Below are 72,089 nucleotides of genomic sequence, written 5' to 3'. Positions count from 1 at the left end.
ATCAAACCCCTTGAGATGTAGCAAAAAACAATATTGAAAATGTACAGATCTTACATTTTGCATGAAGGATGTCTTATATCAAACAGAACACATATGATATTTGTCCTTTTTGGATTGACTTGTTTCATGGAGCATAACGCTCTGGTTGGGACTAAAACTGAAATCCATATGGGATCCCATTGAGTTCAAGGCGAGGGCCTTAACCCCTACGCTATCACACTGGGCCCCACTGCTTCTTTAAAAAATTTTTTTTTTTAATTTTATGATACAGTTCCATATGCATCTCTATTTCCAAACCAAAGATAGACTCCAAATGAAACTGCAAATGTATCTTGATAACAGGATACTAGACTCTCTGCCATTGTCCATACCTGCAAAGTCAGGATACACATAAATAGCAGAATGATGGACTCATCTTCTTAAAGAACTGTATTTTGAGATTCTTCACCCATTTCATCTTATTTTTACTGTTGAATTTTTGAGGTGCTGATACATTGTGCATATGATTCCTTTGTTGAATAAGTAGCTTACAAGGATTTTTCCCATTCTGTCACCTTCTGTTCACTCTATCGTTTAATTCTTTTGATGTGAAGACGTTTCTGAGTTTGATATGATCCCATTTGTCTAGTTAACGCTTTTGCTTCCTATGCAGTGAGGGTCTTATCCAAGAAACTGTCACCTAAAGCAATGTCTGGAAGTAATTCCCCTACATTTCCTTCCAGCAAGATGGCAGTCTTAGGTCTTACATCTATATTTCTTTACCCATCTTCAGTTGATTTTATGTATGGTGTGAGGTAGCACTTCTGGCAATATGTAAGTGGTTCAATGCCTGGGCTCTATTCTGTTCCACTGCTCTATGTGACTCTCTTAATCCACTTTTGTTCTCCTTCAACCTGTGAGATTGGCTAACTCAATAAAGGTTCACTTCTCTGAAGAACAATGCAGAAATTATTTCAATGAATGATGTCTTTATATGGTAATCTCACTCGTTTCTCTTATCTGCTTTGCCAGGGATCACAAGTCTGTGCAGACTGTAACCCACATCCACAGAGGGTAACTCCAGTTTTCAGCAGGATATGTATTTTTTAATCAAGTCGCTCTTTTATCATAGGAACAGAAAGTTATTTTACTCACTTTGTTTACATGAATCTATCACCTGTTTCAATATTTGCTTATCTAATTCACCAACACATTGAAATCCACAGTATTTCTATTACTTCAAGATACTTCAGAGCAATTAAAGACAGTGAAATCACAGACATGGCAGATCAAACAAAAGGTACTTTCCCTAAAGGAATATCATTAACTTAAAAAGCATAGCCTAAAATTTGCATTGCCTTCAAGCTTAATTTATCTAAGATTATTATATTTTTAGACACTGCAGGTGATTTACTTCTCTTCCCTCAGCAACTTGCTAGATTTAATGCCTACCCTCTATAAAAAGTTTTACATTTTGTACTTACTCTGTCATCATTTCTCGCCTACACTGTACCCCCATTACAGCCTTACAACCTAGTGATGGATTTTAAATATCCTAAGAACCATTAACATCCTCCACCTACTAGTTTATTATGGAAAAAAAAAATGAAGAATTCCTATCTCATAAGTCATCTGGCTTTCCTTTTGCATGTTTATTTGCATTTTTATTTTAAAGGCAGCCAGGGTAACATAAAGGGAGAGGGAAGGGGAGAGAGAAAGACATCATCCATCTCGTAGTTTATGCCCCATACTACTGGAACACCTGGGGCTGGAATCAGGCCTCAACCTAGAACTCCACCCTGTATCCCAAATGGGTGGCACTCATTGCCTGCTCCACTGCAGAGCATTCAGGAGCAAGAAGCTGCATCACAGCTGAGACTTCAACCATGCACTCCAGCATTGGTGCAGTGCACCCAAGTGGCATCCTACCCACGGCACCAAATGCCCACCATGCTTTTCCTCTTTGATATCAGGAGTCGTTGGATCTGTGCTCCTCCAATAAACCAGGTACCAGAGACTGAAATACACACCAAAACAGAGCCCCTGCTTTTGTGGAAATTGAAGTGTAATCCAAAATGGCCACCAAGTAATGAATATTCCAATGTAGTTGCAGCTGTTATAAAGAAAATGAAAACTGCGTATGAAAAGAAGAACTCCACTGTACCTCAGAAACTTACGGGAATTTTGCAGGCTTTATTATTCATGTAAAATCTAAAATTTCAGTGGGATTTTCCAGATAAATGTGGTAAAAGAAAGGGAGGGCTGAGAGAGTTTTTTGCATAAGGAGTCTTCTTGCAGCACCTGCATATCACTAGCATATCACATTTAAATAATGTAAACAAGACCAATATAGCTAAAATGGCGAGTACAATATTGTGCTAATCAGATAGATGCCAAGAAAAACTTGAATGACTACACTGTGAACAGAAAAGTAATGCTTGCATCCTAGGTATCACTGAAGGTTTCTTCAAACTACAGTGGGCTGAGCAAATAACAGAGTGTTGAGAAAAAGGAGACAATGGTGGAAACAGTTCCCCTTGAGAAGCCTATCCGAAAGGGGAGAGAAGAATGGTGATGGCCGGCATTGCTCAGGGAAACCATTTCAACTCTTAAGAGGTTAGAGATCCATTTTTAGATATTCAAAGAACAGATTGCATTTGAAATGGAGTCAAATTTTTATACGAGTTCTAGACAGAAACATGATAAGTTGTTACATTTGGGAATCTTTAAAAGAAAGAAAAATGAAACAAATAAGTGAATGTGATGAAAGGCTTGCTGCAGTCAGAACTCCATGGAATAAGGAAGAAGGGAAAAACAAATCACTCTGTCCTCTGAAAAGTCAGATGGCTTGGTAGAATCAGACCTCAGTGCATGTAATAACCATCCACGGCCATGAGAAAATTCAGAGTTTAGGATAATTCCTGATTTTTAGATTCAGGAGGAATTCAGTGAATCCCAATAAACTGTATTGAGTAGTGAGTCTGAAACATATGGCCATGGTCATCCGAGGAACACAAAGGCATCCCGGGTGCAGCTGATGAGCTCCCCGGTGGCTCTCTGGGAAGAGGAAAAAGACAACGCACAGAGGAGAACAGAATCAGCATGTCAGCAGCACCAGAGGCTCTCCACATAGGAAATTGCCTTTGCTTAGAAAATGATCTGGGGAAATAATATCTAGGCCTAGAGACATTAAAGACTAGAAATTGAATAAAATGAGAAGATAAATACATTAAATAAACAAGAAAGGGAGGGAGTGTACGGCCAAGCAGGATAACGTTATGAAAGATAAGTAGTTAAGGGAAAGAGTGGTCTGTGAAATGTTAAAAACAAAACCAAAAAAAGATGATGAAATGAGTTTTAAGATCTACGTTGTCTTAGAAATGGAATAGTGGTTAGCAGAGGCTGAGAAAGGAGTGGGAAAGAAGGGATGGAGAAACAATGACTAGCAGGTACAGGGCTGTGGTTCGGTTGGAGGAATAACATCTATTGTTCTGTTGCACAATAGGGGAACTGTCGTGCACAACAATTAGTTGTACCTTGCCAGATATCTAGTGGATATTCCCCAAAAGAAATAACAGATGTTTGAATTGATGGGTATGCCAGAACCATCAATCTTATTATGCCACCATATATATGTATGTGTGTGAGTGTGTGACTGTATCACTGTATCCTACAAATATAGAAAATCTATTATGCATCAACTAGAAATAACAATAAATGTTAAAATTGCAAAAAAAAAGTCTCTGTTAATTCCAATTTTTATTGCTGTTAAAGCTGCCATGTGATTCCCTGCACATTTCTAAAACATGATTTGTCTACAGGAGACACAAGAGTGACTGAAGGAATGAGGGGGTAACGGAAGCAAGAGGTGCCTCTGTATAGGTTTCTCCACTGAGCCTCTTGATGGCCAGGTGGTCCAGGCGGGGACCTGTGTGGGGACACAATCTCTTCAGCAGAGGACACGCTGCCAATATGCAGGTGTCAGGCAAATAGCTCAGGATGTAGGGACTTTCTCTTCCCCAAACTTTGAGGAAACTGATAGTTCACTGAAACAAAATGTAGTCATCTATCCCACAAACATGGATTACAAATCCGGTCTCTGCCCTCACGGAGCTCACATTACAGTGAGGAAGACAAAAGCACAATGAAAAATTCCACAAGTATAACTACATTGAGATCCTGGGAGGGCTGAGACACATGCCACCGTGAGTCATTAAGAGAGGATGAGCTAATGTGGGAAATCAGATCAATTTTCTAGATAATTGAACTGAGAGCTAAAGGATGAGCCAAAGTTAAATGGGGTTAATAATATCTTGTCATGGTGTCATTGAGAAGATTAAGTCAAACACTGTGTGAAAAGCCTCAGGCCATGGCATATTTGCTCAATTCTAAGATGCTGAGAATGAAACAATACATTAACTTAGCAATAGCTTTGTAGGAGGTAAAGAATTTCACCATTTTCTATGCACATATTTAATGTAAGATGACAGCTCACTTCTGAAAAAGTCACATCACAAGGAAATAAGGCACATACTCATTCTATCCCAAGACTTGCACAGTGTACACCACAAAGCAGATATTCAACAAGTATTTATAAAACAGCTTCATCTTTGTTCCTCTTCTTTTATTCTTATTTTCACTTAGGGGTTGCTATCTCTCTTCTCAAGCACAAATTTGTTAAATGTATTCACCAGGATATTTTAAGGCATTATATATTCCTCCTTCACAGAGTATGCTGTAAGAAAGGTAAGGATCACTTTTAGAAAAATGAATGCATAACTGTGAATCCCCAGGCATTTCTACTAAGCTTGAGTTGAAAACCTGCCCTCGAATGTACATATGCACATATACATTCACATTTATATTAAGTGGAGAGACAAATAGAGCTCTCATCTGCTGTTTTCCCTCTGTCTTCCTTCCAGATGTCCACCTGAGGATTAAAGCTGAAAGCTGGGATTCACTCCAGGTTTTCCACCTGACTGGCAGGAGTCCAATTACTGGGTCATCACCTGTTGCCTCCCAGGGTGTGCATTAGCAGGAAGCCAGAACCAGGAGCACAGAGCCAAGACTTAAACCCCTGTACCTCCACGTTAAATGCAGCATCTTAATTACCATCTAAACTACCACACCAAACACCCATGCATAACCAAGTTGGAACCCTCATTCTCCAACGCTCCAGAAGAAAAGGGCTTCCTAGATCTACTATGCTGTCTTTCCACACAGATGCAGTTTTCTTTCCACCAGGCGTATTAGAAAACTACTGACCTTTCTTGTCAGTTACTGGAATACAAGCCTCTATTAACTCCATGACTTATTGGTTTTTAAATATACAAACATCATTCCAAAAACACACAGTAAATTGAACAGAAATAGGCACAGAAATTCTCATTCAATTCCTCAGAAATAGCACAATACAACGCCTTGTGACTGCCAAGCAATAAATGTTGGACTGCTGAGGAACACTGGGCTCCAATTGTGCTCTTTCTGTCAAGAAACAGCAGTCCCTTGTAGGGTAAAGTAATGTTCAGGAGAAACCAAGGGTAGAACTTGGAACTGCTGAGATCTCCAGACACTCACAACAACTGACAGATGGAGCAGGTGACACAGCCAAGTGGAGAGGCTGAGATGTTATCTAGCCTCCTGCTCACCAGTCCATCCTTCTGTTGCTCTGGGCTATCCCATGGGAACCCAGCTGGCAGGAAGGATTTGAAAGACTGGTACACACCTGAGCAGCATCTTTAAGTCAGCCACAAAGTGCCATGAGCTTTTCAGAACAGGAACCAAATACCTCCTTTTTTCAAGTGGTTTCCCACAATAGAAAAAGGGAGTTGCCTTGGAATAAATAGGAGGAGTTGCCCATATGTTGGTTTTATCCTATAGGCAGAATTGAATAAACTCCCACAGAAACTCATAAAATCTCCACCACAACCAAACAAAATGAACTTTTCTTTATTGTGCTAAGAATGCTTAAAATGAGGTCTACCACCTTAACAAATATAGAATATAACAAATACAGACTTGGAGTTGATGCTGTGACAGAGTGAGTCGAGCCACAGCTTGTGACACCAACATCCTGTATCAGAACATCTGTTCCCGTTCCAGGATTCCAGTTCTGACTCAGCTTCCTTGTAATGCACCTACCAAGGCAGCAAGAGACAATGCAAGTGCTTGAGTGCCTGCTATGCATTTGGGAGGTTGGGATGGAGTTCTTGGCTTCTGGCTTTATCTTGGCCCAACCTTGGGAGTGAACAAGCAGATTAGTCTTTCTCTCTCTGCATTTCAAATAAGTAAAAAACTTTAAAATACACAGCACTCTATTGTTGGCTATGGGGTCCAATGTTTACAGGAAACCCCTACAGCTGACTCCTCTTAATTACCTGATATTTTCCCAATAATTAGTAATTCTCGATTATTCCATTCCTCCAGCCTCTGGCAACCACTGCTCAGAACATGAAAAACCTATGAACTAATCAACACCATCTCATCCACCTTATCACTCCAATTGCTCTTTGGCCAGTCACTTCTCCTCCACTAAAATATGAATCCAACATTGTACTTTTATGCACTTTGCATCCCCATTCTTTCCTGTTGCTCTACAGCCATTTATTCATCATTCAAACATATGAAATTTCACACACAAACACACACACACACACACACACGCACCTGCAATTTGAAAGCAAATATTCTTACAATAAAAGGGAAAACAGGAAAACTAAAGAGATTCATCAGAGTTCAAATTGAGAATAAAATACCTGCTAAGGCAGATAAAGCATGCATGAAAAACTAAAAATAGTTCCCTGTGGAAAAATATCTTCATCTGCAAATCAAATCAGCATATTGCTTTAACCTACTGTCTTCAAGATATTAGGCTAGATGATAAAAAAATCCAAATGAGTTTAAATCGCACTTTCTGTCCCTAAAAATTTAATATTGAGACTGAGATTATGGCAACATGTAATGTATGTAGGCAGCAGTTGCATTTGTATGCCAAGTCTGAACACCTTAATTTGGTGTATTTATTGTTATTAACTTCTTTGTAGCCTTGGGAAGAATTTTATGGTTTACTTATCAAGTGAGGATTTTAAAGTACCTAATTCAATTGACTTTTGTGAATACTAAATAGACTATTTACTACTTAAGTATGTGCTGAAGAAATGCTAAATCCACACTGAGTTTGAATCCACTTGAGCACCCTACATGTTCCTGCCATGACAGTGACCACACACTTTAAAGTAGAACCACGGAAGTGAGACAGATGGAGGAGTATCTTACCATCTAGATCAGGGAAGCTGGGTGAAAAGGTCTAACGACAGCACAGACTGCTGCAAACTCCCACCTTCTAAGGCTCAGATGATTCAAAGCCAAAATGAATTCTGAGTAAATTGAGTTTTACAAGTCTAATTAGAAGATATAGTTTTATGGCCCCAAAGAGTATAGAAAACTCATATATGTGGGTTTTTGATAGTAGTCATAAAAATTTATTGGAAGTCTTTCTTCAGCACCCAAGGCAGTGTTTGCTCTTTATTCCAGCTTATAAAAATTCATTTCAGAACACTTTATGTTTTCAATGCATATATGCTTTAATTTGTTTATTTAAATGTATTTACTCATTTAAAATTTATTTTTAACATGTATTAGAGATAGGCACAGAGAGAGCTCCTATGGATCGGTTAGTCCCTGACTGCTTGCTTTGGCCGAGTCTGGGCAAGAACCAAGACCAGGAACTGGAAACAATCTAGGTCTCCTAACTGGTTGGCATGGACTGGTCTCCAGGTCCTCATGCCCTTTGTGAAAATTAGTGGTTGGCTATCTACCTAGATTATTTCTGTTTATCATATATATGTTTTATATTTTAGCAAAGCAGTTGACTTACAACCCAAGTATTCATTAAACAAAATTATCATGAATCACATTTATTTTTCAAAATGCAGCCAAAATTTTGTTAATATATTTTAAAGGAAGAAATAATTTAGATCAGATTCTCTAATTAGTATAACATGAATATTACAAGTTTTTTTTTTAAAGATTTATTCATTTTTATTGGAAAGGCAGATATACAGAGAGGAGAGAAAGAGAGGTAGATCTTCCATCCAATTATTCACTCCCCAAGTGACCACAATGGCCAGTGCTATGCCGATCTGAAGCCGGGAACCAGGAACCTCTTCGGGGTCTCCATGCGGGTGCTGGGTCCCAAGGCTTTGGGCCGTCCTCGACTGCTTTCCCAGACCACAAGCAGGGAGCTGGATGGGAAGTGGAGCTGCCGGGATTAGAACCAGCGCCCATATAGGATCCCAGGGCATTCAAGGTGAGGACTTTAGCCGCTAGGCCATGGCGCCGGGCCTGAATATTACAAGTTTTTTAAAACTTAAATCCACTAGAAAACTCAAATTCACCATGATAAGTAATTCTTAGATAAAACTGAAAATGAAATTAGCCTATATGGAATGTATAAAATACAGACAAATAAATTTTGAATTCAAGGTATGTTTTAGAAAATACTACCAATTCTTTAACATTCTATACCTCCTTAATTTTAATAACATGGTGACTTTGCACATACTTTAAGCACAGGGTAATAGCCTTAAAATCTCATTCCAGCCACACTAAAAAAATAGTAAGCCAACTGCATGCAGATTGAATTGCTTTACCATGTACCACATGGTAATATTACTAACTAAACTGCAACATATGCCAGGCATCCCTGCTAAGTGTTTCATATAGATTTACAATTAACTTTGACAATCATGATCCCATAAAGTAATTATCATTGTTATCTTTAGTTTTATGGCTCAGGGAATTGAAGCAGAAATAGGTAAAATTCCCTTTCCAAATCACACAACTGGCAGGAATGCTGCTGCAATTTGAAGCTGGAGAAGCACTGCCTTGTAGGTGTGGGTGTTTGAGATACAAAGTCAAAACCTCGGCGAAGATGAACTGAAACTCAGCGCTGCCTCATTATTCTTCCCTGGCTTTATGTTGGACAGGAATTCATGTCCTTTTCTCACTGTTTATCCATGTGACTAACAACGTTTGAAAGCTCACTAAACTTACATGCTGCATTACACTTAGGTGGAAATAATCGTTCTTCTGTGCTCCCGGAGAACTTGCACATTCCTGTAAGTGCAGCGTTTTCCACAGTGGATTGTAATTCTAGTTGGCCTCTTAATCTGTCACTATGGAACACCAGCTGCTTTGCTGCAGAAAATGGGACTTTGTGCTTCCAATGACAAGCACGGGGGTAAGGGGGAAGGAAACAGGGAAGGGAGGAGGGGCATCAAAGTGGGAAACAGGGAAGGAAGAGAGAAGGGAGGGATCAGACACTCATCCTCTCCACATTAAACCCACAGCACTCAGGACCCTGCTCTATGTAGATGATTTGCACTTGAAGAGGCTATATGAAGTTATAAATTTGAACCAATGCACAAAAACAAAACTTAAAGTCAAAAATGAAAGAAGAAAGAGAGTCTACCACTGGAGTGCAGCACGTTAAGCTACAGCTTCCACGGGCATCACTTATCAAAGTGCTCACTTTGAGTACCAGCTGCTCTGCTTCAAATCCAGTCTTCTGTTAATGCACCTAGGAATCCAATGGATGGTGGCCCAAGCACTTGAACCCCGACACCCAGGTCAGAGCCCATGATGGAGTTCTTTGCTCTTGGCTTTGGTCTAGTCCAACCCTGGCTGTTGCAGGTATCTGAGGAGTAAACTAGTGGATGGAAGATTTCTCTCTCCCTCTCGTTCTTTCTGTCACTTTACCTTTCTTATAAACAGCTTGCTTAATAAATAAGACACAGATTTGAAAGGATGATAAAATAATAAAATAGGGAAAGAAGTGAAGGTGTTTTGAAGACAACTTAAAATGGCTTAGATACAAGAAAGAAAGCCAGTTCTGTCTCTCCCTCACTCTTGTCCAGAAGGTGATATTTAGCTGATTAAAGTAAGAGCTGGTAAACTTCCAAAGAACTGCATCACTCAGTATTTATTAACTTTCATTTCATCTACAGATTGAAATATGCAAACATTTCACTTATTCAGACGCCTCATGTCTTGGAGCTGAGCTTCAGTTGCAATTAATTTCACCCTTTTGCTGACAGGAGCTAGAATCCCTCTGCCCTTCACCCTCCTTGCTCTTTTCTTCTCATCTGCAACTGTCACTGACGTAATCGACAAAGCCATGCAATGCAGTCTTTTCTATTTTCTCTGGACCGATAGACATCATCTGCTCATGCAAAAAGTCTGGTGACCTCTACTTGTGAGCCTTTTAACTCTTGATGCTGAGAAATTAATAGAGTTCTTCACCTGAAATGTGGCCAACTATATCAGCCTGCAGCTGTCCTGCCCAGGACACTGCTTTTACATCTTCTTGATTCCTGTTTGCTTTGCAGCCGTTAGATCTAAGTAATGGTTTCTACCTTCGCAGGGGCAAAGGTTTACTTAATTTTCCTATAAATATCATCCTAGTACCCAAGATAGATGGATTTGGAGGCATGAAGAACCATTGCCACGCTGACCCAAGAGATTCAAATCTTGGCAACAGAGGTGTGCTGTGGAGATGGCAATACCTAGCCTTTATGCATTTTATATAATGAAATGGTAAAAGCTATTCAGTACTTCAGTATATCTCATCCATTAATTTAACAGTCCTCCTTGCTCTGGTCTCCCTAGGATTGAAAGCCATCTGTACCAACTCGGAATAATTTATTAAAGGCATGAAAAACCAGAAGTGGATAGGCTTGGCCTATGATTTCCCTTGCTTCTGTTTCCCAGGTCCATTTTATAACACATTTTCCCTCATATTATTTTATAGTTTTAACGGTTTCATATGCCTCATAAATATGACTTTCATATAAGATCCAGTTTTGCCTTTTACTATAGTTCATATTATAATGATAGATTTTAAAACGTGATTTTGGATTTGGCAGCCTGACTTTAGAGACCTGATATGTCACTAAATTTGGTATTAAACCTGATCAAGTAACTTACACTTGCTGAACCTTTGTCTTCTCACCTGTAAAATATGCACAGGAGATACATTTCCAGACTGGGAAAGATGCAATTATGAATACTTACAAAGTCTCTGACATCAGACACATTTGCAATTTCTCTATAAATGAAAGCTGTTAGTAAAATATATATGGTTATCAGGACATTTCTTAATCTGTCTTTTTTCTCTGAATACTACTTAAATCCAAGTCATTAGGCATGAAAGTAAAAAGGTGGTGAGATGCTGAATTTCAGAGTAAAACTTGCTCCTCTGGCAGGTTCCTGATCTGTAATAATTCATCTCCTCTTGGCTGGTTCACTCAAGCAACAGGTCTGCAGAGCTGCAATGGCAAAGTCTTGGCAAGATGAGATGGGAGTGAAAGCAGGTGAACCAAGGAGCAAGTTGGGCCCTTTCAATAAGGCTCTGTCCATTTTGGGTTGGTGCAGAACACCATGAGACTCACATAGAGCAGCATGCTGAACTCCCAAGAGCATAAAAGTCTGATAGATTTAGAAATTATACACACATATATATTTAACAATTTGCTAGGTTATATATATTATTTGCTTCCTTAACAAGAAACTATCGTTAAATGAATGGTACTCTTAAGCTTCTATATTTTTAAAATATTCAGGGCTCTAAAATTTTTATTAAAATAATCATCACTTGTAATCAAGAACAAAGGGGTTTAGGCAAAGGTGGGGTGAGAGAGTGATGGGCTCAGTAAAGGAATACAATGTACTGAGAAGGGACTAGACCACTACAAGCAACGAATGGTTCAACTTCGAAGAAACTAATTGGAGTCAGGCTTTTGAACACACACTGTAAAGATGTGTATTGCAGAATGGAAAGGCCTTTTCCTTTCTCTTTTTCTACACCCTGCCGACTCTCCAAACCCTTGCTATAAAGCCCTAATGAGTCACTTCCTGTGGAAGCACATTCTTCCAGAGAACTATACTTCCCACTGTCTCCACTGTTACTTAGAAATCAGGCTTTGGGGCAACTTGTTTGAGGTTGACTGTCTGGGTGAAATATCCTCTCTGTCTCTGTACACACTCACTCGAATATCTGTGGCATGAGTTCTGAACAGTCAGTTCCTGTCAGAACATACTAAAAACAACAAAGACTGCAGCTGAGTGTCACTTACTCTACACTCAATGCTAGAGTCAGGTGTCTGACTTGGATACTCCTAAAATGACATAGTCAGTGCCTGCCTTCTACTTGTAATTGTGATTATTTGTGTTTTAATCCTCTTCAAGAGAAAAGTGCTTGAATTGCAGAGTTCATTTCTAAGTTTTCTTAGCAGCCTTCAAAGTCCTCCAGAATACAGTAGCTAGAATAGGTACAATGAACATTTGCGAGTGGATTTCATTGACTTAAGGACTTGGAATAAAGATGTCAGCCTGACCAGACACACATATTCTTATCACGATGGACATAATCTGTGTTTTACTTAGAGAAAACCATATGAGGGTGTTCTTGCTTCTCCTTCCTAATTCCTGCATTTCTGCTATGAGAAAAGTTATATATTTCTGAAGCTTTTCTAAGAGAAAAGTAATTTCAGTTTAACGTCTTCATCAATTGTGCTAGCATCTTAAATACTTAGGGTATGAGTCACAAGATTTGGGATCAGAAAGACCAGGTAAGAGACTGTGAAGAATCATCCTCACGTCTGCTCTCTCATCTGCAAAGTGAGACAGCAATGATGTCTTTGGCTCAAGTTCATAGAAAGTAAAAAATAAGTAAAAGTCACAGATGCAAGACATTTGAAATATGTGACTTATCTTTCTCTTAACTTTTTTTCTGAGTTGGGCAAGTAAACATGGAAAAAAATATTCAAATGTTCTAGTAATATGAGACATGCAAAATGAAACCCCACCTTGCAGGGGGAGGGTGTGTCATGCATAACATCAAGCATGGGCAAGGAGGATCTACTTGGGAATCTTGTGCATGGCCAGGGAGATGGTCAATCAGAACAGGCAATCAGAGGAAATATCCTATGAATTACGGCAAAATTGAATTCATATGTATGTGAACCATGCTGAGTATACACCCCAGAGAAGTCCTCATGCAGGTCCACAAACATATCAAAATGAGGACATTCAATGCAGAGTTGTTAATTAGAGTAAGAAGCTGAAGATAAATTCTCAATACTAAATAAAGCCTTAAAAGATGCCTTCTCTAGGATCCCTACATACCTATTAAAAGAAACAAGCTACATTTGCATACAGCATGTAGTTTATTGTAGGAAAAAGGGCCTGAATACCATACTTTAAGCAAAAAAGCACACAAAAGAACATTGACTATTTTTACAAAGGGCTGAGCAAATTCAGAAGCATTAAAGTCTTTGGCCATGGAAGGAAAAATAAGCAGAAATTTTACGGTGAATAGGAAACTAACTTAAAGACCACTAATGATGACAGAATTTCACAAATTGAGAGAGGTGGGAAACTCAAACCTCTGCAGCTGGAATCCAAATAAATGACAAGAGAAAAACTCACACAAAACAGTCTACACGGGGGTTGTAGGTGGAAGCTGTGTTGGTGTTTGTACACTGCAATACTTACTAAAACTTCCCTGGGCATACACAATGCAACTCAACCAAGGTGATATTTGCAAACTGCCATGAAACAATTGAGGTATTGGAAGAGGAGGTTCCTGAATATCCTATTTGAGTTTTCACATCTACATAAATACTACTTGGATGATAATGTGTTTTTTTAAAGATCTGTTGATTTTTATTTATTGGAAAGGCAGATTTACAGAGAGAAGAAGAGGAGATACAGAGAGAAATCTTCCATCCACTGGTTCACTTTCCAAGTGGCTGCAATGGTTGGAGCTGAACATATCTGAAGCTAGGAGCCAGAGCTTCTTCTGGGTCTCCCACACAGGTGCAGAGTTCCAAGGCTTTGAGCCATACTCAACCACTTCCCCAGGCCACAAGCAGGGAGCTGGATGGGAATTGGAACAGCTGGAACATGAACAAGTGCCCATATGGGATCCAGCATTTTCAAGAGAAGATTTAGCCAATAGCTCCCACACCAGGCTCAATAATGTGCTTTTTTAAAAGAAAAAGAATTTCAACTCCTTGGATTGATATGGTCCTATTATATTCTGGTTTTCACTGCTGTGTTTTAGTGACCTTTTGAAGAAGTTCTGGCCTACTCCTATGTCTCATAAAGCAGTCCTTATAGGGAACCCTCTAGAATTCCTTCTAGGAAGCTTCTGTACAGCAAAAGAAATAGTAAACAAAGTGAACACAAAACCAACAAAGTGGGAGAAAATGTTTGCACACTTCAGAACAAATAAGGGAGTAACATCCAAGATCCACAAAGAGCTTCAGAAACTCAACAATAGCAAAATGGACAACACTGTGAAGAAATGAGCAATGGACATGAGCAGGCAATTCTTGAAAGAAGAAAGTCAATTGGCTAACAGACGTTAAAAAAAATGTTCAGGCTCCTTAGCTATCGGGGAAATGTAAACAAATACCACACTGCGGTTCCACCTAACTTCAGTGAGAACAACCAAAATACGGAAATCAACAAACAACTACTTTCAAGGATGTAGGGCAAAAGCACTCTACTCCATTGTTGTTGAGAGTGTTGTGTGGACTAGTGAAGCCACTATAGAAGTCAGTAGGGAGAATACGCAAACAACTGAAAATTGAGCCCCATATGACCCAGCTATCCCGCTTCTGGAAATATATTCAAAGGAAGTGAACTCAGCTTATGAGAGTTAGCAGCCCTATATTTATAGCAGAAAATTCACAATAGTGAGGACATGGAAACACAGATATCCATCAACAGATGAATAGATCAGAAATTCTGGCACATCTACTTACAGAATACTACCCAGCCATTAAAAGGGACGAAATCCTACCATTTGCAACAAAATGATCCCAATGGGAGACTACCATATTTAGTGAAATAAGCCAGTACCAAAAGGACAAATATCATATGTTCTCTCTGATACAAGACAGTTCTTAGGCAAACTATAAAATAAACAGATTTAGGTAACCAAGTTCATACATGCACTGTCACAGATGAACAGTATAATGGAGATGAGCGTACTGGGTAGTAAAGTTACATTACTTACACATCTCTACTCCTGAAGAAAGAAGGACTCCCATTGTAAGACCTGTAAATATACCCATACAGCATGATACTAGCTATTCTACCTCCACCCATACCTAGCATGTCATGATACAATTAAATATCAGAAAGTTAATCTTGTCACTGTTATTAAGGGATCATACTACTGTAATCATTTGGGAATAGGAATAGGAAGGGGGAACCCCTATGTCCACAAAACTGTATAGTGCTAAATAATAAAAATGTGTGAAAATACACACACACACACACACACACACACACATCTAATTGCCACTATTCCAATTCATTAACCATTCATTTTCCACAGTGGTATTGGAATACTCCTCAAACATTCACTTCAGCCTGTAACATTTGGACTAAAGAACCTGCCAGACACTTACACAACTTACTCGTACCTAGGATGTGTTGCAAGACCCTTTACAATCTGCTCAGTACTCTAAATTTGAGCCTGTCTAAGTTGTTAAACTTCTGGAAAATCAGACTGCTCAGTTCTTTCCACACCGCTGAGAGCCATTACAGTTTAAAGATTTGTTCATGCTTGCTTTCAGCTCAGAAAGCTATCCTTTGATTTTACTGTCAGATGAATTACTACCCATCCATTATGGTCTTCCTCTCCTTTCCTGTGTCCTCTCTTCTGTCATACTTTCTCCCTCTCCTCTTCTCTGTACTCTTATCTAGTTTTCCGCTTTCTTGATCAGGCACTACTATCAACTCTCATACCTATTTCTGTCACATTCTAACAGCTTCAACTAAAGTTTTGCCTTGATGGACTATTTTTTTCCATGTTTGTCTCTCTGTTTAGAAGGTCAGGTTGTTTTCCCTCTAAATGTTGAAAGCAGTGGACAGTGCAAGTGCCTGTTGCATACGCACACGTGCGCACGCACACACACACAACATATAATTACTATTTGTTAAATTAAGTTGAAAATCCTCAGGCTACATCTTTAAACCAACTGCTAAACAACTCATCTGAGACAAGAATAAAGAAAAACCAAAAGTCATATATTAAATGCAAATGTTAAAATAATTTGATGAAACTCAAGAAGGCAGAATAGGGTAAGGACACATTTAAACAGATGGAGAAACATTTAATCAGGATGAAGCAGAGAGGACATATTCCAGAAACAGGAGAGGACAGAACAACAGAGGGGTACTTAGAGACTGACAGACACAGGAAAGCAGCAAAAACAATGGTGTGGTGTTGCAGTGACTGATTCTCCAGCAGCATTCAGCTAACAGTGATCCGAACTCCACCAGAAGCTGGAACTCCACCAGCAACCAGGTGGGAAGGGACTTTCACTGGGAGCTTGGAAGGTGAACCCAAACAAAGAACTGTCTGTCCTGTTGGTCTGTTTGATTTGACCAGGAGCAGAGACAGAGCAGCAGATCCCAGATAGGCAGTGTGAGAACAGGGTGGATTTCACAGACCAGCCAGCCCCTCAGTGCTGAATTGGACGCCATTTTGCGTAAGGAGGCAAAGGCAAGGCAAAGGACTGAGCAGGTGCAATTTGCCAAGCTGGGAGTAAACTCATTTCTGACTCAGTGAACTGCATCAATGTGGCATTCTATAGGTTCCACCCAAGACAGGTCTGAGTAGCTTTCAGACCTGATGGCTAGCAGATCAAGAACTGTAGTAGTGGCATGTCAGGTGTCATTTTGTACACTGTGGCAATAGCTTTAGAACTGCAGGAGACAACAGTGAACTGTGCATGTGCTGAGCTTGCGAGAACTCACTGAGTTCCATGGATTGCACAGGAAAATAATACCACCGTGGCATCGTATGGGTCAAAATAGGTCTGTGTGGCACCAGATCTAACGTCCAACAGATTCCGGCAAGATCAGCACCACCAACAGCCTTGCCATACAGGACAAGCTAACCCTGAAAGCTGTTCCAACCGAAAGTGGGAGAAAGGTTGCAGAGACAATAGTGCCACATCAGCACAGTATCAGAAGAGGTGGAGACTGGTGAGCCAGGAGCTGGGGCTCTGGAGACCATGGTGGAAATCTAACATAAGAACCCAGACCTGGAACTTGCTGGAGGTTGTAGCACAAGTGGCTGCAAGCAAAAAGCTGTGTACCAATGGCAATAAGTAAAACTGAACTGTAGACCTGTGGGTGACACAGCTTAGAAACCTGCATCAAGGGGAAGAATCTGATAACCAGAAGTACAATGACCAAGAGCAAAAGAATAGACAAAGGCACAATGAATATTACCAAAAAATCCCCTGTAAAGGAGCAAACCCTATGCCTACCTCAGAGTTAACTGAGGAAGAGATTGAGAAAATAGGGGACACACAATTCAGAAAACTCATTATAAAGTTTCTGATCAACTATGAGAAGCACATACAAGAGTTCAAAGAATTTAAGGAATATTTTTCACAAGCAATAGCAGTATGAAAGCAAATCAAGACTGATATATCAGAAATTAAGAACACAGTAGAGCAGATTAAAAGCACAGTGGAGTATCTCCAAAACAGAATGAAGCAAGCAGAAGAAAGAATCTCAGAATTGGAAGATATTTCCTGTCATTGGGGAAGCAAACAAAAAGCTGGAATCAGAGCTGGATCAGGCCAAAAGAAGTATTCAAGAATTGAAAGACACTATTAAGAGGTCTAATATAAGAGTTATGAGAGTCCCAGAAGGTACAGAAAGATAACTGGTTTTACAAATATATTTAATAAAATAATAAAGGAAAATTTCCCTAATCTAGAGAAAGAATTGGGAAACAACATCCAGGAGTGGCACAGAACTCCCAATAGGCTTGATCAAAAGTGATCTTCACCACGACAAATGATAGTCAAGCTCTCTTCAATCAAACATAAGAAAAAGATCCTTAAACGTGCACGTGGAAAAAGTAAAAAAAAAAAAAAAATTGTTGGCCCAGGATAACATATCCAGCAAAGCTTTCTTTTATCTTTGAAAAGGAAATAAAATTCTTCCACAGTAAAGAAAAGTTAAAATAATATGCCTCTACCAAACCTGCCCTACAAATTATACTTCAAGACATTCTCTTAGAGAAGAGGAATAGCCCCCGACAAAACCAAAGGCAAATGTGAAGATCATCCCAGTGAAATGACAGCAGAAGACTAAATCAATGAACAACCCATTCCTAAAAGCACAGGACCAAAGTACCATCCATACATATTAACCCTGAATGTAAATGGCTTAAGCTCATCAAACATCACAGATTAGTAGACTGGATTAAAAAACAAAACTCATCTATTTGTTGCCTACAGGAGACACATTTCACCAACAAAAATCAGTAGTAGCTATACCTCATGCACTTTGATGTTTTTGTTTTTGTTTGTTTCATCTCTTCAAAGCAGTTTCTTCTGATAAATTCTTCAATGACTCATAGATCATAAGTAGCATCATTTTCTGCAAGAAGGTTCTTGATCTTTTTCGTTTCTTCAGTGACACATTAGTCATTCAGTAGCACGTTATTTAACTTCATGGTGTGGTTCATTTCTTTTTCCTTCCTCTTGTCGATTTTGTTTTGTGGCTTTTCATTTAAGGGGATGTATAGTACTTGTGTAATGGAGACTGTCATATCCAGTAACATGTTATTTAACTTCATGGCATTGTAAATTCCTATTTTTCTTCCTATTGTTGATTTTGTACTGTGACATTTAAGGGGATGTACAGTAACTGAAATGGAGACTAACATTCAGATGTGAGGATGCAGTGTAGTATGCATTTCTACTGCCAGACAAAGATGGACTTACAATGAAACTGTTTACTATATCTTGACAATACAATGCTGGACTCTCTGCCATTGTCCATGCTAGCAATGATGGACATATGAGTGTGTATGAAGAACTATACTTTAGTAATGATACAGAGGAACTACGTGGGGGCGGTGGAATTGGGGAGGGGATAAGGGAAATCCCAGGGCCTATGGAACTGTATCATAAAATGATGATAATAATAATAATAAAGACTTAAAAATTTAAAAAAGAATTTGATGACCCTCTTGCTTCTGGAAAACAAGGTACAGACTAATGCCTTCCTGTTCCTCTCCTCTAAAAACAAATGCACATTGTAGAAATAAATTAAACAAGGAAAGGTAAAAGGATGCCAAAATTTAGAAAGAGGAAGGCAGATTAGATAGTAAAATTAAAATTTTAGCTATCCTGTGGCAGTGAGATTCCTTGCCTTTTTAAAAATTTTCCACATATTCCACACTAGATGCTGAACAGGTTTTCAGTTTAGATATCTGGAAAGCATATAAAAGGAGAATACATCCACAGTAAGTACATTCCTATTTTTTCTAGCCAGAGGATGGAAGAAGGAACAACCCAGCAGGACAGGTACCTGTATGCCAGTCAAACACCATAGACAAATCCCTGTATCCATGGCTGCTATACCAGCCCAAGACTGAGGGTCCCATCTCTTGATTGCCACCTGGTGACAGCATGCAGGTCAGGGTAAGAACTTTCTACCAGCCTCCACATTGCTGGTGCCAGTACTGAGCAGGCATTGAACTTGATGTCCACTTATCCAGTAACAGCAGTTGAACAAAGCAGCAATTGCTCTCGACTCACTTACTATGGAAATTAATGCCCAAGGCTAGCAGGCAGCACCGATTACCTTCCAATTTCAATATACGTGCTGCCAAAGCGAGCACCAATTACCTTCAAAAGCAAAGAGTAGAGGGAGAATACAGGTAACAGGAAAGTTGTATAAAGGGATTCTGCAAAGAAGTCCTGATCAAGTCAAGTATCCACCGCCAGATTCAACATGCCACCATGAGAATCTAACTATGGTATGAGACTACACCCAAGACTTCCAGGAGCAGAAAACTAAACAGAAGCTGCATAAGCTCTTAACACTGAAGATGCTATTAGCATTATATACTACAACAGCTGATCAACACACATGTTCTAATCCTAAACAGGATACATTCCTGCTAAAACATAGAACATAAATACTAAGAACCAGGAAAATTACAACCTGAATGAGAAAAAGACAACTAACACCAGTGTAACGAAGCACCTGGAATTCCATCTGATTAGAATTTTGATGTGTCCAAGGTAAAATTGCTTCAATAAGCTTTAAAATTCTAAAAGGGGAATACTTCAGCAACAACATTAAATTATAAGAATTAAAACGGAAGTATAGACATGAAAACCACAGTGACTGAAAGATATCTACTTTGGAAGGACTCAATAGTAGGCTGCAACCCTCACCAAACTACGATAGCACAATAAAAGAAAAAAAAAAGAATAGACAGACAAAATAAAAATAGTCTCAGAGCTTTTGGAGAAAATGAAATAATTAACACTTAAAACATAATGAAATAAAAAGGGAGGAAAGTGCCGACCCCTCAAAATAAGTTAGGATTTGAAAATAGTGGCTGGCATGGGAGGTGCGGGCAGAGAGGGCATTGGTTGTGAGCCTGTGTCTGTCTATCACAGTACCTGGATTCCATATCTAGCCCTGGCTCTTGATGCTTGTTTCATACCAATATAAACCTTATGAGATAGCTCAAGAACTGGTTTACTTAACCCACATGCAAGACCTGGATTGCGTTCCCACCTCTCAGCTTCAACCTAAGCTCAGCCCTGGCTACTGCAGGCATGTGCAAGTGAACAGAAGAATCAGCAAATACTCACTCACTCTCTCCCTCTCTCTCTCTCTACCCCCCCCACCACTCTACCTCTGAAATAAACATTAAAAAAAGAATAATAAGTAGTGGCTGAAGATTTCCCAAAAGTATGAAAAATCCAAAGCAGTAGGAAAATTATGCAAATCTGCTTTTTAAAGATTTATTTTTTATTTAAAAGGTAGATTAGAGAGAGAGAAGGAAAGACACAAAAAGAGAGAGCTAATTTCCATCTGCTGCTTCGCTCCCAAAATGAACACAGTGGTTGGAGCTGAGTTGATCTGAAGGTAAGAGAAAGGAAATGTACCCCGTGGGGCCCAAGAACTTGAGCTATTCTCCATTGCTTTCCCAGCCATAAGCAGGAAGCTGGATTGGAAGTGCTAACAGTTGGGACTCAAGCCACTGCCCTTCAAAGGATGCTGCTCCACTGGCAGAAGCTTAGCCTACATTGCCACAGTGCCAGCTCCTCTGACAAATTTTTTTGAAAACACTACAAATAAGAGAAGTTCAAGGGCCCGACGCAGTGGCGCAAGTGGTTAAGGTCCTCACCTTGCACATGCTGGGATCCCATATGGTCACTGGTTCTATCCCGACAGCCCTGCTTCCCATCCAGCTCCCTGCCTGTGGCCAGGGAAAGCAGTCGAGGACGGCCCAAAGCTTTGGGACCCTGCACCCACATGGGAGACCCAAAAGAGGCTCCTGGCTTCTGATCGGCATAGCATGGGCCGTTGTGCTCACTTGGGGAGTGAATCATCAGATGGAAGATCTTCCTCTCTGTCTCTCCTCTCTGTATATCCGCCTTTCCAATAAAAAAATAATAAAAATAAATCTTTAAAAAAATTTAAAAAAAAGAGAAGTTCAAGAAACCAAAAGAAATTCAAGAAAGGTGGAATCAGAAAAATGTGAAGTGGAGGAAATATACAGCAAACAAACAGTAAAAGTAAATAGCTTAAATGACCCTATTTGAAGACAGATATTGTCAGAGTGCCTAAGAAAGCATGTAGTGATAATTGCCAATGAGAAACTCACTTCAAATTTAACAACCCAAGTTGGTTGAAAATGAACTGATGGAAAAATATATTCTATACAAGCATTAATAGAAGAAAAACAGGAGAGTCCATGATAATAGCAGGTAAGATACATTTCAATACCAAAAATAAAGTCACCAGAAATGCCATAGAATAAAAGGGAAAATCAGCACAGGAAGCTTAATGTGTATTCATCAGAAAACATGAAGTAAAAACCTATGAAAGTGAAAAGACTTTGATGAAGGCTCTCAACTTATGAGGGGGGAGCAAGTCTTAGGATGAGTAAGGAAATCTAGGAGACTCTCTGAAACTTCTTGTGTGAATTATGCCATGCAAGGATATGCTAATTTCTCAGATCACATAAGGCAGAAGAATTTCCCCTCAACTGGGAGAACTCTTACGATGATGATGGATAAAACCACCACCTGTACCACTTATAATGATATCTGGCAAAGAATTTTACTGAATGAATATTTAACTAGATGCATGACAAATACTGGTTAATAACTCAACAGCACTGTCATTTGGGGACGGGGGAAACAGGAATAGCCACAGAAACACTATGCATACTTCATATTTTAGCTAGCACTCAAATATCTGGACACTTAGATCTTAGTCTCAGCCCATCTTTAGATATGATCAGGCTGCACCCAGAATTAGCAATAGCAAAGCGATACTCTTACCATAAGTGTTTCTTTATTTAGCTTTGCACAACAGCTTTTATTTGACTTACGAGTTCCAATCTCCACTGTTCAGATAACCAACAGTAGTTGGTTTGAAAAAGATGTAAAAGGACCAAATTCATTTTGCCGACAGATAGAACAATAACAAAATAAAATAAATGTCATTATTATTTCAAGATCCAGCATAACAGATAAGCACGAGCACTGATATCTGAGAAATGAGAAACAGAAATAATATTAACCCAATGACTGACTGTTCCCACCTGTAACTTTAGAAGTCTCGGGTCACAGAGCAGAGAGGATAAATCCAGATGGAAACCACAGACACCATGGCTTTAGAACTAATTTAGAAGACTGTAAGGTGACCAGATATCTCAGGATGCAGAACAAAAATAGAGATACTGCAAAGACAAAGATGGGAAACCTGTTGGAATTAATCACTCAAGGGCATGCCCAAGGCCAGAAAAAAAGAACAAGTAACGTGTTAAGAGAAAGTAGTGCCCAGTGGTCACACAGATCTGGGGCAGTTTTTGATCTTACCAGATAGTCTATAAATTGCTGCACTTCTTGGAATGTTGAGTGCAATACTGAGAACCAGTTGCTGTCTACAGAGTGAAATGGTGCTACTCAGAGCTCATCCAATAAATCTTAAAAGCAAGACTCCATCATGCAAGAAAGCATAAAAGTACAACTCACAATAAGATGGGTAATAACTTCTCCCCTCCCATCTTACCACACATGCTTCTCCCACATAACCCCAGCAACTGGCTCATCATTATCCAGAATCAATAAATTCCCATCTATTTCGTATGACTATACTATTTGGTTTGTTTTATAATTTAAGACTTCCTCTTTTAGGAAATAGTACTGAAGCCACTTATTTCATAAGTGACTGTAATAACTTAAATTTTCCCTGATAACAAGATCCTAACGTTTCTTCAAGGTCATGGTTGCTATTAATTCAACTTCTAGTTCAGCATTCTAAAAATAAATACAAACACCTATTTCTCCCAGTAGACTGAAGGTCAAAGTCTTGTTCTTGTCAAATCCTAAACAAAGATCTAATTTCTGAAAAGTGAACAGCACGATTCACTTGAGTGGCTCTGAGACAGCAGCTTGTTGTATTTGAAGAAGCCTTATGGATAAGCACAAATTAGACAAGGAGCACAGTTGAAATTTGCTCGTGATTATGCTTACTTTGCCCAGCTGTTGAGAAGGGCCACATGGAAAGTCAATGCTGACCCTGCATTCTGAAGATTGATAGTGTCAATAATCAGATTGCCTCCTGCACAAATTGGTTTTTGCTGAAACAAGCTCTCAAGAATATGCAGAAAGGAAGTCCTGAACACTGCTTTTGATGGTGACTTGGAAGTCCTCAGTGACCATTTAATTTTACCTCTTCAATTATGATATAAGATGTCAGCTTTTCACTCTCCCTTGTGGCATGACCTTGAACAACAACTCATGAACTACCCTTGGAGTTGTGTGAATACATGTAAATATAGAATGAAATCTATCTTCTATTCACAACTCCTGAAGAAAATGATACCAGAACATGAGCTCAGAGCATTCCTTCAGCCAGAAAGGCCTCTGACATACAATGTATTATTGTTCTTGGCAACAACCCTAGCTTATCATCAGGGAAGGTGTCCATGTGAGAAATCTCTACTTGGAAATAGCCCCATTAAAAGAGTCCCAGTAGGTGGCGTCTCATACCTGGATCCCACACGCTTCCACCGTGTGCATGTGGTGAGCTGTCCCCGGGTGCCAGTGCGCCATTTGGCACTAGGCTCTGCCTGCTGGCTGCCCGGTCAGGGAGCTCTGGGGTTTTGGCTCTTTGAATTGCTGCTTAGTTTGCTCCAGGTTGAACCCACTGTGCTTCTGGGATGTGAGTCAATCCTAAAGATTCCCAATGACAGTAACTCTTCCTTTGAAGAACTTATAATCACAAAACAATGCTGAGCACCAAACACCAGTTCATGCAAAAGCTAAGGCTCGGGGCTTGTCCAGCAAGATATCCTATTACCTGACATGATGATGGATCAGCAGACCGGTCACATTAGTCAGGGCCATGACATTAACTAGCACTTGAGAACCATATCCGGGGATAGATTCTGTGGGGGATGTGTGGGCCATACCCTGTGGAAATTCTAGCCCCACTGGTTAGCTTAAGAGTTTGGGTGGTGATGGACGAGGTTAAGTGTGACCAAGAAGCTTGCCATCAATCACAGGTACAGGAACCCGCAACAGTCTAGACTGGTCAAGGCAGCAGCACCCGAATGTGCATCCTGAATAGGGTGTGGGGTGGGCGGGCTGCAACATTCACCAGCTCATACACAGCCCAATGGAAGGCCAGACTGCACTGGGCACTGGCTTAAAACCCATGGCATGTATGAGAACTGGGTCTGGGAGTGGATTAAGTGGAGGAACTTGGGAAACTCCCCTGGCGAGTCACAGCTCCCGCTGGTGAACATGTGGTCCAGACCTGGGGGTCGGAAAAGCTGAGTAAAGTAGCTCCAATGGCTAGCCAATGTGTGAATTGGTAATGGAATGGGATGTACTGGACAGGACCGAGCAAACTTTAGCCTACAAGTAAAACTAGAAACCAGCATGGAGCACAGGTCATGTCGAGCTAGGATCTTGCACCTACTGGTCTGCGTGAGTCAGGGACGCTAAGCCACAGTGTCTAAGGCAGAGGCCAGGACAGGTGAGGGGCTGAGTTCACCTGTTGCCAGAACAACCACTGGCATGCGCATGATCTACGACTGGGAACAGGCCCGGTTGGGGAGCAAAGCGGACAACCCTAGCTGGGTGGAGGTTCCCACTAAGGGGCACGTGGGCTGGAATGGGGGCTGTGTTCTGATCAGGAAACTGTTGCAGTCTCCCTTGGCACAAGTGTGGACTGGAATTGGATGCACAGGGCCAAGCCAGACCCCAATACCGTCTGGTGTCCTGGAGGACCAGGGTAGCTGTGGGACGGACTAGGCTAGGTCTCAGCCCCTACTGAGCCATGTGTGAGCCATATGTGGGTATGGACAACCCATGGCTGGGCTGAAATATCCAACAGCAAGAACCAGATTGGGTTGAAGGCCAGTCAGGAAAAGCCACTGTTCCTGCTATGACAGGAGGTGAACTGAGTAGGGCTGGCTCATGGAACCCCTGGTATGTGCAAAATCTGGCATTGGGAGGGGTTCTGATGGAGGAGCCTGGGCAACTCCTCTGGCAGGACACAAACCCGGCAGGTAAGCCCAAGAAGCATGGAAGGACACAGCCCAGAATAGGCCATGGAAAGTTTCCCACTCGCATACATTTGGCATGGGTCGGGGGCAGACCAGGCTGAATCTGTCCACATCATCCACTGGCAAATCTGAGCACCAGAACAGAGTGTGGGTCAACGAGTGCACAATACGGAACATCAAGGTGAGATTGCCTGTACTGGATGTGACCGCAGCACCTGACCAACAAACGTAAGAACCAGGAAGGGAGGGGGTAGAGCCAGATGGGGAATAAGGGAGGATTCACTTGCTGGACAGCCACTCCCACTGGAGAGCATGGGCTGGGATGGGGGCAGACCAGACTAAGCATGGCTACAACACCTGTGCGCCTCATGTGGATTAGACCCAGGCTGGGCTGATTATTCCTACTGGTGCAAGCATAAATTAGAGTGGGTGAGGGTTGTTTGGGCTTACCTGCAGCATCACCTGGCAGAAGCTGGCACTGGGGAGCTAATTCTATCAAGTCAAACCACAGAACCACCTGAAGAGTGCATAATCCGGAGTGAGAGAGACCTGGGAGGGAAAGAATGGGTTCCTCCCTCTTCGGTTACCACTACCATGGGAGGGCACGAAAACTAGGACGGGGGCCTGGATGGCTAGACAGAGAGGCACTCAACAACATCCATGAGGGCTGGATAGTTGAGCTGGTTAGATGGAACTAAGCTTTAATACCAATCGACATGTACGAGAGCCAAATCAGATGTGGGACAGACTGGACTAGTCTGCTACACATACTGACACACCAGGGTAGGGGGCGGGCCTGATGGGGGTTATTGTGGATTGCTCTGACTAGGCTGTAGCTCCCACTGGTTTATGTGAGGGCTGACTATGTGCTGGGCAGCACCAGGCTGGACTGCAATGCCCATTGAGTCCAGTGGAAGTCAGGGCTAAAAACAGAACCAACCCAGCAATTGCAACCACCAGCTGATCAGGGCGATGAACTGTGCCAGACCCTGTGCTTGCTAGAACACACAAGAATCTGGTCTGGGAATACCTCAAAGTTTATTTGGGGATCTCCCCAATCGAAATGCCAGACTCAGAACCCTAACCAAGAAAAGACAGAAGACAGAACAAGTCAATCAACCACCTCAGCTATATGTTGGCAACAAAATACTAGGCAAATGGAGACTCTGACGGACTGTGTCAATCAGTGGATTCTTCAACGATCTCATAGTGCTTGGAGTGGCGAGATTGGCAGCGATTCATAACTGGTGAACTATCAAAACCACTTGAGCAAGTATTTCAGAGCATGCCCCACATCAGAGACCTGGGGTGGGTGGGAAACTAGGTGGGGCTTCTCCCTCAATATCCCCCTTTACCTCAGATACATGAAGGAACAATATGGAAATAATAGTCTTACCCACTTCCCTATAGCCCTTGAACCTTTTTACCCTAATTAACTATGTAAAGATTGTAAAAAACGTAATACAAAATTAAATAAAAAATTAATCCACAGGAATAAAAGTATCACAGAATAAGTTTAAAAAAAAAAGAGTCCCAGTAGAATCTCCATTGGGTGTACAGGGTAGCTTTCCCTTTTCTGAGTCAAAAGAGACTCTGAGAGGACAAGGAAAGATACAAAGATAAATCACATCCAAAAATTCAGGTACTTACAAAATTTATGAATCTGGTGACCTAAAAGGCCTAAAGAAACTAGTGACATTAACAGATATATAGGAAATGCAAATTTTCACTTACTGGAAAGCGTTCAGGACTTAAAAAAAGATAACTCATAGCTGGTGTAAACTGCCAGCTAATTCTCCTAAACGTTCAGGATTTATTATCCACTCAGCTCATCACAGTTTTGCTCTAATAGCTCTGTTTCATTAAGGGAAACATGGTACGGAATCTCATTAGTCTTAGAGTCTGGAAAAATAGTAACAGCAAGTCATATACACCTTTCCTTAAATACGCTGCTCAAATGAGACATAGTTCATTAAGCCTTACTATTAAGGGAGTTAAAGATCTGAGAGTTTGACATTTAAAAGTTTGTAAGAGTCTTAGAAAATCACTAAGTTTAACCCCTGATGGAATTAAAAAGCTTATTTTACGACACTGCTAACAATGTCTATATATGTCTATATTGCACTAATTTAGGTTTTACCTGAACCTTAAAAAAATCTCCATTCCACCCATGTATGCCAATGTAACATCCTGTGTGTCCGGATACTGTGCTTGTAACTGGCCATTAGTCTTATTTTCCAGAATTTTTTAGAATATGTATTACTATTTCCAGTCACCAGAATTTCATTATCTTAAAGGTATTACATTCTGGCAGCTTAAGTTAGCAACAATTTGGCTTTATCTGCTTGACTTAGAATTATCCTTAGACAATTGTCATTTAGCAGCTATGAATTTGCAAATAATGACAGAAAGGGGAAATATACAAAAATACATAGGAAGAAAAATGAAAGTAGACAGAAAAATCCCACTTGACGTTATAATATTTGCTAAAATTTAAATCCATTTTCATTTTTGTGAGTATCAGTATGATGTGAAGAACAAAGAACCAAGTATCACAGACTCTCAAGTTGTGTGTGAATATTTAGAAAATAGTCCATATCATAACCTGAGATGCAATCAGATGCAACAGCCTCTCAGCCAGGAGGGAGGCAGCATATTGATTGTGAGCATGCTCTGTCAGAGCTATGCAAGCATGTTTACTCTTTCCTGCAGGTTGCTGTAGGTGATAGCTACAAAAACCTGGAGGACTGACTGAAAGTCGAACAGCTGCTTTTTGCCAAAAGCTACTGAAACCCTCCAAATAGGGTTAGGCCCAGATGCTGACCCTGTGGCGTAGGAGATAAAGAATGCAGTAATGCTATTCAGTTGAGAACACTCTCAGGCAACCTGATGGTAAAAAAAAAAAAAAAAAGATTTAGCTGGTACTCCAAAATGACATGATTACATTAAGTGGGTGCTGGAAGCATCTAGAGACAAGCACAATGCACTGGCATTAACCAATCCAGTTCTTGTCCCACTGGAGAAATGATTCACAGGAGAGTGTTCAGTATGGTAAACAATCACCCTGATATTGTGAAAAAGGAACTCTGCTACAAGTCAGGAGCTAGCTGCAAACACTGATGAACCTCTGCTATGTGCTACAGGCTGTGCTAAGAACATCACCAAACATCACTTAATCCTCCCAGCTCCCTCTGCAAAAGCCAGTTTTGTGTCAGAGTTGGTTTGCTATCGGCTTCTGTGTAAAGCCATGTCCTCTTCTCTATTCCCCCATCCCTACTCTAAATGCCTTTGGTAGCAACGGGATGGCTCTCCCCCCAAAATGAGGTTTCCAACAAGAATTTGATGGATGAATACTTAAAACTCAGCTACTCTGAGGACTATTATTTATAGGATTTTATAGGCTGTGATGATTTTCACATACTTTATGCTACATGCTCCTCACAATCCTGTGTCCTGTATAGGGAGTTTGATTCCACAATAGAATGGCCACCTTCTGTCTGCCACTTAGTCTCTTTTTGACTTTAGGCAAGCCATTTGGCCTTTCTGAACTTGTTTTCTCATCTGTAAAATCAGGTTAATTATACCCTTTTTTCCTGAGTCTAACACAATTCAAATAGGAAAATATATTTTATTAGAAAACTTATTCAAGTAACTAAAATTTTTGTCAGTAGTATACTAAAAATAAAAGCAATATAATATACTAAAAATAAAATAAAATGTTAAAGTTTTTTTAAATAATAAAAAATAAATAAAAGCAATAAGGTATATTAAAAACAAAAGTTTGAAAAAGTGGGTAACATTTTGAGTTTTATATACCTAGTGAGGGCTCTGGTGGGTCTAATTCACACTTTTTCCATCCAGTGTTCTTCACAGCTCTTTTCATGTTTCCAAATCTCAAAACAGAAAATTATTAGAAATGCATTCTACATTCATCTTGGATTTTAACACAGTACTGTGAATTCCTGATACAATGATGGCCACAATGGCCAATGGTCACATATACTGAACAGAAATGCTTTACCATGATTATCTTGCCTAGAAATGAAATAGATGCTTCTCTCCACCAGATTTACAAAGCAATTTCATGCTAACAGGCAAATGTTGCATAGTGTATTTGAAGTGAGGTTCTCAGATTAGACATTTCAAAGTTTAAAACCAGGCTCTGCATGTACCAATCACAATATCCTTGAGTAAGTTACTTGAGATCTATGAACCTGTAGTTCCTTATCTGAAAAATGAGAATAATGACATTTCATAAACTTATTGTGAGAACTGAAACCATATTGTAGGCAAACAGCTGAGCACTAGACTTAGCATATGCTGATGCTAAAATTCCTACTCAAAGTCTTCTTTTCTATGTAACTGAGCTAATTTTATTTCAAGGCAGATAGTTCAGAACTAGCTCAATTCTTCTATTCGAGGTGTTGAGGACAAAGATTTGTTTAGAGTACAGGAGGGAGAAGTATAACTGGGGCCGAATCTCCTTTGAGCCTATGGTTGAAAGGGATTGAATTTTTGGTAAAGATTTTTTTTAACATGTAAAGAAGCCAAATTCCTCCTCTAAGACCTATAAGTGAAAAGCAGAATTCCCTATTCTAGCCTTGTTCAGTATACACAAAAAAAATATCCATTACAGCATTCCCTGATGAAAAACACACAAGCCTCTTAAGACAGAAACCATTTGTCTTATTCAAAAACTAAGATACAAGTGACATTTCTTAGAAATGATTAATTGGGTCATTGAGTTGGGCCAGAAGATAATTGGTGAAACAGTCTCATTTTTAACTATTAGAGATGAATCAACCAAACAAACAAAAATCTCTGACTTTACACAATGACAGAACCTACTGTTTAATCCCTTTTTATCATTTCTTCCTAGGGCCTCTGCCTCCAATCCTGCAAGGTAAGGCTAATTTTTCTGTTGGAATCAGTTTTAGGAGAAAAAAAAAAAAAGAAGAAGAAGAAGAAGAAAGAAAATCCTTTGTTGCTGCTGCATTGTGCTTTGCCTGTTACAGCAAGGGGCCTTGTTTCCATGCCAAGGCTTAGCAAACACCTGCAAATAGTCAGAAGAGCTGACACCCCAAGTTATCAAGCTATAAGCTCTATCCTGTAGTGATCTTTGCACATTTTGAAAATAAAGTCAGCCAAGGACTCAAAATAAACTTCTCCAAACACTCTTCTCATTCCTATCCCTGCTGTGGCCTCCAATCCTCAACAATGTGACCTTCTCCTTCAAAGCTTCCAATCAATCCCCCAGCTAAGTGCTGCCTCTCTGGAATTGAGAACACTGTGGAAATTTCAAAGATTGACATTTTTGAACACCTGGGTGAAAAGCTCCTGGTGAGATAAGACAGAAATAATATAGTGAGTTCATCAGTGTACTGAAAACCTTTGGCATTCAGGAGAGGAATGCACAATGAGTTCAAAGGAGTCATGCCTAATGCATGTGGTCAAGTCTCTTAGGTGAAAACCCAAATGCATCCTCATTGTGATGTGCCCAGGCCAGGTAAACCTTTTTCTCTTTCCAAAGAAATTACACTCTTCCATCTTCAGACCAGAGATAAGACAAGCAATCTCTAGCTGTGATGGAGCTCTCTCCTTTTCAAGACAGATTTTGAATGACAAAGCGAGTATTTTTGGAGCATCACTAAAACTTAAGTCTGAGTGAGTGTGTCTACCTCAGGGGAAAAACAAAAGTGTTTCAGACCCTCCTTGCAGAAACAGATTGTCAATTCAAGTCAGACACACAAAAGTGTTGGAAGCAATTCTCTTCTGGCCACAGGCAGCCCGGGGTGCTTTATTTTGGAGAAATACACAGCAGCTTGTATCAGTCCAAAACAGGACACCAGGGAAACTGACCATGTGACTGGAGTAATTCCTTCCTGAAGAGAACAGGTGAACAGAAAAAATGAATGCAAGTAAAAGGATTGCAGTAAGTTAACATCTAGGGTGTAGGGAGTTGTGACCACTCCCAGCAGGTAAATTAAATCCATTTTAGACAGAACCAGGAAGCTCTAGGTGCACAGAAAAGGATTGGTAAGAATGCAAAGAGAAGTTATACCATTTAGCCAACACTTGGGCATTGGAAATGAGGCTGTATTTACCCACAGGGAACCAAGGAAACACCAGGCTTCAGGTGATTGACTTAAGAGCCACTCAAGCTAACTAGCCTAACACATAGTGAGAGTGTATTCAGCTAGTTGCATTTCAGTGTTCACAAGGGCACCATTAAGCTTAAGAAACCAGGCTTGCTTGGAATTAACACTGGATGAATTAAGGAAACCCAGTTGGCTAGGCTAAATCTGACTAGTGTTTACGGAGAGTAGTTTCCAATTGTATCATCCAGTTTGGTTCTCATGCATGGGTCTGTGAGGCCTATATTTGCAACAGGAGAATGCCTTAAATTAACTCCTATGAGCCGCCTCATGCTCGTTGGGTCCATGACCACTAACTATATGGTGAAGTGTTTTTCATCATTTTAAGTAATTCTACTGAAATTTTCCACCAGTGAATATAACAACTGATACACCACTTAGGTAATAGCATATCTACTTCTCAAAATTTTTGTAAAGATTAAATGTAATAATTCATATATTGCATATTGCTCTAGTATCTAATAATGATATGCTTTTATTATATACTAATTATAAATATGTTAATCATCATTATTGTTTTAAAGTATGAACATTTTTTTCTTTTAACTCAAGTGCCCAGTAGAATACAAAACCATAGAGAACCTAGCATCAGCAATAAAATACGGACAGAAGTACAACTCAGTAGATAATTCTGCTGGCTTTGTTGTAAAAACAACTAACACTAAATTAACTGTGGAGAAGTAGTGCAACACCTCAAGTGACAGAAAACTTCATGAGTGTTAGCTGATTTGAAGCAACAAAAAAAAACTTAAACCAATTAGAGGCTACAATGAAAACTGGGGCATTCCACATAACATCGATTTTGCCATTGCAAGGAAACCAAGGAGTGTCAGCAGTGGCCACTGCATTTCAGGAAGTCTGCTGCCTGGGTCTTTTTCTTAGTGACTCAGACTTAATGGGTGTGGCCAAGCATGGAATCTCTGAACTTGATCTGTAGACCAAAATGAATTACATCATTCAACAGCTTTCTGACTTCAGAAAAGAAATTCAGCAGCTCATCAGTGATCCTGGCTCCCTCCCCACTCCCTTGGACAGCAGGATCACTGAATTGCTGAAAACAGCCCTCCCTAGAGCAGGTGGAGCAGATTCCAACAATGTGGCAAGGCACCAACCCAGCCATCCTGCAAGCAGAGATCAGAACTCTCCCTAGAAAAAGATGAGCTGAGCAAAGCCAGCAGAGCTCATGACAAACATCTGCATCTTAAATGGAGAAGATACGCAAGAGGTTCCGAAATGAAATATTTTTTGGAAAGGAAAGAACATTTCATTTGTATTTATTCTGTGCTGTTAATAACATTGAAAGGCAATGATAATTCTGCAAGACATGAAAGCAGGAAATAAAATGCAGAATATGATTTTTAAAAATACTGTTATAAATCCACACTAAATAACACAGAGCAACACTGCACCCAGTACCAGACTGTCCTTACATATCACTTATTTAAGCAAACACACTAAAACTGACAGAGTACATTGCAGGAAAAGGGTTGTGATTCAATAACTACAACACTCAAACTTATTGTTCAAATGTGAAAACTACGAGCATATTCTTTTAAATACAAAACATCAGAAAACACAACACCTGAAGACCTTCACAAAAAAAAAAATAAAAAGCACAAAGTTTGAAATAAATACTCATGCTACCAAAAAGAGATTCATAATAGTTAAAAATGGTAGAAGACTCTTGGCTGTGCTAATTTAAATGAGGGTACAAGAGAGGAAGCTAGAAGGAAATGAAATTATACTGTTATTTTTATCATATGTAGAAAAAGACCTGGATAGCTTCTATGTTGGTACCATTTAAATGAATAGACATCTGAAAAGTGGATCCACATCTTCTAGAGTCCATTGGGACATAGCATAAAACATAATAATCTTAAAGGCAAATAAGAAAAAAGTATTAAAGAGATGGCATTTTAGCTACACTGATTCCCTCAATCTTCTTAAATGATGAAATCTTCAGATGGGATTACAAATGCTCCTAAATTTGTGTATAAAAGATACTCTTAAGGGCCCAGCACAGCAGCCTAGTGGCTGAACTCCTCACCTTGCACTCACTGGGATCCCATATGGGTACCGGTTCTAATCCCGGCAGTCCGCTTCCCATCCAGCTCCTTGCTTGTGGTCTGGGAAAGCAGTCGAGGACAGTCCAAGGCCTTGGGACCCTGCACCCATGTAGGAGACCTGGACGAAGCTCCTGGCTTTGGATCAGCTCAGCTCTGGCTGTTACGTTCACTTGGAAAATGAACCATCGAACAGAAGATCTTCCTCTCTGACTCCTCTCTGTATATCTGACTTCCCAATAAAAATAAATACACCTTTTTTTTTGTTTAAAAAAAGGATACATCTAAATGTGATCAAACATTATAAGAGTAAAGGAATATGCAAAGATACACAAGTTAATTTAAAAGCCAGGCTAGAGCATTAATGTCAAAGTACTATGCAAAGTAGAAATGCATTAAAGATAAGTGGAATTACATTTCTGATACTAAATACCTTTCACAGCAAACTCCACAGGACTTCCCAGAAGAAAAGGAAGTACCCATGCCATCAGCTATCTTCCTACGTGCACGAACAGAGAACTCGAATGGAAGTGAAGCAATAAGGACTCACACCAGCCCACTGATACGGGACTGGGCTCCCAAGCAGTGGCTAAATGCACTGTGCTGCAACACCCACTATTAGAAACATATTTTTAATTAAAAAAAAAAACAATTACAGTACACAATTGAAGCAATCCTTACACATACTTTAGCAAATTTTCACACAATTAATTTTTTAAATTTCTCACATTCTGTCTCATCTAAGTAATAATTCTATGAAATACATACAGAAGATATAATCCTACTTTTTAAGAAAATAACAGAAGGGCATCTAGAAACAATCACCTTTTCTGAGAGCTAACATATTATGGAATCTGGTCTAGCTGGCATGAGTTACACAGGTTTTTGGCAGATGAGACAGGTACCAGGAAAACAGGAGAAGAAACAGATTCTGAATGAATACTTAAGAAACGAGACACCATTAGGGTACACCAGGACTCAAATGGCATCAGTTGTATCACTGGAGGAGAAATATTTAAGGATGTTACACTTGTAGCGCTGCCACGCTGGACACTGATAAGGGATTTTATCCTTTAAAGGCATCAGTGGAGCATTTCAAAGAGGTTACTACCAGTATTGCAGCAAGTACATCAATGTGAAGAAGAGGATCCTTGCCAGGGTCAACATGGTGCCGGCGGCCTACGGGCTTTCAGTCACTGCCTTTGGTAGAAGGAACTCAAACATGAGCAGTGGTGTAAGTACCCTGAAGAAAGGCCAATGTGGAGAACGCACCCCGAATTCCCGACCCTGGCCCTCCTGGCCAAGCTCTCGTCTGTGAGGAACTACATCATCACAGAATCCTTTCGTAATGTTACGGAATTAACACCCAATTAAAAATGACAGGTAAAAAGGTGACATTATTTGTTAAAATAAATAAAGTTACAATCCTCAGTGCTATTTAGTACACAGCTAGGATGTGAGGCAAATTTATCTGACTAAGAATTTCTAACTAAACAGTTGATAATCAGGGAAAGGAGTTTAGTCATCATACATCCCCTATCTGAACTGTCTAGTGAGTTCCTGGTTCACGTGATATTTCATCGTGTTTTGAAAACTGAGAGAAATATTACTGTAGCATCCAAAGCTGTACAGCTGTACATTTTATCACAGCTTGATTTGTTTTACCAGCAAAGCCAGAGCAATGAGATCATAAACTGTCCCACACAGCCTTGATCTTTGGAAGCGTGTGTAAATGGAACCATAAAAATATGCTCTGAAAGCTAATACTTGGCAGCCAATCAAGATCTTTCCATTTCTGAAATTAAATGGCATGGCCTCTCCAAGAATGGGGGATAAGGGGACAATTGAGCGACTTCTGCATTATTCCTGCAACTTTATGCCAGATGGTTTCCAAAGTCAAATATTCTGCATATGAATAAGTCATGGGTCCAAATGAATTACTCAGAGATCTACAAAATGGATTCTAAGCTGCTCATGCCATTTTACATGTGTCATTGTACCATCAATCTTACAGTAAACTACTTACCAGTTCATTCAAGATTCCTCCCAAAGACAAACAATGAGGACAAAACCCTAAGTGCCATATTTAGAAAACCTACAATGTAATCCCCAGCATGCACAGAGAATACAATATCCCAAATGATGTGTGAAAACAAAATTCCATCCAAGAAGGTGATATGAACAGACTGATAATAGATGTTCATTAAAGAAATTATGCCTTAAACGTGAAAGTCAACAAAGTAACACATGTTTAACAAAGGGACAGAATCTAGTGTGAAAGGATTTTCCTGAAGATGAGGGACTTTTGACACAGTGCTGGACATCTCATTAAAAGGTTCCAATAATTACTACTACTGTCCCTCATGCACTGGCCTTATCTTTGCTGTCCAACAAGTCAGTGCATGAGTCATTGAGCTGCCAAGCCTAATGGGCTCCTTGAGGAAGAAAGAGCAATGGCTTTCTCTTTGTCATTTTTAGAGTAGTGTCATAGCTTAAGATGGTGCAAAGCTACTAAGCAGGGCTCTTAGTATTCCATCCATTAAACACATACAAACTCTTCAAAGAAGCAGTCTTAGCAGCTGGTCAAACCAGCTCTAGCTTTTTTTCCTCCAGGGAGTACACTGCTCTCCTCTAAAGGAAGGGGTCATTCTCATCTCTGAAAGTTTTCTAAAGGACTCTAGTTAGCCCTGGACTGCCCCAAGAGCTCTGCTGTATCTGCTATAGCTACAGCAACTGCAAGGCCAGCCCCAGGACTCCCCTGAGAACTACTGTTAGCAACAAAAAGTAAGAAGCTCCTTTCCTTTGTTATCCCCAAGGTGTGCCTCACATGTTGTCCCTTAGGATGACTGCCAGTAATACCCATTCCTTCTGGGGTAAGGACAGCACATCGACGAGCAGAGCCATGCCCTAAAACATTCAAATATCAATCCCAAAGTAACAAAACTTGAGAATATTGTTTACAGGTGGTAATTATCTGTTTATTATATCTTACTGATGACCAATTATGTATACTTCAAAACAGTGGCTTTGTTAGAAAAGTGTGTAAACTGTCTTTTGTATTACCCACTGATTTAATAAAGGTCCATCACCACACCTTGTGAACAGGCTATTATGACATGTTGGGAGATGGGAGAAGCACTCTGTGCATGCCCTCAAAATGTACACAGTTTGGCAGGGAAGAGAGATGTGTATATGAAGATCTCAACTGTGAAAATTAGGAAGCACAGTATGGTGGGAAGTAAAAGAAAACATACACAATAGCTGAGCAAAATAAAAAGAAAGAAACTTCACTCATAAAAATTCCATCTATACAAATGCTTTTCAAAGTTAACAGCATCCATGAAGTTTCTGTGACTCCTTGTGCTTTTTGATTGATCAGAAAGAAACAAATAAAAGTTCAATTTGTTTTCTTTCTCCCACAGCCCCTTTCCCTCTGCGCTCATGTGTGTGCTCTCTTCTCCTCCTCTGGAGTAGGAGCAGGTAATGGAAGTGCTTTTAGGAAGCAATCTTTGAAACATCCTGTCACAATGCCTTCAACAGCTCCCTTCATGCCAGCTGATGCCCAATCTGACTTCCATACGCAAAGGAAAGGCAGGCCAAGTACAAAGCAGGGTTATGGGAGTGACAGACTAGAAATCATCCTTTGACTTATGTTAGAATAAATTCTATATGATTGTTATTTTAAAAGCACAGGTAATGTCCACGGGAGACTTGAAAAGTCTCTTCGCCTTCATTTGTCTAGTTTTCCTTTCCATCCTGTTCTCTCTGTGAATGTATGTATGTATGCCAGAAACCAACCCATTCACCAACTGCAAGTTCCAAATGTTCAAATAAAGAGTTGAAATGAAAGCAGTTATTTCAGGGAAACTCAACTAAATTCAAGACAACACCAAAAAATAATTCAACATTCTAGCAGAGAGAGGTAATTAAACAAATCCAAATAGGAATCCTCCAACTTGGACAGATCAAATATGAATATTTCAACAATGATGTTAGAAACTCTTGGGTTTCATTTATTATGATTTGTTTTGATTTCCATAGAAGCATCATGCTGAAAGGTACCCTTAGTGAGCTGACCCTTTTACGGTATGAGACATTAATGGGGTTGGGGCTGTCTGACTAAATGTGGCGCTAGCCATTCCCTGTGATTTGCTTTAGCTGCAGCCTGCCTCACTGCACAGCTACCACAGTTAAGATGGAAGCTTCTCAGCCTCAATAACTTGTATTTCATCTGTTCTCTTCAAAATAGGAATAGCACTGGAAACAATTACTGTAGCTGTTAGCTAACAATTAATTTACTCCTGAACTAGGCCACAAGAAGTCATATTTTTTAAAAATATAATTTTCATTTTTGGAAACTCCATTATTCTTTTTTTTTTTTTTTGGTATTTTGTCATAATAGTGTGACCTTTACTAGATGATTCAAATTTTGCCTAGAATTTTTTAAGCCACATTATTATTCATCAACATCCATTCTCAGCATATTATACGCTTTATGAATTAATACAGCTTTGTTTTGAATACAAATAACCAGTCATCTGTTTATTTATTATTTTCTTAAAGAGTACAAGCTATAAACCAGTTCAATGCCTATACAGAAATGAGGAAGATAATGTTGGTAGCTCCTCAATATGGTATGAGCTTTGGGTGATTGCCTGAATTCTCTGAACCCACAAAAACCCTGCCAGCTTCCAAAAACAAGAGAAATAATTAAAAGAAATAATGTACATAATAAAATAGAACAAAAGTAGATGCTTCAAATGTGTAATATCTTTAAACTAATATCTCAATGTTTCTATTACCAGCCCTGATGTCATAAGAGAACACAAGGACAGCCTCCAGGATTTATAAACAGGAGAATATCAGTCTAAACTAGTCAGTCAGGTTTCTATGGGAATAGAATTATTGTCCAGAACAAAATCAGGAGGTCTATCTCTTTTCCTACCGAGAAACCACCAGACAACACGCTTATTACACTGGAAGTCACTAGTAGAATAAGAGGCAGATAAAGATGTCAACAAGACACTAAAAAGTAAAAACTAAAACAAACAAACAAAAAAAAACCACACAATGTCTTTAGATTAACTTCTCATGCTTGATAAAGGCTTCAAGAGGAAACGTAGTACCATAGACACAGACATCAAAGAATCCTCAGATCTAACTGGCTCCCCCTTGATCTATTGCAACAAACTTTATGAGTCTCCCAGATATCAGAGACGCACTTATTTTTGCTATTTAAATGGCTTTTAAAACAAATGCTCGATATAGTTCAGAAAAATACAAATAAATAATCATCTCGGACAATTACATTTCAACCAGAATTAAAGGAATTTGAATTTTTAAATTTTTTCTTTATTTTAATTATACTTTTTCTTATAATATATATATTCCACATAAGTTTTCCCATAATTCTCAAACAGCTGTTCATAATATCCTTATAACTCTTTCTCAGGTTTCAGTGGTTGTTTTGGTTTTTTGGTTGTTGTTGTTGTTTTCAAAGATTTATTTATTTATTGGAAAGTCAGACATACAGAGAGGAGAGACAGAGAGGAAGATCTTCCGTCCGATGAATCACTCCGCAAGTGAGCACAACAGCCGATGCTATGCCGATCCAAAGCCAGGATCCAGGAACTTCTTCCGGGTATCCCACGTGGGTGCAGGGTCCCAAAGCTTCGGGCCATCCTCGACTGTTTTCCCAGGCCACAAGCAAGGAGCTGGATGGGAAGTGGAGCTGCTGGGATCAGAACCGGCGCCCATATGGGATCCCAGCACATTCAAGGTGAGGACTTTAGCCACTTGGCCATGCTGCCAGGCCCGGTTTTTTGGTTTTTTTAATATGTAATTATTTTTATTGTTAATATGTTCCATAGTTGGTCCTAACTAACAATAACAGACATATCAAATTTCTGTGAATGAGCTTATTTTTAAAACATGTGGGAATGGATTGGTAGTCTCACTTTTACATGAGCAGGTATCTCCTTACATGTGAGGACTCACTCAAGCCCGAGACTTCAATGCACTTTGTCTTCAGGAACATCTATTCTCCATAACTTTAAGAACACAATAAATCAATACATTTTTAAAAAATCAAAAGACTCTCAAACATTCAGCAAAATATCACTGCATAAGTTTGTTACCAAATGCTAAAGATGCTAAGCCCTAACCTGAGACATTAAGGTGATAAACATTTAGAAAAAAAATAGCCCTTCTAGGCAAAGTTATTTCTACACATCTCTATTATTGTAAAAGTAATTTGTCAAACACAGATTAACTGACAGAAGAAACTTACTGAAAAAGCTTTGTTCCCAAGAAGTAGGAATGTTTTTATTTCACTTTAGCTTTGCCAAAAAACCATAAATTGCCAAGTATCTCTGTCAAAGCTAGAACCAAATTACAGGTCTCTCTTCTGACTACAACCCAGAAGCTGACTCCTATTAGCATTGTGTGAAAAGGAGACAATTTTATGATAACCAAGGCAATAAAAAGTCAAGACAAACATGATTTCTGAGAGTTCCTAAATTAATGAGTTCTCAGCTCTGCTCTTCACTGGAACAGCTAAGTACCCCTGTTCCTACACAGGCAGAACCAACAGCACCCCAAGCGCTTGGCAGCCATTTCTCTACCTGAAATTGGCATGCACTGACGTTAAGACTGAAAGCTAAGACCAACAATGAGCTGGGTTTTCTAAGTGAGAATGTTACTTGAGATGTTATAAAACTATTTGGTGTTAGAAGAGACCTCAAAGCCCAATTCCAACACACTAGTGCTGGAACGTCTTCCAAAACATCCTGAGGAAGAATGATTTTGAAGCTTATAGCTGAAAATCTTCATAACAGAAAACTCACCCCTAGAAAACATCCTCTTTGCCTTGTTTCCTTGACTTTGTTTGTTAATGAAAGAAATCTGCTGGAAGGACAGTAGAATTTGAAAGAACATCTGAACTTCAGTGCTATGGAAATATGGCTTTGTTTGCTAACCTTGAATGTCCACATCCCATAACAGAGGATGCAGCTGAGTTCCAGCCCTGCTTGGTTCTCAATTCCAACTCTCTAATAATGCGTAAGAAGGTAGCAGGTGAAAACTCCACATTGGAGACATTGATATCTCTGACTCTACATTGATATCTCTCTCTCTCTGCCCCCATTTGAAATAAATTACATTTCACTTCTAAAAAAAGGGGAGTATTTAAAGAATAGAAAATATGGTCAGGAACTAAAAAATAAATATGCCATAGGTGGGCTACATGTTTACAAAACCCAATCTCTCTTTTTTTGGGAATAACCCTAGGATCCACTTTCTATAAGATCACTTCTTGTGAGATCACAACTTGTCAATGGAAATTGTGGATAATGGAGTCAGCATTGTTGTGCAGCAAGTTAAGTTGCTGTCTACATATGACACTGACTTGAGTCCCAATTGCTCTAATTCCTATCCAGCCCCCTGCTAATGCTCTTGGGAAAACAGAGCTCAACTGCTTGGGCCCTTTGAACCCACATATATGAGAGACCTGGTATAAGTTCTTGGCTCTTGGCTTCCGGCAGCTGTGGCCCATCCCTGGCCTTTGCAGCCATTTGGGGGGTGAACTGGTAAATTGCAGATCTCATTCTTGCACTACATTTCAAATAAATAAAATCAAGCTTTTATTAAAAAAAGAAATTATGGATGTTATCTGTAGCCCATCATATCTAAAAAAGAGATGGGCCTATTTTACCCATCCTCTTTCATTTCCAGCTTAACACACAGTGCTGTGAGGCCATAGAGGAGGGCAGAGCCACAAAAATGAAAGAAAACTGGCTCCTTGAATGATTAATCCCAAGAACAGGCAGGAACTCAGAGTAACTTCATGGGATGCCAATATGCTGAGTCTTAGCCTTCACATCACAGCAACTACTTTATCCTGTTTAATCAATTAAGTCATAAAAGAAGGCCCCTTTTCCTCTTTAAGGGTTGGAATGAATCAACTTTGCATTGGAGTCTAATTTACATGAATTTATGTTTTATGAAAGCTGTAGATACTCACAGAATTTACCAAATCAGGTAACTTTTAGCTGACATACTCCTTTTACTTTGTCTCACAAATCAAAGGGAAAATGTCCTTATTTCACCCGTACTTTAATAAAGAAAAGAAAATCTAACATTTAATCACAATTAGATGAATGACATAATAGATTTTTTAAAAGTATCCTCCAGAGCTGAGCCAATCCAAAGCCAGGAGCTTTTTATGGTTCTCCCACGAGGGTGCAGGGTCCCAAGGCTTTGGACCATTTTCTACTGCTTTCCCAGGCCACAAGCAGGGAGCTGGATGGGAAGTGGGGTAGCAGGATACCAATATGAGATGCTGGTGCTTTCAAGAGGTGGATTAGCCAACTGAGCCATCATGCGGGGCCCAACAGTTGACTTTTTTAAAGAACAAGGGTTAATTAGTGACAATTCCTAATTTCTTCTTTTATTGATTTGGTAACCAACTTGAAAATCTCAGATTCTTCCCTTTCATGCTCCACTTCTGTTGCTATAATAAAATACTTAATACTGGGCAATGTATAAAAAAGAAAGGTCTATTTGGCTCACGATTTTGGAAGTCCAAGAGCATGGTGCCATGATTATAACATAGCAGATGGCATTGTGTGGTAGCACATGTAAAAGGGAGAGATCAATTAAACTGAGGCTATTCAACTCACTTTGCAACAGCTTGCTGTCACAGATCTAAGGCCTATGAGAGACAGACATCCACAAGGCAGCATGGGGAAAGTAAAGTCTTCCTGGGCTAATTACATTCCACCAGGCAGCACTTCTTAAAACAATACCACTCCCACACTTGGCATGTTGTACAGCAGGTATGGTTGCAATGTGCCTGAGATGTGCACATTCCATTTCAGAATTTCTGGGTTTGAATTCTACCTCTGTTTCTGAGATCAGGCGCGTTCAGGGTGGTATGGCCGTAGACGACAACCTCTACCTCTGTTTCTGAAAGTTTCCTGTACAGCCTGGGAGAAAGCAGGTGGTGATGCAGCTGCTTGAGTGCCTGCCATCCTCGTGGTAAGCCTGGATTGATTTCCTAGATTTTGGTTTTGGCCTCGCTAGGTTCTGGCTGTTGCTGGCATTGAAAGAAGATTAAAGATCTCTCTCTCTCCCTCCAAAAAAATTAATTAAAAAATTAATAAATATTCTTAAAAGGATTCTACCACCTCTTAACACCACACTGAGGACTAAGCTCCAGTATCTGAACCTTTAGGGGGTGATCCTTAAATCATACCCACACCGTAGCACTCTCCAACAGGATTCTGATTCATGGTTATTAGAGAGCTTAAATTTGCTTTCTCAGCTGAACTAATAACTGAGTGCCACTGCATTGTGGTAAGAGCCTGAGTTTTTTTTTAATTGCTCAATTTTTAGAATACCGGAAGTTTGAGTTAGATATCATCAGTGCTTTCAACTTTTGGAAACCCTGAGGTTCATACTGCAATATATTGTAAGTCATAAGACATGATTGAGGAGCCCAAAGGCCAAATGAATCTAATCAGCCACATTCTCATTTTGATAATTGAACTACTGGCTCCAATCCACATATCTAGATTTGCCATTTCAAAAGTGTGAATTTGTATTCTCTAACTCAGCTCAAATATTCAAATCCTCATACAAAGAAGCAAAAGAACTTGGGAGTACTGAAGTTCTTTTTGGAGATATGTTATTCAGTAGGACACTTATAAGACCTTGGGTTTCTACATTTCACCCAACAAATATATACATGTATATGTACGTACATATATAAATGATTTATGTTCTTTCGCTGTAAATTCAGAATTAGAGAGAGAGGAGAGGAGAGGAGAGCGAGACAAATTTATCCCATTTTCATTCCCTAAATGGCTACAATGGCCTGGGGCTGGACCAGAAGCTGAGAGTTTCTTTCTGGTCTCCCACATGGGAGGCAGGGAAGCAAACACGTTGGTTGCTTTTCCCAAGCCACTGCCAGGGAGCCAGATTGGAAGTGGAGCAGGTGGGACATGAACTAAGACCCACATGGGATGCCAGTGTAGCAAACAGTAATTTTGTCTACTATTCCACAACATCAGTCCCCTAATTCGCATATATGACATATATTATATATCACATGTCACAAGGTTGCCTCGGGGAGAACAGAGAAGGAACCTTTAATTGCTTGAAGAAGAGTTAATTCTTCGGTCTAGGTTTATGAGACAGGTTTCCTATTTCCCATGGAAGAAAACCTAAAATATCCATTCTTTTACTCTATACTGGATACGTACTTTTTATTGTCCCACAGAAAGCAGATTTAAAATGTGGTAAGTAAAAAAATACTATTGGCAAAAAGGTAAGGGCTGGTGAAGGGTTGGTTAGTCTTACATTTTTAAAAATGAGACTATTTATAAATGGAATACACTTAGCAGGTGAGGACAGAGTGCTACTGAGTTAAAGAACTGGGAGCATCCTCCATTTAACAATCTTGTTAACCTACTGCTATTACTGTCAATATCTGTAATTGGTAAAGTTTTCTTACTACTGCAGGTGAGCCTTCGGTATGTTTGGTCTGAATTAGTTGCTCACTAATAATTAAACAACTTGTACTGAACATGTATTCTTCACCACACAAGTCACTGAAATGAGATTTAGTATGTCTGGTCCTTGACTCAACAACTTTGTAGTAAATGGAGAAATTTATAAAATGGCATAAAAATAATTAACATAATGGACAACAAATGCGACAAAAGGATACAACCAAGCTCCCATGAGTGTAGCCATCTCAAAAAGGCAAAGATCACTGCCACTGCTCAAGATCTTTCTCAGAGAAATGAAACCTAGGCTTGCTCTTAGAGACCAACAGAGTATGTTTTAAAGAACTAACATAAGACCATACAAAGACAAGAAGTCCAAAGCAGATTAAGATCCATCAAGAGACATACATGAATTGAGTTGTTGAGAGTCATGATTAAGAGGATGGTGAGGAAGGGCGGAAAAGCAACAGGAAGTACTGCTCCAAATTCTAAGTCAACCTAGAAAGGTAAGAGCTTTGAACTGAGGTATAACTGAGTTTGATTCTTAGGTCTGCAAACAGCAAGCTACGGCCTAAAAGTTTGGACAATTATTAAATTCCTCATACCTTCCTTTCTACATCATAAAATCAGAAAAAATAGACCTAAGTTGTTGGTCTATAAACGGCTTCTCATGGTGAAGGTGAAATAAATACACATGAAGCCCTGAGAAAATGATACTCCAACAATGTTAGCACCTTCTCCCTGTTCTTTCATTGAGTACTCATTACAATTAGTAATGCACTGTCCTACTTGCTTTCTAATTAAAGTTATGATCTGGTATTACAGTTAGTAGCAATGCTCATAGCCAATCATTTGGCATCTTTGGCAGTTGAAGAGAATAAGGATAAAGAATGTGGCATTAATAAAATGTAGTATTTAGCTCAAAGCACATCTTGGTCAACTCCTAATGTCTCCCTCTCTTTTGTATTTATCTCTTTTCTTAGAAAAGATGTAGCCAAGAAGCAACAAATATTCCATTCATTTTATATCCAAATTGAAGATTAAGAACTGTGTAATGTGAAAGAAATACTTTCCAATATAACATTTTCATAATTTTCTAGATTTTCACTTGTCCATCAATAAAACAATTTACATGAATAAATCTGGGCTGCAAAGGTACCATCCTTATTCTGAGAAGTGAAATAGGTAAAAGGCCTGGAAAGCTGCATGTACTATACCCAACACCAAGTGGCTTGTTGATACTGAGCATTCAATCAGAGCCATTCTGTACAGCTAGAATTAAAGTGGCCCCCTTCTCACTGGACTTCAAAAAATTCATGTGAACACAATGCCTACAAGCATATCTTACACAACAAAGAGGCTCTAGACATGTATCTCTACAACAGACTCCGAATCTTTTTCAGGTAGTATCCTTCTACAATCTGTTTACAAAATTATCAGCTCCATCTATTAACTGGAGAACAGCACTTCCATATTTTCATAGTCGCAAAGATCACACAGAACACTACACAACAAAATGGACATGCACAGGCTTTAGAATTAGAATTTCCTGTGATCTCTGGCTTACTGAATTTGCTATCTACATCACTGAGCAACTTCACCTCTCTGAAGATTTCTTTGGAATCTCGGCAAATCGATTTTTATAAACTGTCAAATCTGGCATCTAATGTGTTCAATGTAGATAAATTGAAAAATTTTATTTTACTTTCCAACTTCCAAGCATTGTTATTATGTTAATTTGTGAACCACAGTCAGCTGCAAAGAGTGGCATCCACTATTGTGTTAGGATGACCATAGAGAAGGAGAAGAGAAAGAAGGAGGAAGAAAGAGCAAAAGAAGGAAGTGGAGAAGAAGGAAGAGGACCAGGAGCTGGCAGTAAAAGAGAAGGGCGACAAAAGAGGAGACAAAGGAAGCTCACAGCAAACTCCATCACTAGATTAATGGGAATGGGACTCCAGTGTTGAAAATCTTGATCCTGTATATTTGCATATGATCTTAGTGATAAGTATGCGTCCCAAAACCCAATTCAAAGTAGGTGTTGATTTAAGAATCAGCGTCCACAGCTGCTGTTAACATTTTTATATCACTATTATTGCATCACTATTTTTATCTCTCTAAACACCCCTAAGTTGGATGAAGTAAATGCATCTCAAGTTTAGGTAGGTGTCTGTGCTGAATTTTGCACTGAATTTATAAAGAGATTAAGCATGAATTTCAACATATTTCATATTCTTTTATCCTTTCTTACTGCTTTTAGAATAGAGGTTAGCTGAACTCATGAATAAGATTATAATGTCAGTTGAAAAAAATACTTTGCTCCCTTAGGTGACTAAAGTAAAATTTCTGGCTCCTCCTCACAAATTATTATATCATTTTGAAAAATACCAAAGGTTAAAAGATTTATAAGAAGTTCTTTCCTGCAACTTTGCCAACAGCACTAGTTAGATATTTTTATACCAAATTTTAACTACATTTTAACTTATAATCATTGTACAAGTGAGCTTTTATTACTACATAGGAACCAAAAATACTTTATTAAGTAATATACAATTTATTATGAATACATATAATGAGCAATATTTTCAACTACAACTAAAATATTATTGAAGTAACCAGTATAGAGTATTCTACTTTATGTAACAATGGATATCATAGAGGTCCAAGTACCCAACCTCTGTGGCCCAGTGTTTGGATAATGGAAATGCCTCAAAGATTATTTCAAATAATAAGTGGAAATCTTTTTTATCTCTTTAAAAAATATATCTGAGTTCTGACCCCACGGCACCTGGCAAGGAAAGGGCCTGATCTGGGTCCTGTCCCCACAGTGCCTGGCCCACCTTGGGGAAGGCCTGAACCAGGATCTTGGCCACTATGCGCCAGCCAGGCTGGGGGTGGGGGGGCTCAAGCTGGGGGTGTGCTGCCCATGTTCCCTCCAATGACCTGAGCCTTCCAGGAACCTATGCCTGTCACAGACTTGCTCTTCATCCTACTGATAGCCTTTGACATCAGCAAACAGCAGTATTTTTAAATCATATTGGCTTCAGATGTGTCAGGATCTCCAGTTCCTGGGATCACAGCCCAGAGCCCACGGGGTGTGTACTCTGGCCTCAGCATACCCATGGCCTGTGGTGGTGCTTCTCTCCCAGGCCTCTGCATACCCACCATGCCCATACCACTCCCGTCAACAGGGCATGCAGCCCACAGTGGTGGCTTCCAAAACTCACCTGTCAGTAGAAAGCACTTGGAACACTGCTTAAAATGCAGAACTTGACCCAAGCACCAGACATGAATTTTTCAGGAGAAGTCCAGGTAATTCCAAGGTTAAGGACCAAGGTCCAGTGGTCACAACCAGATTTTTTAAACGGTTCTACTGGAACATTAGCCCGAGCGGGAGCAATTATTCCACTAGGAGGCACTGCCTTCATCCAGCCAAATGCCAGCTTTGCCACCTGCTATCTGATCCTCCACCATCTGTGTGCGCATGGCCCTTGTGACCTTCCTGTGTGGCCAGAGCATCTTAGTCACCATGCCACCTGATGGCTATGCCTTCCACTACACATTCAGGTTCCTCACGTACTCCAGCTGCTCCCAGAAATGGTGGCCACAGGGCCTGAGTGAAGGGCATGAGATTTTTGAGTCATCTTGTAAACAAGGTCTGATTCCTGTCAGACATCTCACCAACAGCCTTTCGGGGAAGACCCAGCGTGCGATATCTAGGCTCTGGTCAAGACTGTCCTTGTGTTCCTGACCCTGACCTTTCACTGGAGGGTATATTTTCAAAGGCAGACAATCTGGCTCACCATGGTGGATGCCCTGCTCGTGACCTCAGCACCTCCACCACCGTGATGCTCGTGTTATGGAGTCACCGCCTGCTACCCTCCTCACGGAACAGGTACTCATGTGTTCAGCCGTCACCCCCAGAATTCTGGAAGGTAAAAGATGGGACCTGGCCAAGGAGAAAACCGTCAATCAGACCCTGGGAAAGAAGCCATTCCATGTGGCAGACCTGCCCTTCTGGAAGCAAATGCGCAGGAAGTGCTGGCAAGAGACAGTGAGGTGTTCACAGGCATGGTGGGTGTGGAGGGTCCCTCCTCGGCCACCCCCAAGTCCATGCAGAGCGCCGTCAAGAGCCATGCCTTTTTCCTCTTGCTTCAGCGCCACTGGGGCTCAGGGCTTCTGCCGCTGGTGTCCGTCAAGACCACAGGTAGATGAGTAGTCATACAGAATTGTGGCACATCAACAGCCGCCGCTTGAACTACTGTTTCCTGCTGGCCGCCATCCAGAGAGCCAATCTCCTGCTCTTCCTCTTTGCTTCTGCGCGGCACGACCCAGAGAGAGCCGGAGCCCATGGCGTGGCCTCCACTGCCAGGCCTGGTGTGCCCAAGAGCACCCAGAAGCCAGCTGGACTGGCGGGTGTGTGAACGACGGGTTCACGGTGCCCTGAGGACAGACAGGTGTGGTTCACAAGGTGCCGTCCATGTCCGAGGCTCTCCAAGAGTCGCCGGCTGTCTGGGTTGGCATCATCCCTTCTTTGCCTTCTTCCGGGGAGAGCGGAAGTGCCGCACTGCACCTCCTCCCCTGACCCCTGGATAACGTGAGGCTGCGTGGGCTGTTGATCCTGTGACTGGGAATCCTCCTGTTTACAAGCCGTGGTGGAGACCACACCTGGACTCGTTTTCCCAGGAGTGAGCGTCTGCTGACACGGAGGGCAAGGATTCTCTGCGGAGCCACAGGTGTGTGCGGCACCGCCAGGAGTTCACAGGGAGGTCAGGGCGAGAGTTCCCGCGTGCTGCTGGGTTTGGGCCTCTAACAGGAGCCTGCACCGGGCGCCATGAAGCCTGCCGTGTGTCAGTGATGCTTGTGTCAAGTCGTACACACTGTACACTCACTGATGTCGTAATTAAGCCGCTTTTTACATTTCCACTGCTTACAGCAGTGCCTAGCAGTGTCACGCATATTGTAGAAATGTAAAGAGGAAACAGTAAAATAAATAAATAAATAAGGATGGAGACCATGTATAAGAAGGCTGATGAATTGGTTTTTAAATTGCAATGCTCAATATCCTGGACTTATGCCAGGCCAAAGTTAAATAGAAAATGCCAAAAGGAAAAAATGTGGAAAAAAAAATTGTTCCAGATTGGTGAGCTGGTCTTGGTGCCTGAAAACGTACCCAGCTTTCATTCTAGTTCTCTTGAAAGCGTCTGATGGAGTGGAATGTACCCTTTCACTGTTTTTCCCTTCAGTCATAGAGCTACACTACAGTACCTACTTTGCAGAGGGAACACCTCATGATTATTCCTTAAAGCAAGTAAAATCCTCTTCACAGTTAAAGCATCTGGTCTCTTTCATATGATGCAAAAATATCAGGAACATTTCACAACCATGACCACAGGCAATGCCAAAACATCCGCCCCAAAGATTTGTCAAAATGACTGAAGTTTTCCCTTAGAAGATACTGATGCAGCTTGGATGTGACGTGGACCCCAAAGGTTCATATGCCAGAAGCCTTGTTCCCAATGTGGAAGGATGCAGAAGCGTGCAGAAGTAGTGGATGCAAAGAGGGGATACCAGACTCAGAAGGGCTTCATGCAGTTCTCCCACAACCGAGTTGGTCCCCAGAGCGCACTGGCTCCTCTGTAGTCTTTCACGTCCCTGCTTGTACCTGTGCTCCTTCTGCAAAACCACTTTCTTTTCTGCATCTCTGCATGGAGGGATACAGCTAAGAAGTCTTCTCCAGGATGCTGGTGCCATACTGCTTAGACCTCCTGGAAGTCAGAAACATGAGCTAAATATATCTCTTTATAAGTTAGCCAACTTCAGATACTATATTACTGCAGTGCAAGACTGAGATTTGGGGCCAGCATTGTAGCACAGTGTGTTAAGGTGCTGCCTGCATAATCAGCATCCCATATAAGAACTATTATGAGTCCTGGATGCTCCACTTCTGATCCAGCTCATTTCTTCTGTGCTTCGCAAAGCTCAAAGTAATAGTTCAACTGCTTTGCCTCTGCCACTCATGTGAGAGTCTCAGACGGAGTTCGTGGCTGCTGGTTTTGGACTGACCTGGCCCAGGCAGCTGTGGCCATTTAGGAATGAACCAGTGTGTGGAAGATCTCTTTCTTTGTCTTCTCCTCTCTCTCTCTTTGTAATTCTTCCTTTCAAATCAATAAATCTTATTATGAACAAAAAAGGACTAAGATGAATATAGTCCATAAATTTTAAAATGTCTATGGCTTCATTTGTTAAACAGTCATAAGAGTTCTTCACATATTCCACATGAAAGTGTATTTAATATTTCCTCCTAGATTTTGATTTTCTGACAATAAACTTATATTTTGAAATTCTTATTAACTTTCATATAATGTAATTTACTCCCAGCAAGTTTCTCTGAGGAGAGTTATGATACAGTGGGTGAAGCTGCCACTTGCTATATCAATATCCCATTTCAAAGTCAAGTAAGTACTGGCTATTGCACTTGTGATCAGATTCCTACTAATGAACACCCAGGGAGGTATCCAGTGATGGCTTAAGTACTTTCATCCCTGCCACCCAAGCAGGAGACCTGGAGAGAGAAGGTTGGTCTTGGCTTTTACCTGGCATAGCCATGACTGTTTCAGTCATTTACAGAGAGAGGCAGCTGATGGAAGATTTCTCTTACTCTTTCTGATTCTTACTCTCTAGACAGGATTCTGCCTTTCAAATAAGTAAGAAAATAAATCTTTTAAAAAGTAAGTTTCTCAGGTTGCACTTCGGATTTTTGCTTTCACGGATAGTCTTCAGTAGTTTGATTATAACATATCTTGATGTGGTTTCCTACAGTATGATTCATTGCTCTAATTGTTTTCATCACATTTGGAGATCGTGAGCCACTGCTTCTTCAGGTATGTTTTCTTCCCACTCTTTTGTCCCAGCTCTTCTTTCTTTGACGTTATAATTACAGGTGATAGTTTGATTTTTTTATATGCCAGTGATTTCCTTTAATATTTTTTAAGTTTTTAAATTATCTTTAAATTTAACTTTGGTTTTTTTAAGATTTATTTAATTTTATTACAAAGTCAGATATACAGAGAGAAGGAGAGACAGATCTTCCGTCCGATGATTTACTCCCCAAGTGAACGCAACGGCCAGTACTGCACCAATCTGAAGCTGGGAACTAGGGACCTCTTCTGGGTCTCCCACGCAGGTGCAGAGTCCCAAAGCTTTGGGCCGTCCTTGACTGCTTTTCCAGGCCACAAGCAGGGAGCTGGATGGGAAGTGGAGCTGCCGGGATTAGAACCAGTGCCCATATGGGATACCGGAGCGTTCAAGGCAAGGACTCTAGCCGCTAGGCCACGGTGCCGGGTCCTAAATTTAACTTTGGGTAATCTGTTGCAATGCCTTCAATTACTCTTATTTTTCTTGCTTTCAGTGACTAACCTGCTAATAAAATTGATATATATTATACTCCTCATTATAAGAAATCATATCTTCTTTCCCACCTCATTATGTTTGTGCTTTCTTTTAGATTCTTGAAAATATTTGTTATAACTATTTTAAAGTTCCTTGTGTGCTAATTCTACCACTTCTGTTATTTCTAGCTCTATTTTATTGCCCAATTTTTCTTGTGCTTTTTAGATAGCTTTTCTTCTTCACATATCAGATATCATGAGTAAGGAGTATGATGAAGTTTGTAAAGATAACTTTAAAATATGTTACTTTCTGTTTGCTCAATCCTTTTGACATATTTCATGATGCATATTAGGGTGTGTTCGTAGCTCTCCTTATGCTCCACCATGCTGCAGAGGCATGACCTTCTGAAGCATCTCAGCATGCCTTGAGGCACTGAGTACTCTCTGTTCTCTGTGTTGTCCATGCAGTGTATCCATTGCACCATCAGACTTGGAATAGGCCTTACTCCTTGGTTAGCTCAACAAGTCTCACACTGCACATGCACACATTGGGGTCCAACCAAAATCCCAATAGGATGCCTGTAGAGGTTGTGGAGATCTTTGTTGCATTGTTCCTGCGCCCTCTGCAATATTCTTTCCCATATCGTCCACCTGTATTAGATTTTGCAAACTCAGATGTACTTCATCGCAACTCAGGATAGGTTCCCCTTTTGTGCACCATTTAGAAATGCTACCTAGCATAAAGTTAACGGACTTCTCATTTCATTTTCAACCTCTTCTCAAAAGTCTCATTCCTATGTTGCCTGTTTTCTAATGTCTTCAAACATTATGTTAGTATATAGTTAGATCTCTTTTATTCTAGCAACTAGAGGTCAAGAGTATTGACATAAATGTTACAGTATTATTGGCGTGTACTATGTAGTTACACCTACAATAATGACATCTTGCTAAACAGGTAGTCAGCTTTTTTCTTATTATAACCCCTTATGCAATATGGTATAACAATTATTTACATAAAATCTACATTGTGTTAGGTGCTGTGACTAATCTAGACAGGACTTAAATTTTACATATATGCCAACATACTAGAAGTATAAGTTTCTTTTTGTAATTTTAAAGACATCCCATAACCACTATTTAATTTTTTTGCATAAGAGTGGTAAAATTGACCTTCTAATCCTCATACTTGGAGACACCATCTGTTACGGACACAAACAACTCTTTCTGTAAGTATGTATAATTGTTATACAATTAAGCTCATACTATGAGAACTGGTTCTTTTTTCTTCCAATGCTTTTATCTCATGACACTGCACAAACTTAGGTGCCCAGAGTTATGCAATCTGGGGATATTTTTGGCCTCCACTGTAATCTCCAGTTTCAAAAATGATTCCAAAAATGAGATCATAAAAGCAATGACTCTTAGAAGAAATGTGATTAAAGTCAAACAGAATTAACCAATTCTTGTCCCTTAATCTATTTTCAACACTTCACTATTCTAAACCGGAATGAACATATCTATACTAAATCTTTGTGTACAACATCAATCTCTGCGTGAAAGTGGAATTCTTAGAAGAGAGTGTATTGCTCGAGTTCAAGAACATAGATTAAAGCTCTGTTTTTGTCAGTGAATTTTAAAAAAAGATAAAATTCACAATATTCATGGCTGTTGCTATTTTCACTCTCTTCTTTCTCTGAAGTCACATTAGTCAAAGCGTAGCTGCTTCTGAAAAGGCAGAAGCCTCAATCATATGCTCTCTCGGGGCTACTAATTTTTCTAGAATCCATTCTTTGAAAAGTTACATGAGTTTCTTGGAACCTGAAGTTGGTAGCCATATTCAGGTAGTAAGTCTAAGGGCAGTTAGTTATTGGGTAGGGTACATATATTATTTCTCTCTCTCTCTCTCTCTCTGATATTCTGCACACTCATTTTATTTAGCATGATTGTGGTGATTTTTTTTCCCAGTGTGTTGCTTGGTTGGATTTTTTTCTTTCCTTTTTTTTTTTTTTGAGAGTTTTGTTTTGTTTTGTTTTTCACCCACTGAAGTGATTGACTTCTGACAGAGAAAAAGGCAAAGAACACAATTTACCCCTCGGGTTCATTAGCGCTTATCTGACAAAACCAAGAATTTTCCTATATGGGTCTGACCCACTGTAGTTCAGTGCCAAAACTCTTGCACAGGCACTTTTCTTTTCCTGGATATAGAAACGTATTTCCCTCTAGTATTCTTGTTAAGGAGATGTGATGGAGCCACACATCTGAATCATTCTTTATTTCAGTAGCAAGTCTGAACCTAACTTCATATATATATATTCCAGTATTTCAACAGTGTAAAATCGAAGTCAACTTTTATATTAAATCTTTGCATATACCATTAACTGTTTAATGGGGAATGACTTAAGAAAATTAAATTGAGTTATTAAAAATAGGAATTGTTGTTTATATCTTTGAATAAAATTAGCCTCCAGAAAAATGTGCAAATGCATATTCTTATCACTGCAAAAATTTTTTGTCTGTTGCTCATATTAAAATCTATATCAGTAAGCATCTTTAAAAGGTAAGATGAAAGCCAAATTTACAGAAACAGAACTGCCACATTTTGTTAAGTTTCCTTGTCTCTATTACTTTTCTTGGCTTTGTCCTGTTCTGAATTGTCACTTCATACTTTCCATTTCCCCTGTTTGGGTTTTGGTCTTCGAGTTCATCTTAGTGACTGTCTATTTTCATAGTAGTTCCTTTTTCATCCTCTTATCAGTTCAGATTTAGCTAAGCATTTGGTCAAGCACTGTTAGAACGTGCATCAGAATGTCCTGACAAGGTAAGCAGGGAAGAAATCTTTGGCTTTACAGACAGAACATGACAAGGCCAGATCTTAAAGACACAGGATTCCCTCAGCCAGGGACTGTGAGGGTGGAGCCCACCCACATCATCTTGTTTGAATGTGGGAGACAAATGCCTTTGAAGCATCCAGAAACATTTGTAATGATTTATAATGAACATACAGTGTGGTGATTTGTCTCTCGCTAATCATCACTTACCCACTGTCACTACCGTGGGTTTATGTTACACAATTAGTATAAATAACTCAAAGCAACATTGTCTTCAGTGTAGGAATGGATTTTTCTCTGAAGGCATGTTGATAAGTATCTGGAACCATACAATCCTAACTGAAGAATATTTTGATATGGTGTTTTCTTTTTTCTTTTTAAAACAATTCTGAGGTTTTGCCAGAGACCAGCTCTGGCTGACTTGAGAGCTTACAAAGGATGCGTGGATCAGTGAGAAGACAAGAAGAGCGTGAACCACTATGGCGTGATGCTCTTAATGGACAACTCAGAAAAAGTGCCTCCTTTATTTATACAAAAATCTTCACAAGCTTTTGCACAACATCCAATTGTTTCATTTTTACTTCAGAGTTAAAAGAATGGTTACAAAAACGATCCTAAAAAAATTATTATCATTTTACTTCAAAGAAAACATTTTCAGTTGGGCCCGGCGCGGTGGCACAAGTGGTTAAAGGACCATTACTCATTCAAACCTGCAGTCATGGGCTGAAGCCAGGAACTCCACGGTCGGCAGCACAAGTGGTTACATAGTGACAAGTGGTTTACTTATGTACAAAAGCAATTTTCACTAAACCTAAAATAGCATTACTTAAAATATCAAAAATACAAATTCAAAAGCTCATAAATGAAAAGAATTTATAAAGACATTTATCATAGATTTTTTTAAAAAAAAGGATTTATTTATTTTTATTGCAAATTCAGATATACAGAGAGGAGAAGAGACAGAGAGGAAGATCTTCCATCCTATGGTTCACTCCCCAAGTGACCACAATGGCCAGAACTGTGCCAATCCAAAGGCAGGAACCAGGAGCTTCTTCCAGGACTCCCACGCAGGTGCAGGGTCCCAAGGCTTTAGGCCATCCTCAACTGCTTTCCCAGGCCACAAACAGGGAGCTGGATGGGAAGCGGGGCCGCTGGGATTAAAACTGGTACCCATATGGGATCCCACCTTGTGCAAGGGGAGGACTTTAGCCACTAGGCCACCGCATGGGGCCCTATTATAGATTCTTTAACAAATCTTATAATCAGTCATATACTAATTACCATCACCTTCACCTAGTAGTGATTCAAATGGTTTTTTTTCTTTTGTTAAAGGGCAGTGAAAAGGATCAGGGCAAATAGGCCTTTCTATGAACAGAGGGCCTTTACAAAAAAACTTCTTATCTTTTAAAATTATTTTCTTTTCCTAAATATAAGTGCCAATATAAGGTAGAAGTTTTAATCCATTTTCCTCTAAGGGCTCACAGCATTTGTCTCCCCAGGGCCTGGCACAGTAGCGTAGTGGTTAAAGTTCTCACTTTAAACACGCCGGGATCACATATGGGAGCCAGTTCTAATCCCGGCAGCACCGCTTCCCATCCAGCTCCCTGCTTGTGGCCTGGGAAAGCAGTCGAGGACAGCCCAAGCTCTGGGACCCTGCACCTGCGTGGGAATCCCAGAAGAAGCTCCCGGCTCCTGGCTTCAAATTGGCTCAGCTCCAGCCATTGCAGCTGCTTGGGGAGTGAATCATCGGACAGAAGATCTTCCTTTCTGTCTCTCCTCCTCCTGTGTATCTGTCTTTCTAATAAAAAATAAATAAATCTTAAAAAAAAAAAAAGATACCCCATATAACTTCTGCTTTTCATGGTGAGAAACCAAAATGTTTCATTTCATATGTTTTAACAGTTGGAGGCTGCATGGTTAGCAAACTCTTTGTACTTCCATGATTGCCATCTATTCTAAGATATTATCAAGCCATTTCTTATGGAGAACATCACGCATCTTAGAGTGAGTTCCAGGTCAAAGTTGGGCACACAATAAGACATTTGGGAACAATTTAGGCTCAATTGTGCTACTGTATGCTTTTAGCTGTGGCACATTGTCTTAAGTTTCAAAAAACTGTTTTACCACAACATGATATAATCAGTTTCTGGTATTGAACCAGTTACAGAAAGCATTTCACATTTGCAGAAAAGCAACAACACCCTCAGGAGAATCCCATGAAATATCAGAGAGATGACTATGTGTCCATACAACAGGGTGAGGCAGCAATGAGGTGATTAGAGAGACATTCTGCTGGGCCTTGCCACAGTCAGAAACTCTTGTATGCTCATCACATCCCCATGCCATCTGACCCAACTGTGTGCACCCCCCGCTTGCCACGGTTTAGTTTGTGAACGGTTGGAAAAAGGCTTTCTTTGAGTAGAAATAATTTCCTAAGTAATTCCAATTCAGGAGGTACAGATGAACATTCTTATATTTCCTGGGGAAAATAAGGCTCCTCGCCCAGAAAGGAAACAAACTGGGTCTCAGTGGGGGGTGAGTAGGATTTCAGGAAGGGGAAAGAGGAGGGGAGTGCTAAAAAGATATGAAAGCAACAAGACAACCAAGATAATGGTGAGGAAGGGTGAAGGGTGGGTGGGCTGAGGGATGTTTGCAGCAAGATTCTCGGCATTGCGGGCTTTTGTCCCACGCTGAGCGTTTGGAGATTTGTTCTCCCACGTATTTGGCAATGCCCTTGGAGCTTCTGGAGAGGAGAGCGCTGGTCAGGTGATGCAGCAGGTCCGTCCTGTTCTCAGGCAATGAATGCACAATCATGTCCTTCTGCAATACCTCTGCCCTCTGAATGTAAAACACACTGCCTGCCAGAGTCCGCAGAGTTGCTCCTAGGGCTCTGATCAAAGTCCTCTAAGGATGCCTGAAAGGTCAGCCACCCAGGCCCTCAACCTCTCCCAGGCACTCCACCACCCTCCACAGAGGCTCCAGCGACAGCATATTCTGCTCATTTCCTCCCCTCTGAGTGAATTGCTATGGTCTGCTGCTCTTTAAGGCAACTGCCTGCAACCATCAACTTCCCTTGGGAGGCAGCAGAAGAGCAGGAAGCTGAGACGCAAAGGATGCTCCACACAAATTGCAGTCAGACGCGCGGCAGGGGGTGGGTAGCAACCTGGGATTTCAGCTCGAGAACCACCTGCTCCGGAGGCCTCTGCCTCTCCTTTTCACGCAACTCTTTGTGGGCTTTGTTCTTGTGAGGCAGCAGGTGGTGTGAGTCAAACTATCAATTAAACCATATATAAGGTCCCTCTATACCCATGAGAATTCTTAAAAGGAAAAAGATGCACGAGCAAGTTTGCCTTTCAACACCTTCCTTGTTTCCGCATTAAAAAAATTAACAGCTGCAGAGAACTCTTTCATGAATCACAAATCAACCCAGGGTCCACAGGGATGGCCTCCTTCCTGGTGGACTTGCTTCTTCCCCTGTCAGAGTGAGAGAGAGAGAGAGAGAGAGAGAGAGAGAGAGAGAGAGAGAGAGAGAGAGAGAGAGAGAGAGAGAGAGAGAGAGAGAGAGAGAGAGAGAGAGTGTGTGTGTGTGTGTGTGTGTGCTGGAGTAGGGTGACCACAGTTCCACTTTCCTTATGACAGCAGAAAAATCCTTGCAGCAGAGGGAGGTAGCTGGTTTATGCCTTCCATCTCTGCAGGTCAGACTGACCCAGTTATTGGATGTTCAATGGTTCAGCAGGTCTTTCCTACTGGGAAAAAAAGAAAAAGGCAAAAAAGTCCTATTTCTGTTAGCCTAAACGTATGTGGAAATTTGTTTTAGGATTTACTGCAGGTGGAGCACACAGGGGTTTCCTGCAGCTTGATATGGAACAGAGAAATGCATGTTCATTCGGAAAGATGTCCAATGCAGCCCAATTCTTAGTTTCCAATGGTTGCCATTTGCAACATCTGAAAATTACAACCTCTTGAGGAGGGAATGCTTCTTTTTGGTAAGCACAGCAGAAATGAGCAGCCCCATGCTGTAGTCACACACAGCACTGAGACCACGGCCACCTCCCTAAATGATTCAGCTGAGTGGCTGCGTCAAAGACAGCTTCCTATATATTCTCTAAAATTCAATAAGCTACATGAATTATTCACTTTTTTATTTCCCTGAAAGAAAATACACATGATTACATTTAAACATTACGACTTCACCAATCTAATAATCGGTTTCCTCTATAAGCTCCCTTTGTGATAACCTCAGCAGAAGGAGACCTCTACTCTGATTTCCTCTTGCATTTATGATCAGCCTGCTTTGTGCTATGCTGGAAGGGTTGCCTGACAGCTATTTATGAGCACAAAGGCCTTTCCGGTGGTGCCTGAGTAACCACCCAGGAGGCAGAAATAAGAGCCCGAGCCCCTAAGCCCTCATTCATAACAGACTAATGCCAGGAGACTGGATCAGTTCACCTGCTCTCTGGTGATCAAGATGACTAAGGGGACATTCATGGGGAGAAACTAAAAAACATCTTGTCAGGAGCTGAGTTGCTGAATTAAAAACCCCAAACCATCAGGAGTCAAATGGCATTTGTCTTAATCAGTGCTAAAGGTTAATGTGCAGACATGATTACCTCTGAAAAAAAGACATGCTCTTTTCTTCCTGGCTCTTTGCTATGAAAGAAACACAACAAAAATATATTTTCAGAAGCTAAGAGGAAATAATTAAAAAGCAAGTGTCACTCTGCTTCCAAAGCTTCTATTTTCTATCCCTAGTGCCTGTGCCCTTCCTGCAGTGTCCTTGGCCAGGAAGCATCTAACAGACACGGAAAGAGATAGTGCTGACTCAGAGTTCTGCAGCGGTTGCCTAAGCTGCGGGCTGTCCTCCGTGAGTCTTCCTCACCTCATCGGCCCAATCAGATGGCAGGTTACCCAGGTACCCAGTCCATCCTGTCACCTCCAGTTTTTAAAGCAGTTGGAAATAACATAATGTTGTACCTAGATTTTAAGATCCCCAGAAATCATCAGGAGTCTGAAGTTGATGCAAACGCAATAAGGGTGGTTTATTCAGGCCAGCCTAGTCCCAGTCATCACCCCACATCACCCCAATCCAGTGGGACTGGGGAAGAGGGCAGCTGCAGCAGCCACTGCGGCCACAGCAGCAGCAGGAGGAAAAAAGTGCCAAGGTAGGATAGCACAGGGTTTTTATACACTTCAGCCCAATTCCACACAATTCCACAGTCATGATTGGTCAGTTTAACTGTTAATTTGTAAAAAGAGTAAGTTGGCAGGCTTCTATTGGTGGGTTTGAAGCAAGCAACTTTCAAATTGTACAAACTGGTGGGCTATAGGGTAGTGAGCAAGTCTTATCTGACATCAGGAGCATCCTTCCTGAGGAGTGCTCTGCCCACGTAGCCTGCCAGGTGTTACGTAGAGTGTCAGGCCTGAAGTTCACATGGCCGCCAGCCAAGCAAGTAAGGCAGCAATCACAAAAGCAGAAAACACTTTGCTTCCTCAACAGGATTTCTGCAAAAGGCAGACAGGGGCAATCAGGCTCTTCTGAGGGGGGAATTCTGGAGCTCAGAGCAGCCCCAGCCCTTTCCCCAAGTCAGGTACCATCACAAGGAGCATGACTGTAGGTTTTCTTTGGAAGAAGAACTGCAGGTGTCAACTCTGCAGAAACATGGAGGCACAACGGTTGAACGTGCAGGCAATCGCCCCAGGCCCCTACCCTGCCACCTGGTGGACGTGGCTTAGAGTTTACTGCCCAATGGCCTGAGGCACAGGTTGCTGGCATACACATGGAGTGTGACCTCCAACATGGCTAGAAGGTCAAGGGGAATACACATGTAACATGACCTCTGACAGGATCAGAAGGTCAAGGGAAACAGACGTCATATAACCTATTACAGTGTCTTTGGGGGGAGGGGGGTCTGTTGAAAGACGCCCTCCTGCCCTTCTTTCTGATACTTTAAAAGCTGTAACCTGTGCATAATAAAACAGATATTCCTCACCAGCTTGCCTCTGGTGGTTTTTGCAGCAACAGAACACCATCACCTCACCCTCGGTGACTTCGGGACCTGCTGGCAGGCCTAAGCCCCTAGATGAATGGCTGCTCTGCTCTACAACCCCTGCCCTGCCCCAGAGGGATTGTTTTGTCCACAGTCCAGGGAGAACATGCATCAGAGAGAGCAGACACAAGGAAAAGGATGAGGCGAGGTATACCAGCTGGATAAAACTGGGGCGAGGCAGGTAGTACCATCCATGAGTCAGCAGTCCTCCCTGTATCCAGGCAGCAGCATCTGTTCAATTAAGCTGAAGCCATTCAGGTGATTGTTTCATTTTCCATGTGGAAGTAACCCCTCAAGCAACTTTCCTTTTAATTATTGTTGTATGCTTATCACCACAGAACTCAAATACCTCTGCACTGCTTTTTATAGAAGAGACAAAGACACAGAAAAAGGTCACAGAGCTGAGGGTGCAGGAAACCAGGGTTCTAGATGTAGCTCTGCCACTCACTCCCACATAGTTACAAGGAAGCATCTCACCTTTTGTTGTTTCCATTCTGAAGCAAACAGTACCAGTTACCAAAGGCTGTGTCTTTCCCTCTACCTCTTTCCTGCTGGCAGAACCCCAATTGTGTTGGCCAGTCAGACTCCACTGAGCTCACGGAAGACAACTACTTCCCAGGCACAGAGGATGAATGTCTACCGTGGTACTTCACTTCCCCTCAACTGTGATTTCTGTGATTAGTACTAACCTCAGTATGCTAAATAATCTGACAAGTGTGATCTCATTGACAGCAGGTCTCTGAGAGGGGATGCAGATGGGGACTTGGTGTCTCACTGTCTGACTCTTTTCTGTAAGAAAGTAATTAATATTTGGAGCCGTGGCAGCCATGCTGTGACCCCAGGGATAAATGCCATCCATGCATCTAGGATAGCAAAGCAGAAAATTGGGATGCACCCATGAGTCTGTGGACATGATGGTACCATGAAATTCATTTTGGAAGGTAAGAATTAACCCTTTTGATTAAGCAATTCTTACTTGGATATTCTGGAATATTCTGTTAAAACAATCATCTGTATCCATCAACCCTTCTTCCTTCTCTCAAGAACCCAGGCATTCTTTTCCTGCCCTCATTGACCCTGATGTTTTGGGAAGCCACGGTGAACCAAAAGAAGGAGGAGATGCATCAAATCAGGCAATGTAATCCACCCAGCTGCAGTCTCATTCTACGTTATTGCCAGGAGCAAAACAGGAACTTTTAAAAGCAGTGACAGAAAAAAGGCTGTATAAGCTTAAAAAAAAAAAAAGCTTAGAGGTTAAGGTAAAATTGAAAGTGTGATATTCAATATGTGGCATGTGGAAAGAGCTATAGGAAATGTTAAGATGTCAGAGCTGGTATTGTCACATCGCTGGTAAATCCACTGTCAGTGGGCAGGCATCCCACATGGAAGATAATTTGAGCCCCCTTGCTCTACTTCTGATTCATCCCTTCTAATGCACCTGGGTAAGCAGCACAAGACGGCCTGAGGTCTTTGGGCCCCTGGCATCTATGTGGTACACCAGGAAACAGCTCCCTGCTCCCTTTTTTCTACTTATAAGATATGCTATTGGGCATGATTGAGACAAAGAGCTGAACCAGGGCTTGCTCTGAATAACAGGTTTTAAAAACTGCCTGGAGCTGAAATGCATTTGTCCTCCAAGCTTTATATTTCTTACCCAGGTTGAAATAAAGAGTCACTGCAGTTTTAGAAGTTATTTGCAGGACCCATCTAGAACTGAGGGCCCACAGTGACACTTGCAGCATTTCCTCAACTTCAGTAATCAGCTCTGACCTGCCAAGAACCAGGTGCCATAGCACGAACACACCGCCTATCCTGGTCTAAAGTTTGCTTGTGCTTAGGGAGAACATTCATTTTTAATTACTTCATAAAAATTGGTTTTTTCTTAAATGCAACCTCAACAAGATAAAACAATAAGTATAATCCAACAGTTTCTGTGGATCAAGAACTCTGCTCAATAGAAACGTGTATTAGCCAGGCAAGTTCTGATCAAAAGGGCCAACTAGAGAAGCAAGCTCACATGGTTCACATGGTGCTTGCAGTAGTCAGTCTCTGGCAGCTGTAGAATTGACCACATCTTGCTTCCTGAATGCTGCCAAGATGCCACCTCCAATCTGCTACTAAGCCACTTAGCATGAGTAACATCATGCAGGTAGGACATCCCATCCCTTTGCCATTTGCTGTTGGCTGCAGTCAGAGTCCAGATGCCACAAAGCAAGCGACAGTGATCATGAGAGCCACCACAGGATTTCTCTACCACCTGACAATGCTGATTTAACATTCTGTGTTTTCAATTCCCCCTAGAACATAGATCATTCTGACTACTCCCTCTAGCCCTACTGTTCATTAGCCTTGGCAGATGGGTACAAGGAACACCAGTGAACACAAAATCATGAGATTGAACAGATTTAAGAAAAATGGGTGAACCCAATTCCAACAAATCAAGGGGTAAAGTTTAAATGGGTCACACAAATAGGCTTACACAAAGCACTTAAGCAGGGAATTGAAACCCTTCAAACCCAGTGTGAAGTAGGTTTGCTAATAAATGCATTGGTGGGGCTTGGGGAGAGGGAGTGGGAAGAACATGGGCTCTAGTTTCCAGGTGTGAGGTGAGTATATATGATTATATTTGAAAGACAGAGAGAAGGGTGGCAAAAGGGAAAATCTTCCATCTTCTAGTTTATTTCCCAAATGCCACAGTAGCTGGGGCTGGGCCAGGTAAAAGCCAGGAAACTGGCATTCTGTCCAGGCCTCTTATGTGAATGGCAAGGACAATAGTCCTTGAGCCATCAACTGCCATCTCCAGAGCATTCATCAGCAGGAACCTAAATTGGAAGTGAACCTGGGACTGCAACACAGGCACTGTAATATAGGATTTGGATGTCTCAACACCCAAGTTAACCACTGTACCAAACGCCTGCCTCTAGGCTGCAATTTTGTCTCTGAAACTTGGAGTGTTCCAAGCTTTCAGCTCATGACAAATAGTCTGGTGGATAGTTTGTTGAGCACTGCAGGCTTTTAAGTGCAATAACCAAAATGACTAGGCTGAAAAATTTAATCCTATTTATAGATTGCTTATGGGAAAATTCCCCCTGGTTTTCACTTTTGAGTTACTGGATGGATAACGCCTGTTTAAGGAAAACAAGGAAAGTAGGGAAAAGAGAAGGAGGGAACTTTGGCAGAGGCAATTTTTCATAAGTTATGTATTATATAATTGGTATCAGGCAAAACTTGGCTGATGCCATTATATAGTAAATCAGAAGATCTATTATGAAATTTATACTTCAAAGTTGTAATCATGTCATATTTAATTCTCTAAAGCCATAATATACAAGCTTTTGGAATATATAATAAAAGGGCATAACAAATAATGCAAAGCATCCTTAATGCAGAGCTGTCCTTTATGCTGCCTTTATATTAAATGTAAGATAAAAAGACATTTTTAAAAAAGAGAATAGTTATTAAAAAGGACTTTGGCTAGTACTGACATAATACTCAACTGAAAATATTGCCCAGAAGAGATTTTTAAATTTAAGGTGATGACAAGATAAATTTTCTTCTTTTGAATGGAATGAGGAATTTCCATAAAGGAAATTAAAAATAAAATGAAATTTCAGTTTTTCATGAGTTTGATTTGTGACCAGTTTATAGCTGCCACAAGAAAAATAAAATAATTCTAAGAAAATAAAATCCCAAGTAAGTCATTTATTCAGGCTCACAAAGGAGTTATAAGAAAACATTGGAGCTTTGCTGCTGTAAGAACAGTAGGAAGAGGTCACCTTGCTGATTGTGGAGAGTTCTGAAACAAGGCGGAACAGAAAGTAGCAATGCTGACTCCACAAAAAATGAAGTCCTTTCCTACTCCAAATCACACAGGTGCCAGGTGATTAAGTTAAAATCTTAGGCATGTATGAGAATCTCGACACCATATTCCCTTGAAAAATCAGGGTAAAGTAATCAATTACAAAATACATAAAATGAAATCCCTCTGAATAAGAACTGGCTCCAGAATGGATTGTGGAGTAAAAGGTTAAGGAAGTTAGGATTATCTGGGTCTGCACAAAGCAGTAAATCAAAGCCCCCTGGCTCTACAGAGGGCTGGAGGTTTTTCCTTTACCAGATGCCAGTCTCTAAAATGTATAATCTCTCATTGTGAATAAGTTCTGCAAGAATTCGATGCACTGACAGACAGAAGTGGCCTCCTTTCTGGTCAAAGATGGCTTGTTTAGCATCCCAGGAGGAAACAGCTCTGTGGTTTACACCAACAGAGTGGTTGCAGATAACCCATTTATTTTGGGGTTTTAAAGGAAGTGCAATTCTGCAAACAGACCATGTCCCAAACAAATTCAGATCACATAAAGCTTTTAAAGTGAAAGAGAAATGAAGACACAAAATTCCAGAAACTTTATAACACTTGTTTGCCTGGAACGGTAAATGGCACAAACATACACGAGGTTTATGTATGTTTTGTTGCTAGGACTATATCTGAATGAAAGTTTATTTGCTTTGGGTTTAGCTGTCATTTTAAGACAAGTATGGATTTTGAAGACTTGGTCTTGTTTTGTCTTGGGCAGGATGTACCTTAGTCCCCTCTCAGAGTGGTTCTACTACTCAGTTTTATATCCACTAGCCTACTGTGACTTCATCCTTTAAACTGGCTTTACAGATTTCAACATCAGACATGCTTTAAATGCCAATCTATTTCTATTTACTGTTGTGACCTTGTGCAATTATAGCTCTTGATCTCAATTTTCCCATCTATAAAATGGAGGTAATAATAGATAGTACTTAATAGAGATGACTGAGTACTAATCAATAGGAAGCATGTAAAATGGTTAGTTCCTGGCATTCAGTACAAAATCAATACATACTTGCTATTGTGAGAGTTCAAAATGCTCCCTCTGAGCCTGAGGAATGTCCCAATATCTTTCCAACATTAGGTCAACAATCCAGCGCATTTGCTGCATGCAGCCTGCTTGCACTGGACATCCAGCCCAGAATATGCGATCACGCTCAGAAGAGTTACGAACAGTTTCAGCACTAAACCAACAGCTTAATCAGCAATTAGCAATTACAACAGACAATGGCATCAGGAGATACAGAAAAACAGGTCTCTTAAGACAAGGTTTCAGGCTGCAAAGAACCGAGTGGGCGTTTAAATTGAGACTCAAGTTAAAGCCTCTTCAAACTGGACTTCTATCATTATTTTGAACCACTTTCCATCCCTCTAGCTTAATATCCTAGGAAAAAGAAAACAAAAATATTTGTCATAATTTAAAATTTATTGATTTCTTACATGAGTGGCAGATTTTATGGAGAAAGGAGAGACAGAGAGAAAAATCTTCCATCCACAGGCTCACTACCCAAATGGCTGTAATAGCCAGGGCTGAGCTGATCTGAAGTGAGGAGTCAGGAGGTTCCTCTGTACCTCCCGCATGAGTGCAGGGTCCCAAGGCTTTGGGCCATTCTCCTCTGCTTTCCCAGGCTACAAGCAGTGAGCTAAATAGGAAGTGGAGCAGCTAGGACACAAACTGGTGCCCACATGGGATGGCAGCTCCAAAAGAATGGGGCATTAGCCTGTTGCACCACTGTGCCAGCCCCTGTCACTTTTTTTATATTGACTCAGATTATAGATAAATATTCTATGTGGGTCACAAATGTTTGAGATAAAGGAAAGACATTCTCAGAGCTTTGGCAAGAAAATCAAATGTTCTCTGTTATTTGCTTGGTAAGAAAGTTGTCATATGAACTCAAATTTGGTAACAGGAGAGTTGTGTTTGGCACCACTTATGCTTGTTTGCCTGGAACGGTAAATGGCACAAACATACACGAGGTTTATGTATGTTTTGTTGCTAGGACTATATCTGAATGAAAGTTTATTTGCTTTGGGTTTAGCTGTCATTTTAAGACAAGTATGGATTTTGAAGACTTGGTCTTGTTTTGTCTTGGGCAGGATGTACCTTAGTCCCCTCTCAGAGTGGTTCTACTACTCAGTTTTATATCCACTAGCCTACTGTGACTTCATCCTTTAAACTGGCTTTACAGATTTCAACATCAGACATGCTTTAAATGCCAATCTATTTCTATTTACTGTTGTGACCTTGTGCAATTATAGCTCTTGATCTCAATTTTCCCATCTATAAAATGGAGGTAATAATAGATAGTACTTAATAGAGATGACTGAGTACTAATCAATAGGAAGCATGTAAAATGGTTAGTTCCTGGCATTCAGTACAAAATCAATACATACTTGCTATTGTGAGAGTTCAAAATGCTCCCTCTGAGCCTGAGGAATGTCCCAATATCTTTCCAACATTAGGTCAACAATCCAGCGCATTTGCTGCATGCAGCCTGCTTGCACTGGACATCCAGCCCAGAATATGCGATCACGCTCAGAAGAGTTACGAACAGTTTCAGCACTAAACCAACAGCTTAATCAGCAATTAGCAATTACAACAGACAATGGCATCAGGAGATACAGAAAAACAGGTCTCTTAAGACAAGGTTTCAGGCTGCAAAGAACCGAGTGGGCGTTTAAATTGAGACTCAAGTTAAAGCCTCTTCAAACTGGACTTCTATCATTATTTTGAACCACTTTCCATCCCTCTAGCTTAATATCCTAGGAAAAAGAAAACAAAAATATTTGTCATAATTTAAAATTTATTGATTTCTTACATGAGTGGCAGATTTTATGGAGAAAGGAGAGACAGAGAGAAAAATCTTCCATCCACAGGCTCACTACCCAAATGGCTGTAATAGCCAGGGCTGAGCTGATCTGAAGTGAGGAGTCAGGAGGTTCCTCTGTACCTCCCGCATGAGTGCAGGGTCCCAAGGCTTTGGGCCATTCTCCTCTGCTTTCCCAGGCTACAAGCAGTGAGCTAAATAGGAAGTGGAGCAGCTAGGACACAAACTGGTGCCCACATGGGATGGCAGCTCCAAAAGAATGGGGCATTAGCCTGTTGCACCACTGTGCCAGCCCCTGTCACTTTTTTTATATTGACTCAGATTATAGATAAATATTCTATGTGGGTCACAAATGTTTGAGATAAAGGAAAGACATTCTCAGAGCTTTGGCAAGAAAATCAAATGTTCTCTGTTATTTGCTTGGTAAGAAAGTTGTCATATGAACTCAAATTTGGTAACAGGAGAGTTGTGTTTGGCACCACTTATGCTTTGGAGATCAGGTTTTGGTTCAAAAAGAAGTTGGCCTGTAAAGTGCTCAGGAACAATGGGGAATTTTAGTCCCAATTTTAGCACTTAGCACTTAATCCACAGTAATTTAATTTCCTTAATTATTTTAGTATATTTAAGAATTAACATTGTGGTAGCATTGTGGCACAAAGGGTTTAGCTGTTTCCTGCAATACCAGCATTCCACATGGGTGCAGGTTCAAGTCTCACATGGACGCTGTTCCACTTTGGATCCAGCTCCCTGTTACTATGCCTGGGAAAGCAGTGATGTATAGACCAGGTATTTGGGTCCCTGTGCCTACATGAGAGACTCAGAAGTAGATCCAGGCTCCCAACCTCAGCCTGTCCCAGCCCTGACTATTGCAGCCATTTCAGAAGTCAACCAACAGGTTAAAGATTTTCTTCTGTTTCTCCCTCTCTAAGTCTTTCTTTCAATTAAATTAATCATCTAATAAAAGTGTTTTTTAAAGAATGAGATAGGCAAAGATGTCTTTAGAACATTTTGAGTTTAAAATTAGGAAGTGTAGTAAGTGTGAGGACTAGTGGGTAAATACCAATTAGGATGCCTGTGATTTGGTGTTAGGTATAGCAGCTAGTATCCAGTTTGCAGCACTTGCGTCCCATATCAGAAATGCCTGGGCTTCCATTCTGGCTCTGATTCTGATTTCAGATGCTTGATAACATGTATTCTTGGACTTAGCAAGTGAGGACTGGGAGGCGAATATGGAGGAATGGTGCAGGAGATGGATGGTACCTATCACTCTGTCTATAATTCTGTCTCCATTTCTCTTCATCTTTATGCATTTTAAACAAATACATGCACAAATGGAAAATGTTAAAGATTGCCACGTCCCATATTGCAGTTGGATCCCAGTCACTCATGTGAGAAACTTGTGCTGAGTTTCCAGTGAGCTTTCAGCTTCAGCCTGGCCCAGCCTACCCATTTTGAAAATTTGATGAATGAGCCAGTGATTGAGAAACTCTATGTATGTAATATGTATGTGAGCATCTATGTAACTATCCATCCACCCACCCATCCATCCATCCATCCATCCATCCATCCATCCATCCATCCATCATCTATCTCACTTCTCTTCCTCCCAAATGAATAAATGAAACAACTAAAACTTTTGAGTAAAAATATAGGAAATTTGACTAAAGTGCTCCCTAGAAGAACATAAAAGAATGACATTGTCTGAAGAACAGTAAACTCTCAGATAGCATCTTTTCTTCTGATCCCATAAGAATGAAATAGCACAAGCAATATCTTAGAAGTTAAATAATCTATTTTTGTTCATCTTTGAATTTACTCATCCTTTAATCTCATCATCTCCTAGGACATCATTTATGGCTGGTACAATTAATTTCATTAGCTTGGGGTATAAAATATGATATACACCTCTTTTAGTTTTCCAGTTTATGTGTCTAGACATAAGATGACTTCATTAGCATGATCCTCAATGTTGATTACTTACCCTGAATAGTCCAAAGGAGATTTATATTGAGCAGACAAAATGTTGAGAAGGATGATTTTAATAGTCCTGAAATCCTAACGAAGCATAGGGCTGAAGGGTAAAAGTATGGGAAGGACACTGACACTTCACTTTAAGGTCAAGACCTATTCGCAACTGGATCGGACACCTTACAGCAAAGTTTCCTGGAAGGTGTCAGTAGAGAGAGAGTTTTCTACAAGGAGCCAACATAAAAAGCCTGGGGAAAGCGATCCTGTGGCCAGCTTTTTCAGTGAACATTGTTCATATGAGATGCTTTCCTTGTCTCTTTAGGGAAAGCAAAGAATAGAACATTTTAGCGAAGTATTTGAGAAGAATAGGAGTGTCAGAGAGAATGTTAACTGAAATCATTTTTCTTCTGTGGTTCATCAATGCTTACATGTATCTCTGTGCTACTTAAACAATTGAAAAGGGAACTGGAGTGATAGATTGTGGATGAAAAGTGTAGACTCCAGTGAAGCAAACTACACTTTTTCCTGCTTGTAGAAAGGAAATAAGAGTTTCTAGCTATATGGGAAAATAAGTGGGCTTGAACATACTTGCTGGCATTTCACTGGAAGATATTTCTCCAGCAGGTGCCTACTTGGGGAATTGACAGAAGAAAGGAGGGGTTTTTGCATAAAAGAAATTGAATGTGAGCTGAATCTCTTGCCTAATGGATTTATACACAGAAAGATCCAATGAACTCCATGAAGAAGCTTACCCATGTGCCAGGAAAGGACCATTGTGTGAATGAAAATAGACACAAGACAGCTGAATAGTAATCTATAGCCATTCTAAGGTGTATAGAACCCGGTTGTATATAAACTAAAATTGAAATGTCAATGAAGAAGTCACAGGATGTGGTTAAGAACTTGTATCTTTTTTTTTTTTAACATATTGGTTACTCAACACTATGTCAACTAATTCCATAACATTATATATTGTTGCTGATGTTACGTTGGGGCTTTTAATTGATCAGGATGATACTCTGCTGGCTCTACCTTCAGACCAGAGATGGTCTCCCCAACAAGCCATTGAACTTATCTGGACAATAAGATACTGGACTCTATGCTTGGTATATGCTTGCAATGAAAGAATCTCAACTGAACTTGAACTGCAGCAATGCAGCAAGGTGGAGGAATCCACCATAGGGGGAGGGTTTGGGGAGGGGTGGAGGGAATCCCAGAGCCTATAAAACTGTGTCACATAATGCAATGTAATTAATTAAAAAATAAAATTAAAAAGAACCATTGTGTGAACAAACTCCAGCATCTTCACACCTTTTGGCAACAGCATGACAGAGGAGGAAACAGATGAATGTCGATTAAGATCTCAGGATCAACTGGAACAACATCTTGGTTTGTTGGTTCTTTTAAAGAGTTTCCAGGACTGTGAAATTTCTTTCAATATGAAGAACTGAGCCGCTCCTTTCAGGGAAGATCTGAGGGTATCTTGGCACCAAGCTGAGATGTGCACAAAATATCCAAATGGTCCTAGGGTTGGACTGCATCAACTTGATGTTCCTACCGGGACACATGTACCTGCTTTTCTTCCTGATCTAAATAAACCTTGGAAACCACTCATGCTATTCTGGTAGCTAGCAATGTGGTTATTTACCTTCTGCTAACATCCTACCCTCAGTTCTAGAAGTCCTATATAGAGTTTAAGTTAAAAAACAGATCACTGTACGCACAGAGGTCCTGGCCTGCTCAGCACTTTCTTAGAGAACAAAATCATCACAGCCTACAAGCACGAGGAAGTTAGAATTAGCACAGCAAGCCCTGAACAATGAGAGACCAGATGGGGAAGGTAGCTAGCGGGTAAATTTTCATGACCTCTGAATGGACAGCCTTGAGATACAGTTATTGAAGACAAACCATCAGCTGCTCTTAAACAAGCATCCCTTACCTTCACTCTCCATTCTCTGCATAATTCATTCACCCTTAGCCCTCACTCTTATATCTGTATGTCTGCACTCCTAATAACATTCTAGCACTTGGGCCCGGCATGATGGTGCAGTGGTTAAGGTCCTCACCTTGCACACCCGGGATCCCATATGGGTGCCAGGTCTAATTCCGGCAGCCCCACTTCCCATCCAGTTCCCTGCCTGTGGCCAGGGAAAGCAGTCAAGGACGGCCCAAAGCTTTGGGACCCTGCACCCGCATGGGAGACTTGGAGGAGGCTCCTGGCTTCAGATCGGCATAGCATCAGCCGTTGTACTCACTTGGGGAGTGAATCATCAGACAGAAGATCTTCCTCTCTGTCTCTCCTCTCTGAATATCCGCCTTTCCAATCAAAATAAAATAAATCTTTAATTAAAAAAAAGTAACTAAGGGATTATTTGCCTCCCCTATTCCTCCTCCATGCTCTTAAACTGGACGAATTGATGCAGAAAAGAGGAGAGTAGGAGGAGAGAAGAAACTATGCCTCAGCACACCAGCACCAACTTAACTCAAAAGCATAGTTAATCTACCTTCGGTCAGGTGGGGAGGAATACAGAGAATTAAGTTTTGAATGAGGCTTGTGATTGTATTTTTCAAGGCAATGAGAGAGCCAAAAACATTGGACTGAGGCTGTTCTAACAATGAGCAAAATCTGAAAATTTTTGAATCTGTATAGATGTTGTTGGAGAGTTTACTACATAGTGCTAAAATATAATCCAAATGATGAAACAAAGTGCAGAATCAAGGAAAATAGCAGATTTGTACCAGAAGCACTTATGTCAAGATCACTTCCTGGAGAGGCATCTATGATTCCACATTCTAGTTCAAATATCTCTTCACA

Source organism: Ochotona curzoniae, unplaced genomic scaffold, assembly GCF_017591425.1.
Source record: "Ochotona curzoniae isolate NIBS_2020 unplaced genomic scaffold, NIBS_Ocur_1.0 scaffold_4505, whole genome shotgun sequence".
Classification (NCBI taxonomy): domain Eukaryota; kingdom Metazoa; phylum Chordata; class Mammalia; order Lagomorpha; family Ochotonidae; genus Ochotona; species Ochotona curzoniae.
This window is presented reverse-complemented; position numbering follows the sequence as displayed.